The sequence below is a fragment of the Salvelinus sp. IW2-2015 genome, linkage group LG22 (assembly GCF_002910315.2).
Source record: "Salvelinus sp. IW2-2015 linkage group LG22, ASM291031v2, whole genome shotgun sequence".
NCBI lineage: Eukaryota > Metazoa > Chordata > Actinopteri > Salmoniformes > Salmonidae > Salvelinus > Salvelinus sp. IW2-2015.
In genome coordinates, this window is record NC_036862.1 from 5,531,849 (window position 1) to 5,596,290 (window position 64,442).

Consider the following 64,442-nt stretch of genomic DNA (forward strand, 5'->3'; position numbering starts at 1 on the left):
CATAACTCTCTTTAGTGATAATGGTTCATTTGGCCTCAAGCCCYGAGTGAATGTGAACATCTTCAAGTCATGGCTACTCACTTTCTCACTTGCCTAGTTGCCTGGTTGTTGAGAACGTGTGTGAACGTTCGGGGATTGGTATCCATTGATAAATATATATTTTTTACTTTACCATAAATATATATTTTTACTAAGCAGTGATGTCAGTGAACACATCATGCAGCCTGCCATCTCAGAGAAAGGAGCGGTTGGGGGGGAATTGGTCAGTGTCGGCTGACTGTAATATCCTGACTCCCACTGTGGCACTGGTGAAGAGTGTTGGCTGGAGTGGCTCAGCATCAGAAGTAGCATTTTAAGAAACGGGGAGGGGTCATTTWCTCTGAAGGCCCTATCAGCAGTTGCCCAATCAACATGGTGTCTCCCATGGTCTCCCTGTTGTAAGATCTTACAGGATGACACGAAGGAAAGAATATACAAGTTCTTAKTCATTGCTATTTTGTTAAATGTTCATCTTCCTCCCTCAGTCTTCGCCGCCTTTCCACTAACACTCCAATGCCCTAATTACTTTCACACTCTTCCCCCTCTTCTTTATCTAACTCTCCCTCGCTCATCTTTCCCAGATGCCCCTGAGCCCTCGGACACTGCCGCTCCTTCGTCATTAGAGGAGTGGGGGTCCCTTCCCCAGGTCCGGGGTCGTGAGGAGAGTCGTGACCTGCTGACCTGTGGGCAGTGCGATCAGGCCTTCCCTCTCGCCCGCATCCTGGCCTTCATCCAGCACAAACAGGGGGGCTGCCGCTCCCGGAATCACGACCCCAACACTCGCACCCCTCCCTCCCCAGCCAACCGGACACAGCAACGCGGCGCTGTCACTCAGGTAGAGGCTGGGTTCGTGGAGCTGAGGAGAGTGACGGACAGGTCCAGAGGGGAGGAGCATAGTGTGAAGGTGGAGCCTAACAGAACAGGTGAGTGCTGGCAGGTCCCTAATTAGTTACTTTAAAAATATATATGTATTTCTTGCTTTTGTTTTCTTCTCTTCTCCCCCCTTCCAGTCCAGCTCATTAACTGGGCGTTGCTGTGCTGCGGAGGCCTCTGAGTTTGCGACGCGCTGGGTAATTGTGTGGAAAGGTTAGGCAACCGTGTTTTGAGGCCCCAGGGGGCCCCTGAGGGCTCCAATGCACCTGAGCTCCCCTCTATCTCCTTGACACTCTCTCTCAGGTGAAGTGGCCAGGTAAACACGTAGGRCAAGGCACAGTGCTCTCTGGCCACGCAATAACACGGCCTGCGCTCACTGGAAGATTGGCTGTGCTATAAGCCCAGAGGGACGATGAGATAGTGTCACAACAGGCTGTGGTGTGGTCATACTTCACAACATGTTTAAAAGGATAATGTCACYATCGTTCTGGTGGGTTTGCATGTCTTCTCAGTGCAGGTGTACGTTGTCCATCAGATGTGGAAACCCAATCAGCTGCATTTAGATGAGACTTAGGGCGGCAGGTAGCCACTGTTAGAGCTGCAGGTAGCCTAGCGGTGAGAGCGTTGAACCAGCAACCGAAAGGTCGCTTGTCCGAATACTCGAGCCAATCAGGTGAAAAATCTATCAATGTGCCCATAAGCAAGGCACTTAACCTTCATTTGCACCAGGAGCGCCAAACTTCTATGGCTGACCCTGTAAAACAACACATTTCACTGCACCTATCCTGTGTATGTGACAATAAAATATACTTTTTAAAATGTTTTGTTCATATGCATATTTTTGGAACTGGGACCCTTACACACTCTTTCTCAGACACAAACGCACACAGCCACTTGCACTTCCTTCCTTTGTGTAACGCTCAGGGGACTGCTGCATGCTCTGTTTCCGTCTGTCCGTGTCTTTCTCTTGTTTTTCTCTCTCGGTCTCTCGCTGCCTGTTTTACATGTTCTCTCTTTTTCTCTCTGTCTAACTCACTCACTCTCTGTCTCTAGCTGCTTTGTTTTCATGTTATCTCTCTCCATGTCGGTGTGTCTCTCTCTCTCTCTCTCTKTTTTTYTTCTTCTTCGTGCCCACAGGCTTATACAACAGAGCTACCCACGTGCACTACCCAAGATCTGTACCGTATCTCCACCAAGCAAAACAAGGTCACTTTTAATAACGAAATGAGTCAATGGTGCATGACAACATGTACAGTTGAAGTCGGAAGTTTAATACATTTAAAATACATTTAAATACATTTAAACTCAGTTTTTCACAATTCATGACATTTAATCAGAGTAAAAATTCCCTGTTTTAGGTCAGTTAGGATCACCATGTTATTTTAAGAATGTGAAATGTCAGAATAATAGTTGAGAGAATGATTCATTTCAGCTTTTATTTCTTTCATCACATTCCCAGTGGGTCAGAAGTTTACATACACTCAATTTAGTATTTGGTAGCATTGCCTTTTAAATTGTTTAACTTGGGTCAAACGTTTCGGGTAGCCTTCCACAAGCTTCCCACAATAAGTTGGGTGAATTTTGGCCCATTCCTCCTGACAGAGCTGGTGTAACTGAGTCARGTTYGTAGGCCTCCTTGCTCRCACACGCTTTTTCAGTTCTTCCCACAAATCTTCTATAGGATTGAGGTCAGGGCTTTGTGATGGCCACTCTAATACCTTGACTTTGTTGTCCTTAAGCCTTTTTGCCACAACTTTGGAAGTATGCTWGGGGTCATTGTCCATTTGGAAGACCCATTTGCGACCAAGCTTCAACTTCCTGACTGATGTCTTGAGATGTTGCTTCAATTTATCCACATCATTTTCTTTCCTCATGATGCCATCTATTTTGTGAAGTGCACCAGTTCTTCCTGCAGCAAAGCACCCACACAACATGATGCTGCCACCCCCGTGCTTGACGGTTGGGATGGTGTTCTTCGGCTTGCAAGCATCCCCCTTTTTCCTCCAAACATAACGATGGACATTATGGCCAAACAGTTCTATTTTTGTTTCATCAGACCAGAGGACATTTCTCCAAAAAGTACAATCTTTGTCCCCATATGCAGTTGCAAACCGTAGTCTGGCTTTTTTATGGCGGTTTTGGAGCAGTGGCTTCTTCCTTGCTGTGCTGCCTATCAGGTTATGTCGATATAGCACTCGTTTTACTGTGGATATAGATACTTTTGTACCTGTTTCCTCCAGCATCTTCACAGGGTCCTTTGCTGCTGTTCTGGGATTGATTTGCACTTTTCGCACCCAAGTACGTTCATCTCTAGGAGACAGAATGCATCTCCTTCCTGAGCGGTATGACGGCACCCGGACTATTACATTGACGACCCCCCCCCCCCCCCCCCCGGCCCCATTTGTTTTGTACACTGCTGCTACTTGCTGTTTATTGTCTATGCATAGTCACTTCACCACTACAATTTAGCTCTAACCTGTACCCCCGCACACTTGACTCGGTACTGGTACCCCCTGTATATAGCCTCGTTATTGTGTTTTATTTCATAGTTTTGATGTCTTCACTATTATTCTACAATTATTCCACACTGATGTTGGAATAATACGGCCATATTGTGAAAATGACGACAATTCTCTATTGGTGTGAGAGCGGTTTTAAAAAGACCACCTGAAATTTCAGCCTGTTTTGGTGGGATGGAGTTGTTTCCAACMTCTCTGCCAATAACAGCTAGTTTTCAGTTTTCCCTCCCCACTCAGACCACTCCTAGACAGTCCTAGTTMAATTCTTGCTTGACAAATTGCTCTTTGCTAAGAAGCTATTTTTGTTTCTTTTTTGACCATTTTAATTGAAAACAATGACAGTAAGGCACTACATTTTTACCCAGAAATGATTTGATATTGAAATAAAAAAACGTCTGCATTGGACTTTAAAAAAAAAGTAACTCAAGTTAAATGTTTTTGTATGTGGTATGCTAGGATTGAATACAGTACTGTATGCGCTATGTGTTGTGGGTCTTTCTGACCGTGGGAAGGAGAGTGAATATGCAGTAGCGGTGTGTGGGTAAAATCACTGGGGAAGCCCCATCCACAAAAAACATTACAACCTATGTGAAAAGATGAAATTGTGTTGTTTGATCTATTACCTAGTAGTTCATATGCCTTGTGACAGTGAGATAGGTCGGTCTCACTGACTACTGTTCATTTGTATGAACTCTGACCCACCCATTTCATTCACAATAAATCATCACTGATATGGTAGCTAAATTATTTACTTTTTCTACACAGTAAATGGTATCTTTGCACTTGCACAAGGGAGAAATATATGTTTGTTTTCATAGTTCAAACGTTTGGGGCCACTTAGAAATGTCCTTGTTTTGGAAATACATTTTAAATAACATCAAATTGATCAGAAGACATTGTTAATGTTGTAAATGACTATTGTAGCTGGAAACGGTCGATTTTTAATGGAATATCTACATAGGCGTACAGAGGCCCATTATCATCAACCATCACTCCTGTGTTACAATAATACGTTGTGTTAGCTAATCCAAGTTTACCATTTTAAAAGGCTAATTGATCATTTAGAAAACCCTTTTGCAGATTTAAAGAAGCAATAAAACTGTCCTTCTTTAGACTAGTTGAGTATCTGGAGCATCAGCATTTGTGTGTTCAATTACAGGCTCAAAATGACTAGAAACAAAGAGCATTTTTCTGAAACTCGTCAGTGTATTCTTGTTCTGAGAAATTAAGGCTAATTCCATGCAAGAAATTGCCCCAAACTTTTGAACGGTAGTATGTGATATACACCTATGGCCGAAACAATAAGAAGACACAGTGGCAGAATAAATTCAACCACACCTTTTGTTTCATCACTGTCCGGTGAAGTCCACAAAGCATATGGCTTTACATGACCTACAGCATGGTCAAGGACGTTACTGTTTCTGACATTTTCGGACGACTAAACAACTATTGATTTAGAACCACAGAGAGTTAACACAAGTCGCAAAGAAAACAGGAGCTGCCTCCACTATTCCATCACCACTTCAACATCATCAAATCACCTCTGTTTAGTCTAATACAGTGACAACTAATAGATACCAAAAACAATTTAGTTCAACGTAAGCTAAATATGATGTCCATGGTTCTAATTTCTTGTGTGTGCGCTCGTTCGTTGAAGTACAATTTTTTTTTTTTACTCACCCTGCCGCCCTCTTTCATGTTGACTAAATGGTCTATGACTCTGTCATACAGGAAATGCTTTAATTTTTTTGTTGTCCTAGGCTACTTGGMTAAAATGCTTGCGCACTAGCCCTAACGTCCTTTCATGGGCAACCATGTGCCAGGCCGATGTGATTAGAGTGAAGCCAAATCCAAACTGACTTCACTTGACTTTTTTTGTTGTTGGTTGTGCCAGGACCATTCACAGTTGAGTACACTCAGTTTAGCTCAACGCTGATTGACTATTGTTTTATACTTTTATATCAAGGGAGGTGAAATACTCACTGACTTCCCTTGCATTCAGTGCTATGGTCGGCAACAGTCCTATTTTTAAATGTTTTGTAGAAGCCTTGGTTCCCTTGGCATTCATGAATACATGCCACAGTGAATGTCTGAGGAAGATGACTCAAAGTGAAAGAGCAGTTATCCCACAACGGATAGGTGTCCCTTCACACTAGTGTGTGTGTGTGTGTGTGTGATAGAGAGAGCGAGAGATGGAAGAATGTGATAGGTTATTATGATGTCTCATTTTATTTGGTATTTATTCTATTTTAAATTTATTTTCTCATCTCTAACATTATTCTCCCCCCTCAACTTCAACGGACTCTCTCGCTTGCCCTCTTCCAATCTCCCCCCCACACTCTTTTCTCCTCCCTCTCTCTCTCTCCCTCGGGAGAAGCGATTCTGCCTGCTGCTCGTTAGTACTCCTAGCCAATCTGCATTTTTAATTAGCACTTATTGCTTCTGCTTAATATTCAAGTGCGACCCCCCCCCCCCCCTGCTGCTCGTTAGTACTCCTAGCCAATCTGCATTTTTAATTAGCACTTATTGCTTCTGCTTAATATTCAAGTGCGACCCCCCCCCCCGGCAAAACCTCTGACATCTACAAAACACAGTTTAAAATATTCGGTGATCCCTTGACCTTTGTGTTAGACTATTATTTTGAACTAATGGGAATAAATAATAACCCAAGACCACCTCGGGGAGAGATTTGGAGGGTTAGGGAGGCTGAGAGGTGGGAGGATGGGTCTGAAGTACAATCCAAGGGGTGACATTTTTGTGGTGTTTCTCGACCGGCACTGCTACATCCTTTAAAAAAAAAWATTTCTCATCTTATCAACTTCTCTCCTACTCTACTCATCTCTTCGGGCTAAGTTAAAGGATGTGTCCGCCACGTCTCCCATCCTCTCCAGGCAGGGAGACGGCGAGCGAGAGAGTTGCTCTCTTTTTCATATTTTCTCTCCTCCCCCTCCAGTAAAATACAGAAGGATTTTGACTTCAGGAAACAAGAAAGAGGCTTATACCAGAATCGGCTTTGAACCATTACAAAAAAATAGAACAGTCCCCCCCCCCTCAATATTTGAGGATCTTCTTTCCAATTTAGATTTATGCAAAAAGGTCTCATTTGTCAAGCTGGCTGAGTCAGTCCCTGATTTACATAAAGCCTTCGTTTTCTCGGTTCCGCTAATTAGCAATTTGCAGCTTAATTGGAGAGTGGTTCTCGGTTAAGAGACAAAGCTAACCACGTTTAAAAAATGTCTCCAGATGTACTTAACTATCCATCTCCCCTTTCTGCTGGCCTCCGTCTCTGTCCTTCCTTTTTTTTATCTTTCATCTTTCATCTCTCCCTTGCTTCTGGTCCAATCAACAGCCTTCGCTATCTCCGTGTCCCTCTCTCCTTGGCTTCTGTCTCAAGAAGGAAGAGAGGCAGGAAGAATGCATTTTTAAAATATATTTTTGAACTTCAGACTACCTTGTCCTGTAGACCTGACCCAGAGAATGTTAAGCATCTTCCCCCTTGCTGTAGTCATTCACTCTTCACTGACTGAACAAGCTTAGTTTCTCTGCACCTAACCATTGCCCTAACCAGACTGCTTTTTCGTACTGTGTTCCTTTTTATATTCTAGCTATCCACAATACTTCCCACTGTCTGATGTGTGCTGTTTTAATAAAACCTATTGAGAACCCTTACATTTTCTCAGATCAAGAAAATGTTTGGCTTACTTACTAACTGTTTGTTGTTTCTGTAGCAGAAGAGCCATCCTGCTTTACCTGCCAGCTGTGTGAGTGTGTGTTGCCCTCTGCCTGGGCCCTGCTCCAACACGCCCAGCACATACACTCCTTTAGTATCTACCAGGAGGACGGGGAGAAGGATGAGGAGGAGGAGAAGACGGGAAGAGGGGGTCACCAGCACTCCAAACCTGCAGCCACCCTGGATCCCTGTCAACTGAGCCACACCCTCGCCACCGCCTTCCACCCTTCCGTTCTGCGTCTGCCCCACATCTTCCGTCCACGGCAGAACCGCAGGCCAGCTTCTCAGGCCAGCTCCGCCACTTCCTCCAGAGAACGACAGACCCTCAACTTCTGTCTGAGAGAGCTGGCTGATGGCGGTAACACCACCGCTGGTGTTCTGGTCCCCTCTCCGTCGCCGTCCCCCCCGGCCGCCTCTTCCTTCCCCCAGTGCGGGCCCATCCAGGTGGGGTTTCCCTGTGAGCTGTGTGGCCAGGGCTTCCATTCCCTACGAAGCCTTTCAGCCCACCGGAGGACCCACGCATGTGAGCGGCCCTACCACTGTGGCTTGTGTGACCAGGCCTTTGCCCAGAGTGGTCAGCTGGCTCGCCACATGAGGAGTCACCGCGGAGAGACAGGAGGGGGCTACGAGGGGGTGGAGGTGGGGCTGGTAGGGGAGGATGAGGGGGGTCGGCAGGGGATGAGAGAGAGGTTTGTAATGCAGGGGGCAGGAGAGAGGGTGTTGAGTGGAGGACCAGGGGAGAGGGAGACCTCTGAGTTGGACATATCCCAGTCCAAGCCTCACTCCCCAGGCTCTGGACTGATCCTGCTCTCTTCCCAGCCTGGAGGTCCAGACATGAGCCTGCTCAGGCTGTTCCAACCCCAGGGAGAGTTGGCGGACGATGAGGTGGAGGGACAAGAGGAGCCCCAGCACGCGTCCCCCTGCGCCAGCCCCTCAGAGGGGTCACTGGAAAGCGGAGAGACTGGGGGCAGTGGGGAGAGTGGCATTGCCAGCGGAAACTGCACCCCCAAACGGCCGGAGAGGGAGGACAGGGCTCCGGTAGGGTGGGAGAGCGAGCGGGACGGAGAGATGGCGGATGGAGAGAAGGAGTGGCTTGCAGGCGGGAGCAGCGAGGTGGTCCAGGAGTGGCAGAGGGAGAGCGAACGGAGAGGAGGAGGAAACGGCGTCATCGGCAGTAACGGTGGTAACAACGACGGGGGGTCAGGGAAGAAGAAGAAGGAGGAGGCCTGTGAGTACTGTGGGAAACAGTTCCGGAACAGCAGCAACCTGACGGTGCACCGGCGCAGCCACACGGGAGAACGGCCCTACCAGTGTGGCCTGTGCAGCTACGCATGCGCCCAGAGCTCCAAGCTCACACGCCACATGAAGACCCACGGCGCCCACGGGGCCCGCGCCCCGTTCCTGTGCCAGCTGTGCGGGGTGCCCTTCACTGTGTACGCCACCCTGGAGAAACACCTGAAGAAGGTGCACGGGCTGAGCCATGCCAGCGTCGGGACCTACACCCAGGCCAGTGCAGCTGATGTCAACTGGGCCCTTATCCAAATGGATGACAGGGTGGTCATCAAGATGGAGGAGGATGAAGCCAGTACGGACCAGACAGAAAACAACATGGCTGCCATGGAGGAGATGGGATTGGAGGCGGAGGAGGAGAACCAGAAAGGGGAGGTGGATGGTACTGTCAGCCCAGCTGTAGTGGAGGATAGTGTGGGTGAGCTTCCTACTGAAGGCAGTGCGGACGTGGGCTTGGCGTAAACTTCTGGTCCACCTTAGCCGTCATATCACACTTTTGTACACTGGCTTGGACTGTCACTCATTCCAGCCACTTTGACCAACATAAATATCCATAGAATTGTAATTGACCTTTCCTAGCACTCAACTGCGGATTAATTCAAACTGGAATCTAGGTACCAACCCTGCTCTCCTGTTAATTCCCTATCTGTGCAATGCTGAGGTACATCACGTCTCGCCAGAGCTGACAATTAGCATATGCAAACCCGCCTACTTGGACCACAGCACAAAACCCTGACATGCAATGGAAAGGAGGGCGGCAAATAGAACTTGAGAACAGGAAGTCAACCACCACAGTCCACCAGATCACAGGAAGTTGATCACCATGCTCCAGCACAATATAGGAAGTGGACACCAGTGGTCAATTGATTGGTTCACTCAGTCAACATACTAGTGATGATTACCAATCAGAACTGTCAAATGTAGAAAGCAAAAAAGGGCTTGTAATATTTTTTTTTTTTACATTTTATATATCTAGTGGCATGAGATTACTATGATAGTGAGGCTTTCATATCCTGTTCTGTTGCTGTGGTGACAACTGGCAGGGTGGTTGTCACACTCTAATTCGTCCACAGACTAGTTGTTTGGACAGAGATGGGGTCAAAGGGGAAACAAACCCAAACACAGGTTTCTCAGTATCCATTTTAGATGTGCTTTTGTCACAACACTTGCCATTTAATGTAAAGTTTACAAGGCCCAGCAAAGTCCTGTTGTTCCTCTGTGTGTATTGATGTTTTTTTTTTCTAAATGTGTAGAAGTCTCATCTGCTGACGTTTTCCTAGCTTAGCTGCTAAGCATAAAAAAACTGCCATTTAACTTCAAATGAAACAGGTGTGGATTTATTTCCTTTTGTACTTCATAATTTGGGGGTATCGTTTTCTTTCCTTTGTTTACAGTCATAAAACGCTGGACCCCTTGAAGCTTACGTATGCGTGTTTTGCTGCCGTTTGAAATGTTTTGAATTTGTCCTTTTATTTATGGGCACTGCATGTTAGTGGTTGGCAAATGAAACTACACGTTGGAGAGCTATAGTAAATGGCTTGTTGATGGGTGGGAGAGTTTTGTGGGTAGCACTGCGAGTGTGTGCAGGGAAATTAATTTGGTAACACTTGAACTGTCGGTCAAATGCCTGGCTAACTACAACCGAAACATGACGAGCTGTTTTATTTACTTGGAAACGGAGCCTATGCCCACGACGACGATGCACGCAGCGGAAGGCAAGATAACTGTGGCTAACCTTTTACGTATAGTGGCTGAGAACATGGTTTGAGTGAAGTGTCACCAACTATTTTGTGACTTACATTATCATTATTGATGTCAATATACACTGGTGGCAGGGAACCCTTATGTTTGGACACTTTGAAAAAACAATTGTTTGCGTTGTGTATGAAACTAGTGATAGGGTAAAATGTGTACGATTTGATGGACATGAGCGGCGTATACTTGTTCAGGGACCAATGTTATGTACRTAGAATGGCACTCGTAGATGTCGTTGCCACTGATATCGTCAATTGACTGTGCCGTATGCCTCAAACTCAACAGTTTCCCAGAATTCTTGTTTTTCTCTGTCTGTGCTGACTAAAATGAGGCTAACTGCATCACTGTCTTTGTAAACTTGACACCATTTTGTCATTTGACCTGGTTATGAGGAGTCTCATTAAAGAATTGAGGCAAAGCGATCTCTCTCTCTCTCTCTCGTGTGTGCTTGTGCGCATTTCGGTCTCACACAGTGTAGGAATGGCGAACCCGCTCCTGAAACATCAGACTGATGTAAACGAGCATAGAGGGTCTCTCATCCAGTGCTGTGACATTAAACATTCATAMCTCAGGATGACTGAAGTCGGTCCACAGAGAAACGACCCACACAGATCAAACTAACACCAACCCAAAGAGTTCCTAAAAGGCGGTGACGGGACACAATCTGTTGGCCAGTTGAACTTTATGTAGTATGGGTCGGAAGGCTACATATCCAGGGAATTGGGATGAGACGGGCAAGCTGGAAGGCTTCTGGGTGCCAGGGGGTTGAGCTCGCAGGGGGGGAAGCATTGTAATTGCTGACTGCGCCAGCATCCTATAGCCTTGGCCCTGCCCCTTCTAATGAGAAGGCAGCTCAATGATCCTGTAGCTCATTAATAGCAAGGCTTTTTAATGAGGTTTCAGCAGGGCGGATGGAGGGGCACCAGATGCGCGCACACACACGCCCACTATCAATTACTATTGTGTAGAGAACCAAAGCCCTTCACTGGACCAGACCCAGAGGAGTTGGTCCGCTCTTCTCCCCAAAGAGGGTGAGAGGGCAGGTACAGCACAGGTGTGGGACAGGTAACTGCCTCCTCTGCTCCCCTTGGAGCCAGGGCAGATACGCTACGTGGGCACTCCTGCGCCACTTGGTGTCTGAATGGACCCAGTTTACGTAAAGGTAAGGTGACACAAAGCAGTGCGGTAGCCACCATGGTAAGTGCATACCTTCCCACCCTCAACTGGCCCTTCGTATTCCTGCCAGCCACCTCCAGTCCACGCCTCTGTACCGGAGCAACAATGACCGACCCTGACCCTGCCCCATTCACACCTCTCTGAACTTTAACAGACACGGGCTGTCTGCCAATAGAGCAGGGTAGGGTGCGGGGAAATCCATCAGCTGACCGCGGGTGTGCGCGTGTGTGTGTCTGCCCAGGGCGTGGACTTTGAGATCTAATAGCCGTGTCTCAGCCCTACAGAGAAGGCTTTTGTTGGGCCAGGAGAGGGGTTATAGGAGGACAGGCTCATTGTAATGGCTGGAATGGAGTCAAACACATGGAAGCCATGTGTTTGACTCCATTCCATTTACGCCAGCCATTACGATGAGCCTGTCCTCCTACAACTCCTGCCACCAGCCTCCTCTGGTTTGACACTTATGGAACACTTCATGTCTCTGCTGTTGCTCCTGCAGTGAAAAGGTCAGAAAGCCATCACGGTTGTGCAAGACTAAGAGCATTCTGTGTGTGTGGTGTGTGTGTGTGTGTGTGTGTGTGTGTGTACACAAAATAATTCCAGCTGTACCAATTGAAGTGTTTACAGAGCTAACAGCACAGTCATGGTTACCTCCCCTGCCTTATGGCCATGCAGTCATGGGATACATTTATGATATTGTCTTTAACTCTTAGTATTAGTATAATCTCAAGGGGTGAACACATTGATAACTTTCATCATTGGATGTCTTATCTTAAATAGCCCAGACAGACATGCAGGTCTGTGATACACGGTGGTATTGTATGGGGCAGGGCTGGAGTTACAAACATACCTCTACCTTAAATTAGAAGTGAGGTTACGCTTTCTCATGTAAAATGGCAATTCACTTCTCTTAATTATGTCTTAACGTATGCCATCCAATCCTCCTCCCCTGTTCTTGGGGAACAGAACGGAGAAGGGGTTACAGTTTAGAAGGCAGGGCAGGGGTGAGGGTTCACACCAAAGGGGCGAGGAGAAAAGTGAGAGATGCGTTTGGGAATGACTAGGCTGACCCTTCGTTCCCACGATCTCCACCTCCCTCCCCCCAACAAAGACCACAACGTGAAACCTAAACCCTGGAATTACACTCCTCTTCATCACCTAACTCTCCCAGTGAGAGGATGGGTGAGAGGCGACGCGGTCCCAGCCGTCAATCCAGTCAGTCTGTGCCATTCAACACCACGTAATGAGCAGGGGGAACAATGCATTCAGATGGTGTCCATTCTTCAGGGGTAATGTAATGATATTGAACGGCGGGGAGGACCGTATGAGAGTGGCCGTGCCGGACTTGTTTGGGGAATAGTTATGACAAGGTGGGGACGCTGTGATACTAGATTATGAGAGAAACTGTGCAGGAAGTCTATTGATATCTGCCATTCAGCTGAAGGACATCACACAAAGCAAACAGCAAACCTCTGGTCTAGGATCCATAGGATTTCAATGGACACAACTGCCTATACACTGAAGCCTGAAGTTCACCATAATGGCTAGTATTACCAGCATTGAGATGTGTGTTTAGTAGTGTTTTCCTAAAGGTGAGTCATGTCCTCAAGAGTAGTTTCAATGAATAKCCTAACTGAAAGTTTGTATCTGCCTGATTGTCTTGAGTGAATTGTAGCCTAATACACTGATCGTGCGTCATAGATGCCACTGTCTCCATCTCTCCATTCATGGTCTGCGTCTCGTACTCTTTGTCAGGACCCACAGTGGTCGAAGCCTTGCTTAAAACTTGGAACATTTCAACTTCTTTATTTTCACTCGATTCATCACGCCCTGTCATCATTTTTAGCACTATTGACACAGTGAACATATTTGCTGGAATTCTCTTTGGAGTATTGCCATTTCAGTGGGAACTCTCGTATCCACTGGTTGAATCTCGACCTCTTCCACCCACCTCAATACACCCTTATGACCAGCATAGAGAAAGATAGAAGCAATGTGATATTCTAACCCGCACCTTCACAGTCTCATTCGTCCATTAGCTACCTATTCATAAGGGGTGGCAGGTAGTCTAGTGGTTAGAGCATTGGGCCAGTAACCGAAAGTTTGCTAGATCAAATCCCCCAGCTGTCAAGGTAAAAATCTGTCATTCTGACCCTGAACAAGGCAGTTCCTAGGCTGTTCCAGGCTGTCATTGTAAATAAGAATTTGTTTTTAACTGACCTGCCTAGTTAAATAAAGGTTAAATAAATCAATTAATTAAAAAAATAAAACCTTCACTGCCACCTCCACCCACTCAATAACTAGCAGTCTGTTAACACGTCTGACACACATGAACATGTGCCCTCTGCACCTGGTGACCCTGGTTATAAACCTGACACTCTCCCTCTCTCTTGCTCTAAACACACCTGAGGGCCAGTCACAGGGTCATTCTAGCCCCCTAGCAACACACAAGCTAGCCCCTCTGACCCCAGATCCATTCTTCCAGGACACACACACACAAACACACATACACACACACACACACACACACACACACACACACACAGTCTAACTGCCATGACCTGGATGTCCAGCTAAGCCAGCTCTAAGGAGAGTAGGCCCTGATTTGTGCTAGGAGAAGGAGGAGTTAGCGATGATTGTGGATAACTCTGCTGTCCACCGTTCGTCTGAGCGTGTCAAAACATGTCTGCTTTTTGAATGACTTTAATATGGATCTTCAGATGCAAAGACGTCATGGTGGTGGCGGCGGCGGCGTCGGAAGGTTAGTATTCTTGATCATTTCCTAACGTCTGTACTTTGTGTATGATTAAGCACCTGAAAACGCATACAAGACTCTCCCTTTGCCAAATTTCACCATGACTCCATCCTGATTCTTGCTTACAAGCAAGAACTCAAACAGGAAGTACCAGTGACGCGCTCAATACGAAAGTGATCCGAAGAACCGAATACTAAGCTACAGGACTGGAAAATTCCGATATTCATACGATAACATTGAGGCGTTAACCACATCAGTCACCGGCTTCATTAATAAGTTCATAATAAGTGCATCGACAGTAACCGTACGTACATATCCCAGCCAGAAGCCATGGATTACAGGCAACATCCGCACTGAGCTAAAGGCTAGAGCTGCCACTTTCAAAGGAGCAGSACACTAATCCGGATGCTTATAAGAAATCCCGCTACGACCTGAGACGAGCCATKAAACAGGCAAAGCATCAATTCAGGACTAAGATCGAATCAAATCCTACTAAGCCGGTTTTCAGAGCAACACCATTATCCCAGACACCCTGGACCCACTCCAATTCACATACCGCCCTAACAGATCCACAGATCGACGCAATCTCTATTACACTCCAGACTGCACTCTCCCACCTGAACACGCGGAACACCTATGTGAGAATGCTGTTCATTGACTACAGCTCAGCGTTCAACACCATAGTGCCCTCCAAGCTCATCAATAAACTCAGGACCCTGGGACTGAATACCTCCCTCTACAACTGGATCCGGTATTTCCTGACGGGCCGCCCACAGGTGTTGAGGGTAGGCAACAACCCATCCGCCATGCTGACCCACAACACAGGGGGCGCTTCAAGGTTGCGTACTTAGTCCCCTGTTCACCCACGACTACGTGGCCGCGCACGACTCCAACCATATCATTAAGTTTGCTGAGGACATGATGGTGGTAGACCTGATCACCGACAACTATGAGTCTATAGGGATGAGGTCAGAGACCTGGCAGTGTGGTGCCAGGGCAGCAACCTCTCCCTCAACATCAGCAAGACAAAGGAGCTGATCGTGGAATGCAGGAAATGGAGGGCCGAGCACGCCCCCATCCACATTGATGGGGGTGTAGTGCAGTAAGTCGAGTGAATCAAATTCCTCTGTGTCCACATCACTAATGAATTAACATGGTCCACACAAAAACACAGTTGTGAAGAAGGCACAACAACGCCTCTTCCCCCTTAGGAGGATGAAAAGATTTGGCATGGGCCCTCAGATCCTCAAAAAGTTCTACAGCTGCACCATTGAGAGCATCATGACTGGCTGCATCACCGCTTGGTATGGCATCTTCTTGGCAAGGCGCTACAGAGGGTAGTGCACACGGCCCAGTACATCACTGGGGTCGAACTCCCTGCCATCCAGGACCTCTGTCAGAGGAAGGCCCTAAARATTGTCAAAGACTCCAGCCACCCAAGTCATAGACTGTTCTCTCTGCTACCGCACGGCAAGCGGTACCGATGCACCAAGTCTAGAACCAACAGGACCCTGAACAGCTTCTACCCCCAAGCCATAAGACTACTAAACAGTTAAGCAAATAGCTAGCCAGACTATCTGTATTGACCCCTTTTTTTGCACTAGCTCTTCTGACTCATCACATAAGCTGCTGCTGCTGCTTACTATATATAATGTTGCCCAGTCACTTTACCACTACCTATATGTAGAGATCTACCTCAATTACTCCGTACCCCTACACATTGACATGGTACTGTGCCCCATGTACAGTGCCTTCAGAAAGTACTCACACCCCTTGACTTTTTCCAAATGTTGTTGTGTTAAAGCTTGAATTTAAAATGGATTACATTTAGATTTTCTGTCACTGACCAACACACTTTGAATAATGTCCATTATGTTATTAGATTATTTATTTTTTACAAATTAATGAAAATCTGAAATGTCTTGAGTCAATAAATATTCAACCCCTTTGTTATGGCAAGCCTAAATAAGTTCAGGTGTAAACATTTGCATAACAAGTCACATAATAAGTTGCATGGACTCACTCTGTGTGCATTTATAGTGTTTAACATGCTTTTTTGAATGACTACCTCATCTCTGTACCCCACAYATACAGTTAGTTATCTGTAAGGTCCCACAGTTGAGCTGTGACTTTCAACCACAGATTAAACCACAAAGACCAGGGAGGTTTTCCAATGCCTCGCAAAGAAGGGCACCTATTGGTAGATGGGTAACAAAATACAAAACAGAGATTGAATATCCATTTGAGCATGGTGAAGTTACTAATTACACTTTGGATAGTTTGTCAACACACCCAGTCACTACAAAGATAAAGGCGTCCTTCCTAACTCAGTTGCCAGAGAGGAAGGAAACCGCTCAGGGATTTCACCATGAGGCTAATGGTGACTTTAAAACAGTTACAGAGTTTTATGACTGTGATAGAAGAAAACTGAGGATGGATCACCAACATTGTAGTTACTCCACAATACTAATCTAATTGATCAAATGAAAAGAAGAAAGCCTGTAAAGAAAAATAACATTCCAAAACATGCATCCTGTTTACAACAAGGCACTAAAGTAATACTGTACAAAATGTGGCAAAGCAACAAACTTTTTGTCCTGAATACAGTGTTATGCTTGGGGCAAATCCAATACAACACATTACTGAGTACCACCACTATTTTCAAACATAGTGGTGGCTGCATCATGTTATGGGTATGCTTGTAATCATTGAATATTTCAGGATAAAAAATAAATGGAATGGTGCTAAGCACAGGCAAAATAACAGAGGAAAACCTGGTTCAGTCTGCTTTCCACCAGACACTGGGAGATTAATTCACCTTTCAGCAGGACAATACCCTAAAACACAAGGCCAAATATACACTGGAGTTGCTTACCAGGAAAACAGTGAATGTTCCCGAGTGGCCGAGTTACAGTTTCGTTTTAAATCTACTTTAAAGTCTATGGCAAGACCTGAGAATGGTTGTCTAGCAATGATCAACAACCAATTTGACAGAGTTTGAAGAATTTTGAAAAGCATGATGGGCAAATGTTGAACAATCCAGAGACTTACCTAGAAAGACTCACAGCTGTAATCGCTGACAAAGGTGCTTCTACAAAGTATCGACTCATGGGATGTTTCTGTATTTAGTTTTCAATAAATATTCCAAAATGTCTAAAAACTAGTTTTTACTTTGTCATTATGGGATATTATGTGAAGATGGGCGAGATTTAAAAAAATATTTAATCCATTTTGAATTCAGGCTGTAACCCAACAAAATGTGGAATAAGTCAAGGGGTATGAACACTTTCTGAAGGCCCTGTATATAGCCAAGTTATCGTTACTCATTATGTATTTATTCCTTTTTTAATTTATTTTATTTTATATTTGTTTGTTTTCTCTCTACATTGTTGGGAAGTGCCCGTAATCATTTCACTGTTAGTCTACACCTGTTGTTTATGAAGCATGTGACAAATAAAATGTGATTTGATTTGGGTGTACTTTTCATATTGTCGCCAATAGTCTGTGTGAAAGGAGAGTGTTGGAGTGCTGCATCAGATGACCTGGCCTCCACAATCACCTGACCTGAACACAATTGAGATGGTTTGGGATGAGTTGGATCGCAGAGTGAAGGAAAAGCAGCCAACAAGTGCTCAGCATATGTGGGAACTCCTTCAAGGCTGTTGGAAAAGCATGCCTCATGAAGCTGGTTGAGAGAATGTCAAGAGTGTGCAAAGCTGTCATCAAGGCTACTTTGAAGAATCTAAAATATCAATATTTTGATTTGTTTAACACTTTTTTGGTTACTAGAGTTGAAGTCAGAAGTTTACATACACGTTAGCCAAATACATTTAAACTCMGTTTTTCACAATTACTGACATTTAATCCAAATAAAAATTCCCTGTCTTAGGTCAGTTAGGATCAACACTTTATTTTTAGAATGTGAAATGTCAGAATAATAGTAGAGAATGATTTATTTAAGCTTTTATTTCTTTCATCACATTCCCAGTGGGTCAGAAGTTTACATACACTCAATTAGTATTTGGTAGCATTTCCTTTAAATTGGGTCAAACGTTTTGGGTAGCCTTCCACAAGCTTCCCACAATAAGTTGGGTGAATTTTTGCCCATTCCTCCTGACAGAGCTTGTGTAACTGAGTCAGGTTTGTAGGCCACCTTGCGCGCACACACTTTTTCAGTTCTTCCCACAAATTTTCTAGGATTGAAGTCAGGGCTTTGTGATGGCCACCAATACTTTGACTTTGTTGTCCTTAAGCCACTTTGCCACAACTTTGGAAGTATGCTTGGGGTCATTGTCCATTTGGAAGACTCATTTGYGACCAAGCTTCAACTTCCTGACTGATGTCTTGCTTCAATATATCCACATAATTTTCTTTCCTCRTGATGCCATCYATTTTGTGAAGTGCACCAGTCCCTCCTGCAGAAAAGCACCCCCACAACATGATGCTGCCACCCCCGTGCTTCATGGTTGGGATGGTGTTCTCCGGCTTGCAAGCATCCCCCTTTTTCCTCCAAACATAATGATGGTCTTTATGGCCAAACAGTTCTATTTTTGTTTCATCAGACAAGAGGACTTTTCTTCAGAAAGTACAATCCTTGTCCCCATGTGCAGTTGCAAACCGCAGTCTGGCTTTTTTATGGCGGTTTTGGAGCAGTGGGTTCTTCCTTGCTGAGCGGCCTTTCAGGCTTGTTGATATAGGACTCGTTTTTCTGTGGATATAGATACTTTGTACCTGTTTCCTCCAGCATCTTCACAAGGTTCTTTGCTGTTGTTCTGGGATTGATTTGCACTTTTCGCTCCAAAGTACGCTCATCTCTATGAGACAGAACGCGTCTCCTTTCTGAGCGGTATGAYSACTGCGTAGTCCCATGGTGTTTATACTTGCGCACTATTGTTTGAACAGATGAACATGGTACCTTCAGGCGTTTGGAAATTGCTCCCAAGGATGAACCAGACTTGTGGAGGTCTTGGCTGATTTCTTTTGATTTTCCCATGATGTCAAGCAAAGAGGCACTGAGTTTGAAGGTAGGCCTTGAAATACATCCACAGGTACCGCTCCAATTGACTCAAATGATGTCGATTAGCCTATCAGAAGCTTCTAAAGCCATTACATAATTTTCGGGAATTTTCCAAGCTGTTTAAAGGCACAGTCAATTTAGTGTATGTAAACTTCTGACCCACTGGAATTGTGATACAGTGAATTATAAGTGAAATAATCTGTCTGTAAACAATTGTTGGAAAAATTACTTGTGTCATGCACAAAGTAGATGTCCTAACCGACTTGCCAAAATTATAGTTTGTTAACAAGAAATTTGTGGAGTGGTTGAAAAATGAGTTTTAATGACTCCAACCTAAGTGTATGTTAACTTCAGACTTCAACTGTACATGATTCCATATGTGTAATTTCATAGTTTGGATGTCTTCACTATTATTCTAAAACGTAGAAAATAGTCAAAATAAAGAAAAACCGTTGAATGAGTAGGTGTGTCCAAATGGTACTGTATAAATAATGGAAATGTTATCCAGCTAGCTAATTTTTACAGTGCGTTAATGTGCGTTATGAAAGTGAAGTGTACATCTACTAAAGTAGCTAGTAGTTAGTTAATAGTAATCTAACTCTATATCTTACTATCTAATTGTGTGCTCCCTTGAATTATGCAAGCAGTTGGTGTGGATTGCAGTGATTAGAAGCAACAAAACATTTGCCTTACCAACCATGGATATGACAACCCAGGGACCATAGTCCATCTCAACTATTCCAGTGACCCATCTGTGCTGCAAGATAACTAGTTAGACTAAAACTACCCCTTTAATATAGCCACTTGATCTACGGTTACCTGTGAATTTTCTCTATTGCATCTATCCCCCTCCCCGTTCTCCTCCCCTCTTCCTGTTTACTCTGCTCCATTTCTACAGAATCTAAAGAGGGGTTCTGCAGCGCCAGACAGCAGATACCTCCAGGGCTCCTTTCCCAACATCCAGAGTCCTCCCCCTGTGATCTACCCRACATCAGACATCCAACCTCCATCAAGATGCATCATACTCCTAAATCTCATCTCCCTCAACGCATTTCAGTTTAAACAACAGTTTAAAATWATTTTCGTCTTTAAGTGTTTCAAATTATGAATGTGAGATGTCACAGGGATTTCCTTTTATTTTACAATGATTTTTCAACTGCCATTTTCATGTGTTATCTACGATTGACCTTTTATTGTCCCTCATGCTTGAGACTCACATTGCCTTCAGATATCAAGTAGGCTGCCCTCTGAGATAGCTAACACACAGGATGACCTGACCGGTTTAAGCTCTGATCTCCCACTGAACCAGACAACTGCCATTTTCATGTAGTATTTATGAATTACCTTTATTGTCCCTTATGCTTGAGACTCTCATTGTCTCAGACAGTTCCTACATTTYCACATCATCACACAAATCCTTTCACTTCTTGAACAGATTTAGAGCCCAAAGYCCGAGACCTGAACACAACAGCAGCCCAAATTACTAGACAGCATACAGTAACACTACCACACGCCCTTAAGGAGATCACAAATATCATGGACATACAGTGCATTCGGAAAGAACTCAGACCCTGGAATGAGTAGGTGAGTCCAAACTTTTGACTGGTACTGTATATATATATATTTTTTAAATGTCTTTATGTAACTGTGTAAAAAAAAGTAGCGTGTATGTAAAATGTGTGTAAAATGTATATGTAACAAAAAAAACTGTAGAAGCAAAAATGTAAGGGGAAAGTTACTTTTGTCCGAGGAGGAGGTGGAGGTGGGCTAAATTAAAAATAAAATACCACAGGCTGACTGTCCAACACACTGCTACAGCACAACTAACCTTCAGTGTCTCTCTTTCTCTCTCTCCCTCCCTCCCCTCTGTAGTCAGGGACAGGGTATTTGTTGGCGGAGGACAAGGTGTTTGTTTACTGTGGTGGCATGCTCCTGGAAGGAACCCTGTTTAACTCTAGCCTCGAACAAGGAAAGAAGTTATCTTTCGAGCTGGGCAAGGATGTGTCTGTGTGTTAGTGTAGGCCAGGCGATCAAGGCATTGGACCTAAGTGTAGTTACTATCACTGTGTGTGTGTGTTTGTGTGTGTGTGTGTGTCATGTCATGATACGGCACCGCCGGAACACTCCCCTCGTCTTCCAGGTGACCTTTTGTCTGTCTGTGAGGGATTGAGAGTGTGTTTTTTAGCTATACATTCAGTCAACATTGACATGTGTGACTTTGTGAGAGCGCTTCAATTCATATTTTTCATATTTTGTTTGTGTGTGTTTGGTGGAGCGGTTTGAGTTTATTTTAATTGTATTTATTTAACTAGGCAAGTCAGTTCAGAACAAATTCTTATTTACAATGACGCCCTACCCTGGCCAAACCCTAACCCGGACAACGTTGGGCCAGTTGTGCGCCACCCTAAGGTACTACCAATCACGGCCGGTTGTGATACAGCCTGGAATCGAACCAGGGTCTGTAATGACGCCTCTAGCACTGAGATGCAGTGCCTTAGACCGCTGTGCCACTCGGGAGCCCACAAGGGACTTCTGGGACCGGGAACATGCCAAGCATAATAAAGGAGCTGCCGTAGAAGGTACACACACACAAATGTATCATCATCATTATTAAGTATTTGTTTGCCGAGGCTGGCATAAAGATTGCATCAGTTGCTCTCTCTATATTCCCAGATGAAGTACCTAAAATGGACAAGACAGTAGCTGCAACTGCAGCAACCTACCACAAGATGGCAGGCTTATGAAACAGTAAGGCCCAGTGCAGTCAAAGATGTTCCTGTGTTTGATACATATATTTCCACACTMTGAGGTTGGAATAATACTATTAAATTGTGAAAATGATGACAGACAGTGCCCTTTTAGTGTAAGAGCTATTTGAAAAGACTGCCTGAAATTTCAGCTTGAGTTTTGGCCTTCCAGGGTGACATCACCATGCGGTAAATTAGTTAATAGACCAATAAGAAAGAGAGTTCCAAGCCTTTCAGTTTTCCCCTCCCCCCTTACTAAGCTATTGTTTTAAGATGGTCACACCATGGATCATTTAGCTATTTGATTTAGAATTTTAGGACCCCTTCATAATCACCTTCCTCTGCTGGGAGATTGAATGCCCTCTCCGACACTTAATCTTTGTTTGTGTTGTATTTTAACATCCAGCTTGTTTCGTTTATTTTCGKTTGGCTAAAGAGGTCCGCGGAGGCAGAGCTGCAAACCAGGGATGAGACAGGACGTTAGTCTTTTGTGAGACTATTATGGACATAGACAAAGCTCCAACGAGAGGGAAGGATCTGTATCAGAGGAGTAAATATACATATGTAGATCAGGTATGACATGTCAAACCMGTCCAAGCGGAAACATCTGCGCACGTGTCGGCAAGTGTTCTCCCTGCACAATTTATGGAGGCTACAGACAGGAAATTGAACCCGGGTTGCTGGCGTGAAACAAATAGATCCTACGCATTGCGCCAATAGGATTAGCCCACTCAGGGGTAATTAAAACATGTCTCATACAGCTACAGTACGAACCATAGGATAACAACAAGCTTGTCAACAACATGACAACAACAGTCATAGACCAGATCCAGGTTTATTGCCGTCTTGTATTTACTTGTATGTGATGCCTCGCCAGTGGAGTTTTCTTCCAAGCCAACGTTAGATAGTTTATCGAGGTCTGCGAGAGTGTCATAACCAAACTCTTAATATGCGTATAAGAGGCGTTGATCGGGTCTCATGTAACAGAGGAACATAGTGCAAGTGTTGACGGATCTCTGGTACAGCATAGAGGACCTCCCCCGTCTCACCAGTGGGCATGTGGGAAGCTGCACAAGTTAGGCCTGTGTGGGGAAGCACACAGTCCGTAGGGTATGTCCTCTAGTCTGACACAATAGAGGAGTAAGCTTCCTGAGGGTCCAAGACTCACTATAAGAGGACACAAAAAAACGCAGATCATTTGACTGGGTTATTAATAATTGAAGAGGCGAACATGGGATTTCTCCATCTAAAGCATAACATGATTCTGAATTACGCTCTTAATGTCATACTTATCGAGGAACTCACATTTTGATTATAGATTCACTGTCACCCTAGAGACCATTTTACTATTCCCAACCTACAGTTTAAAGTGGCTAAATATCCTGGAATAAAGCATTCCTCAATTATAACTGTAAATCAAGGCTATTTATGCCGAAATCTGGGATTCCGGGAAACCTTCTCTTAATCTCATAGTTTTTACGTTCCCTCGTTAATAGAAGACAGATTTATGAATTGTTAATTACTTAACATCATTTACAAGCCAACGTCTCCAATAGTCATAACGTGTATCTTGCAGAACTAATACTCTCATCCCACAACCGGCGGCCTAAATTCAAATGCAAGCGAGTGAATGAAGTCTTTCTGACTGAGGAGGATAGGTCTGGCTTGAACAAATGTTAGAATAAACAGAATGTTTTCGGTCAATAACTCTCAACAGGTCTGGTAGGTCCCAGAATGATAATATAAAATGTAATTATAAAGTTAGCAAAGTGTGACCACAAAAAAGAACAATGACAAATGAAGAAGAAGAAAAAAAATGGTGCTGTTAAACCAGCGTTCTATATTCCCGAACATGTCTGTAACAAACTCCATTTCTTGGGGTAAGACACCCATGTCCTCGTTAACGTTGAGCCCGACGTATTGTCATTTTCAGCTGCGCCACGACATCAAGCTTTTCAGTGATGTCTGGCTGCCTCTACACTATACTTCCATATTCTATTAGAGATTGGATCAATGCAACATACATGGTCCTCAGTGAGGAACGCACATTCCTTGACCTCAGCAAGAATTTACACAAATCAATGAGCTTTGTTTCTGCAGCACCCATTTACATTTTACATTTCAGTACTTTGCAGTTAGTGCGTTCATCTTAAGATAGCTATGTGGGACAACCACATATCAGAGGCATAGAAAAGTGCATTCTCCTTATTACTTAGCTGTGAGTAGTGTCAGAGCTAGAAGAATGGGGGGTATTTGGTATTTATTAGGATTCCCATGAGCTGTTGCAAAAGCAGCAGTACTCTTCCTGGGGTCCACACAAAACATGAACATAATACAGAATGACATAATACAGAACATCATTAGACAAGAACAGCTCGAGGACAGAACTACATACATTTTTATAAAAGGTGCACGTAGCCTACATATCAATACACACACACAAACTATCTAGGTAAATAGGGGAGAGGCGTTGTGCGCGAGGTGTTGCTTTATCTGTTTTGTGAAACCAGGTTTGCTGTTTATTTGAGTAATATGAGATGGAAGGAAGTTCCGTGCAATAAGGGCTCTATATATATACTGTACGTTTTCTTGACTTTGTTCTGGATTTGGGGACTATGAAGAGACCCCTGGTGGCATGTCCGGTGGGATAAGTGTGTGTGTCAGAGCTGTGTGTAAGTTGACTATGCAAACAATTTGGGATTTTCAACACATTAATGTTTCTTAATAAAAATAATAGTGATGCAGTCAGTCTCTCCTCAACTCTTAGCAAGACAGACTGGCATGCATAGCATTTACATCAGCCTCTGATTACAATTAAAGAGCAAAACGTGACCAGCTCTGTTCTGGGCCAGCTGCAATTTTAACTGGCCTTTCTTGCCGCACTGGACCACACGATGGCCAATAATAAGATTAGACTAAACTAGAGCCTGCAAAACTTGCTTTTTGGTGTGCGGTGTAAAAAAAGCAAGAGCATCTCTTTATTACGGGGGTGTGTTTAAGTGCAAGTGCTGGTTAAGATTTTCTGGTTTATTTTTTTTCTTGTGGGGTGGGGGAGTTCGAGGTGAGGAGGAGGATTATTTAAGATACTGTTTGAAGATGTAGGTTTTCAGGTGTCTTCTTAAGATGGGCAGGGATGCTGGTTCCACCATTGGGGTGCCAGGACAGAGAAGAGCTTAGACTGGGCTGAGCAGGAGCTGTCCTTCCTCTAGGGGTGGGAGGGCCAAGAGACCTGAGGTGGCAGAACAGAGTGCTTGGGTTGGGGGGTATAGGGTTTCAACATAGCCTGAAGGTAGGGAGGGTCCTCTTGCTGTTCCGTAGGTATGCACTATGGTCTTGTAGTGGATGCGAGCTTCGGCTGGAAGGAAGTGGAGTATGCGGAGGAGCGGGGTGACATGAGAGAGCCCAGCCAACAGCAAGTTGCAGTAGTCCAGACGGGAGAGGACAAGTGCCTGGATTAGGACCTGCGCCGCTTCTTGTGTGAGGTAGGGTCGTACTCTACGGATGTTGTAGAGCATGAACCTGCAGAAGGGGGTAACTGCTTTGATGTTTGCAGAGAACGACAGGGTGTTGTCCAGGGTCACGCCAAGGTTCTTTGCACCCTGGGAGGGCAACACTGTGGAGTTTTCAACCGTGATGGAGAGGTCTTGAACGGGCAGGCCTTCCCCGGGAGGAAGAGCAGTTCCGTCTTGTCGAGGTTGAGCTTGAGGTGGTGGGCCGACATCCAAGCTGAGATATCCGTCAGGCACGCAGAGATGCATGTTGCCACCTGGGTGTCAGAAGGGGGGGAAGGAGGAAAGTAGTTGAGTGTCATCCGCATAGCAATGATAGAAGAGACCATGTGAGGATATGACGGCGCCGAGTGACTTGGTGTAGAGAGAGAATAAGAGAGGGCCTAGAACCGAGCCCTGGAGGACACCAGTAGTGAGAGTATGTTGTGCAGACACAGATCCTCTCCACGTCACCTGGTAGGAGCGGCCTGCCAGGTAGGAGCCTGAGACACCCAGCCCTAAGAGGGTGGAGAGGAGGATCTGATAGTTCATGGTGTAGAAGGCAGTGGATAGATCTAGGAGGATGAGAACAGAGAGAGTTAGCTTTGGAAGTGTGGAGAGCCTCCGTGACACAGAGAAGAGCAGTCTAGGTTGAGTGACCTGTCTTGAAGCCTGACTGGTTAGGGTAAGAAGATTGTTCTAAAAGAGATAACGAGAAAGTTGATCAGAGAAAAGAAAGAAGGGATACAGGTCTATAGTTTTTGACATCAGATGAGTCGAGTGTTGGTTTCTTGAGGGGAGCAACTCTGCCATTTTGAAGTCAGAGGGGACGCAGCCAGTGGTCAGGGATGAGTTGGTGAAGAATGGGAGAAGGTCTCCCAGAGATGGTCTGGAGAAGGGAGGAGGGAAGGGGGTCGAGCGGGCAGGTTGTCAGGCGGCCAGACCTCACTAGTCGCAGGATGTCATCTGGAGAGAGGGGAGAGATTAAGGAGGGAGGAGAAATGCGTTTGAGAAGATTTACTGATAAAATACTTAACCAGAATGTTATGGTAGATGAGATTTAGGAGTATGATGCATCTTGATGGATGTCTGATGTTGGGTAGATCCAGGGGGACAAATCTGGATCTTGAGAAAGGAGCCCTGGCGGTATCTGCTGTCTGGCGCTGCAGATCCAGTCTGTAGATTTTGTAGAGATGGAACAAAGTAAACAGGGAGAGGAGAAGAGAATGGGGCAAGTAACTGTNCTTCCATATTCTATTAGAGATTGGATCAATGCAACATACATGGTCCTCAGTGAGGAACGCACATTCCTTGACCTCAGCAAGAATTTACACAAATCAATGAGCTTTGTTSTGCAGCACCCATTTACATTTTACATTTCAGTCACTTGCAGTTAGTGCGTTCATCTTAAGATAGCTATGTGGGACAACCACATATCAGAGGCATAGAAAGTGCATTCTTCCTTAATTACTTAGCTGTGAGTAGTGTCAGAGCTAGAAGAATGGGGGGTATTTGGTATTTATTAGGATTCCCATGAGCTGTTGCAAAAGCAGCAGCTACTCTTCCTGGGGTCCACACAAAACATGAAACATAATACAGAATGACATAATACAGAACATCATTAGACAAGAACAGCTCGAGGACAGAACTACATACATTTTTTWAAAAGGTGCACGTAGCCTACATATCAATACACACACACAAACTATCTAGGTCAAATAGGGGAGAGGCGTTGTGCCGCGAGGTGTTGCTTTATCTGTTTTGTGAAACCAGGTTTGCTGTTTATTTGAGTAATATGAGATGGAAGGAAGTTCCGTGCAATAAGGGCTCTATATAATACTGTACGTTTTCTTGACTTTGTTCTGGATTTGGGGACTATGAAGAGACCCCTGGTGGCATGTCCGGTGGGATAAGTGTGTGTGTCAGAGCTGTGTGNATGTCCGGTGGGATAAGTGTGTGTGTCAGAGCTGTGTGTAAGTTGACTATGCAAACAATTTGGGATTTTCAACACATTAATGTTTCTTATAAAAAGAATAAGTGATGCAGTCAGTCTCTCCTCAACTCTTAGCCAAGACAGACTGGCATGCATAGCATTTACATCAGCCCTCTGATTACAATTAAAACATCTGCTGTCTGGCGCTGCAGATCCAGTCTGTAGATTTTGTAGAGATGGAACAAAGTAAACAGGGAGAGGAGAAGAGAATGGGGCAAGTAACTGTACAAAAAGTGGGTATATCTGTACATCAAGTGGGYATRTACAGCACACTGACCCTTCCTCAGTCAGAATGAATCAGACAAGCTCACAGAGAGATCAACACACTCGTTAACTTTATAGCGAGACACACAGAGAATGATGGTGAATAGTGTAAATTGGTTTCTGTAACAGAGAGCAGGAATTATGTGTTAGACAAGAGTAATAACAAGTGAAGGACTATGCAATCACAGTGTCACAATTCAAATTGTAGTAATGACACAAATAGCACACACCAGAGCTATGGAGGACAAAGCCTATAGCCTTAAACTGTTGTCTTGACAGTTGTGCAGCCTCGTGTAGGGCTGGTATATATTATTCAAATACTAAGTAAGAAAATATCACATAACAACCCCAATAAAGTGGTAGTTTAAGTCATCTTTACTTAGCTAACTAGCTACCTTGCAGTACAGGTGGGTCACGGGAATAGTTGAGATGGACTATGKTCCCTGGGTTGTCACATTCATGGAAGGTCAGGCAAATGTTTTGTTGCTTTTAATCACTGCAATCCACAGCAAATACTTTGCATTGCAATCCATTGCCAATTCATACTACTTTGCGTTGCATAATTTAAAGGCAGCACACAATTAGATAGCTAAATGTAAGATATAGAGTTAGCTTACTATTAACTACAGACCCTACTGAATATTCCCAACCCCACTTTTACCTCGGCACATAGAATCGTTWWATTTTTTWAAATCTATAAGCCAATATGTAACTCATACATGTATACAGTGTTTTCCRTTGTGGCCAATGGAATGGGTGGAGTAGAAAGTGCTGCTGGGTATTTCGATTTCAGTCCCCCAAGARATAGCAGACTAATGAGTATTTCCAACCCCATTTTTACCTTGGCACATAGTTTTCTCTCTACAGCCCAATATTGTGGACATATCAGTCTGAACATTGTATTTTTTGATAGTGGTCTTAATAAGAAAGTTTTTTGTAAAACATATTTCTAATTRTTTTCATAACTTCCTTTTTGCATTTGCTTATAGGCACACAAAAAAATGGACATTGCATAAAAATCCTCRGGTTTTTATGTTGAAGGTTTACCATACAAAAGTGATGTCATAATTTGTGCAGTTGACACAATACTAGTGGCGGCGACACCAAGAGGGAAGTTTTGGCTTCTGCCGAAGTCGATGCCTCTCTTTGTTCGGGCGGTGCTCGGCGGTCGACGTCACCGGTCTTCTAGCCATCATTGATCCATTTTTCATTTTCCATTGGTTTTGTCTTGTCTTCCTACACACCTGGTTCCAATCCCATTCATTACATGTGTATTTAACCCTCTGTTTCCCCTCAAATCCTTGTTAATTACGCACCGTGTGGCAAGCGCATATCACCCAGCGTCTCAGGGTGCGCTTGAACGTTGGCATCAGACACTGAAGTCTATGCTACGTAAATATTGTTTGGAATCTGAGAAAGATTGGGATGAGGGAGTTCCTCTTGTTTCGTTTGTATGCTCGTGTATTATGGATTGTTGCGCGACGGGTTCTTGTACCCACTTTTATTTATTATGTACTTTGGTTTTGGAGTTTTGTTAAACGCTATTAAACTACTCCATTTATACCAAGTTCGATTTTCCTGCGCCTGACTTCCCTGCYACCTACACACACGACATTACACTAGCCTACATCACCACAATGCAATTAATAATTGCATTATTGTTTTCGTGTGACTACAACATTCTAGCCTACTCTAGGCTGCAGTAAAATTGTCACAAAAGCCCTGTGATTTGAATGCTTCATTAGATTTGGATCCGTTGTGGGTCTACTCGACAGTTTATAAGGCCTAGGAAAGGCACAGTAGCAGGCCAGTCCGGCTGTATTTTTACTACTGTCTGTTGCAGATCATCATTCTCCCAACTCGTCCTCTAATAATGTCGCCACATTTGCTCCCGGCAGCCCCAGTTCCTCAGAAAAGCTTCACACGCGCAGCCTCCTCTCCTCGGCTGTTCCTCACGCGCCTAGAACCTAAAGCTTAAATATAGCCKAAATATTTATAATTTATCTTTCTGAATGTATTACCTTTTATATGTGGCATAAACATCTGATTARSCTACTTCAAAAGTATCCTGTAGGCATGCGCACATTCATTCATCCAAAATATCATTCCARCATCCTCAAAATGGCYWGACATTAACCAGGTTTCCTTCCAACCTTTTTATGTGAGTAAAGTATCTRMAACAAGKCAATTTGATGGAAACACAACTCTGGCGGGAAAATGCTCCAGGCTTTCCCTTAGCTGGTAATTGTCAGCATTTGGCAGATTTGTTTTTTAAGGCAGATAAATACAATTGCAGCAGGCCGAATTGTACAGTAGTGGCTGTCTATCATAGCCTACACCTTGAATTCTCGCTCCAGCACGGTTCTCTCACGTCTTGCGCACACGTGCGCCTGCTGCTGAGGAGAGAGAGAACAACAGAGCAGCCATGGAAAGAGAAAAAACAGTATGGTTATAGTGAAAAGCCTACAAGGGGAATTTAATATAAATTGTAMATTTGTAGTGGACTAAGATGAAAAGAATGCAGGTAGGATGCAATTTTGGAAGTAAAATGTATTTATAACAATTTGTTTTATTATTATTATTATTATTATTATTGTTGTTTATCATTATTATTATACGCCTATTTATTAATCGAAACCAGTTCTTTAAATATGTGAAACCTGTTTTGTTTAATTCTGTTGAGACGTTTCCATTGGCTAAATTAAATTAGATCTGTATTTTTAATTGTGTACTCCGTATTTAGTTTAAGACTGAGTCCGACAGTTGAATGTAAGGTGAGGAAGAATGTTTCAGGCCTACCAGAGTTACTCCTATAATCTAACAATATAATGCTTATCTTAATACAAAATATTCTGATAAAAAATGTACGAATTAGCCTCTTTCTGTACATCTATATCTGTATAGCAGACACAGTAACCATCTAACATAAATACATGCATGTCGGTGTYTTAGCATGCCGCCGGCATATCTTTATCTCTCTCTCTGGGGCTAAGCCTAAGCTTTTTATTCTTTATATAGGCCATATTTTTATATATCAATATCATACACAGTAGACACCTAAGCCTATAGGCCTATGTATGCAATGCCMTGATKCATTTAGTGTTCAAATCTCCAACAGCTGAACCGTGAGGTGAACAATTATTGCTTTAGGAAAGTAGCCTAAAAATTGAAAGAAAATTGGCTTTAAAGTTCTGCATATGCTACATATCAAAACACAAGCAATAGTGTTTTTGTAATTTGTTATAGGCTGTTTTTAAGGACACGTAAATGTGGATCATTTGGCCAATATCCCTAGTTTTTTGATCGTGCTGACTGCGCCAAATCGGATTTGAATGCRTATGGATGTCTGGTAAATTTCTCAAATGTATGGTACATTTAAATCTTCCCGGTCACGTTGCCCCGCGCCAAATGTTCGTAAAGGAAACCCTGAAATGTGAATATTGTTTTTATGCAGATGTTAGAATATTTGCATGCAAATCTGTTGCCAATTGGATGGAAACCTATAGACACCCAAAAGTATCTGGCAAGTGCGCTATTTCAGTGTCACTTTGATTATGCCTGCACATCATGGTTCACCAGAAGCCCCAAAAATCAAAAGACTATACTACAGACTAGGGTAGAATATTTTCCCGGTATTACAAATGTTCCATCCCGAGAATAATCACTTTTCTCACGGGTAACCTGGTATATCCTGCCCAAAACGGAAGTGTAATTGTAAAGCGTATAAAGAATATTAACATGTATGGATTTGAGTAGAGCTTAGTTCGACATGAAAATTATAGTCTGATGTGACCGGAGCCTGATGAGCCATACATTAAATACATGTTATGAGCCCTACATTGAAGACGTTTTATGAGTCCAAGCAAGCCCAAATGATTGTGGTGTTATCCAATACAAAGTAGCAACATCGAGCCAAAACCCTTACTCCAAAAATCTGAACTAGGCTTGAATTTACTAGATTCCACTACCACTTTACTTCTCTTATTTACTTTTGCATTCGCCACTGGAATCCACTCAACACGCCATCTGATTCAAACAGAAAATCTGCTTCTGCCATTTTCTCTCTCACCTGTATTCTCCCTTGCACGCAGTTTCGAGGGAACATTGGTCTAATCCTAACACCGGGTTTCCCAACCTCAGTCCTGGGGACCCCAAGGGTTGCACTACACAGCTGATTCAAATAATGAACTAATCATCAAACGTTGACTATTTGAATCAGCTGTGTAGTACTAGGGTAAAAAAACAAATGTTTTTTGGGAACCCCAAGACCGATTTTGGGAAACGCTGTCCTCATGGAACCTTGCACAAYGGGCATCAACCTTGTAAGGGCAATTGAGCCTAGTCCGTCACTTATATATGAATAATTAACCTGCGGATTACCTATGACAGTGTTATGGCACTGAATAGGCTAGGCTACTTAGGGTCAATGAGCCTAGGCTACATGATCAGTTCATGCATGTAAGCCTAGATGAACATAGGCTATCGTCATAGAAGGAAAGAAGAAATAGCTTAGGCCTATTCGTAGGCATAAACCGTATCTCTCTTTTCCCATTTATGGCCAGCTAGTAACATTTGCGGATTACATAACTTTTCTTGCTTTATTATCTCTTGGTGCTTCAAAATTGTATAGGCCGCAACTCCAGTTCCCTCTCGCCCATCTAGCGGAGACAGACTGCCATCTAGTGACGAAATGTAGTAGACAACTATCGATTGCAGTCTGGTAGTGCGAGAAAGGCGCTCACATCAGAGACCTCACATGTGGTAGGCCTGATCACCGACAACGACGAGACAGCCTATAGGGAGGAGGTCAGAGACCTGGCCGTGTGGTGCCAGGACAACAACCTCTCCCTCAACGTGATCAAGACAAAGGAGATGATTGTGGACTACAGGAAAAAGAGGACCGAGCACRCCCCCATTCTCATCGACGGGGCTGTAGTGGAGCAGGTTGAGAGCTTCAAGTTCCTTGGTGTTCACATCACCAACAAACTAACATGGTCCAAGCACACCAAGACAGTCGTGAAGAGGGCACGACAAAACCTATTCCCCCTCAGGAGACTGAAAAGATTTGGCATGGGTCCTCAGATCCTCAAAAGGTTCTACCGCTGCACCATTGAGAGCATCCTGACTGGTTGCATCACTGACTGGTATGGCAACTGCTCGGCCTCCGACCGCAAGGCGCTACAGAGGGTACTGCGTACGGCCCAGTACATCACTGGGGCCAAGCTTCCTGCCATCCAGGACCTCTATACCAGGCGGTGTCAGAGGAAGGCCCTAAAAATTGTCAAAGACTCCAGCCRCCCTAGTCATAGACTGTTCTCTCTGCTACCGCACGGCAAGCKGTACYGGAGCRCCAAGTCTAGGTCCAAGAAGCTCCTAAATAGCTTCTACCCTCAAGCCATAAAACTCCTCAACATCTAATCAAATGGCTACCCAGACTATTTGCATTGCCTCCCCCCCAACCTGTATATAGTCTCGCTACTCTTTAATTTCTTGTTACTTTTATTTCTTATTCTTATTCATATTTCTAGGGTCTCGTAAGTAAACATTTCACTTTAAGGTTGTATTCGGYGCAGGTGACTAATACAATTTGATTTGATTTGACTGGTCTGATTGCGAGGACAGTTTTAGCAAAGATGATCTATTATATTGAAAACATAGTCGAGTGACCACTCTAACAATGGAAATGCATGTCCTCAAAGACGGAAGACAGGCGGGAGGRGGCGAGATCAGGTGGCACCATTCTAGCAATGAGAGGGCAGATAAGCATGCGAACAACAGGCACAACTCCGATATAAAGTAGTCTTTTTTCAAAGTTGACAAAATGCAACATGCCTCCAATTATATCAGTGCATTCCTAACAACCTAACCATTACAAAACTTAAATTAGATTGAATAAGCCTCATGTATAAAATGAGCTATTACCTTTTTGGTTGAGTTTGACACTCTCGTTGACCTACATAAAAAATGCCCTCACTTCGTGGTCTTATTTTCGTGGACAGATTTTGGGCCGAGTAAATCCTCTCGCTTCGCCACTTACTCTCTGGTTATAGCCAATGACGTGTAGGCCTATAAATCCTGCATGACTGACGGGGCGATGTATTCAAGCCACCACACAGCCATTTTGGTACTCCTCCCAAAGTAAAAAAAGATTTTGGAATCTATAGAAATGCGTTAAGGTCTACTATCTATTAGTTTTTGACAAGTATATTCTATTACTGACACCTTAATGCTTAGCCTACTTTTAAATTATATTAGGATATGTGAACTGAACATAAAACTATATATTTGTTTATAAAAACCTATTCCTTAAGAGTATTTTTTTTAGAGAGTAATAATGTTACTGTCCCCACTACAACAAAGAGGTGCATGTAATTTGATTTCCATTCATTCGTGCTACCAAAATGGCTGCCGGTGTCTTCAAAGCCTCTTAATGGCCAATACATAACATCAGCAATTCGGGGTTTATCAGTGGAGGATGTTGAGGGAGGACGGGCTCATTATAATGGCTAAAACGGAGAAAATGGAATGGCATCGAACACAAACCTTGTGTTTGGCATCGAACACAAACCATGTGTTTGATACCACTCCACGCATTCCGCTCCAGCCATTACCATGAGCCCGTCCTCCCCAATTATGGTGCCTAAATATAGGCTGTGTGGAAGAAGAATGTGTGAAATAATGTGATTGAAGTAAAAAGAGGAAAATGTCTGTGAGTGAGAGAGAGAGAGAGAAAGAGAGAGAGAAAGAAAGCGAGAACACACACAGCCTGTTCTTCATACTTTTTTAATCGACACTCACATTTAATCGACATGGGATTGCCTGACCACAGAAAATTATGCAAATGGTCGATAGGCTACAGTTCAAAGTCAGCTCCTGGCACCATGTCATTACCCAGACTCCAGCTGACTAAAAGACCGTCTGAAAAGAATTTACTTCTGAGTAAAATCTATATTCATAAATGTACATTTTCAAAGAAGAAGCCCAGATTTCACTGCTGTTGTTCGTGGGATCAAAAGGGTCGCGGAAGGTGTGGGAGTGTCGGCATGGGTAGGGCGGGTTGACGATCTTTGTTATTAGGGATGTGTATAATCCCGGTCTCAAGGACCATACGGAGATAATGGGCAGGCGGATAATGGAGTTAAAAGGGACCATTCTATGGGTTTGTGTCGCTATTATTTGCGTTTGTTTAGCTCTGGTCATAATTATTCCTGTCTTCATCGTCGATTTAATCAGGCGTGATGGAGAACGGCCCAGTGACAGACTGAAGGGCTCTTTGAGAGTCCGAGTCCTCGTGTGGACAAAACAAGTGTCAGATCCAATGTTCCCTCAAATTTTTGGGGCACTGAGCAAATTTCAGATCGGCAAACTTGAACGTTGTGAAAATTCTGTGCAACTTCCGGTGCGCGTTTACTGTGAACACTGAGGCTGAAGCCTACCTGCTTTAAGTAACAGTTTTAACTGTGGCTAGGAAGGCTACTGTGGCTATTTGATAATCGTGTAGACCTATCAGTTGCCTACTATCAAAAATAATGGAGAAAATGCATGCCATAACATTTTAACAAGGAAATAGTACTTTAATTCAGCCAACAGTAGTAGCCAATCTGGGGGTGTTCAATGTCGACAATCTATTACACTTTTGAAAAAACGTGCAGGGTTTGACATTAACCTGTTCATTCACTTGTCCTCCAGACTAAGAGGTAACTGAACATGTTGTTGTATTGTGTTTGATGCAAGAAACCATTTCATCAAATAAAATGCATTATTATTCCCTTAAAATTATTATTATTATTACCAGTGGCGATTTTAGCATGTAAATCCTGGTGGGGCAAACTCAGCATTTATTTTAGATGCATACCTACACAACACAAAACTAAACAATACATTCATTACATTAAAACGGTGACAAACAGTGCCCACAAACTGTTAGGGCCTACATAAAGCTGTCCCAGCAGCCGAGCTTTCTTTTCAGCACCATGGAGTGAATCCTTACCACCGCTACACCTGGCTATCAGCKGAGCCTTGTCTGGCAGCGAATAAGTTCATTCAGCCTCATTTACTGACTTTTTAAAAAACATAGCTGATATGGCTGACTTTGTTAAACAAATGTGGTTACTACTGACTCCTTGTGGATTTGTGTAAGTCGATAAGAACTGCATTTTCCTTCAATAATAACAAAGGCCAAAAGGATACACAAACATTGTTACATTTCTGTTCAGTAAATTCATAATGTTTATTCTTATATCATTAAGTATAAGCAAGTGTAAGCAAACGAGCTGCAACGAGGTAGGCTTATTTGTTCAGCACTTTCAAAATGGACGCCGACAGAAATTCAGATAGACGTTAATTCAGCAAGATGTTGAGGCCTTAACTTTACTCTTTAAATAAGTCACCACACACACACACACACACACACAGCGAGAGAGAGAGACGGTTAGCCTACCATTTGAAGTATTTTATTAGGCCTATGTGGTCTAAAAAGGAAGGAAAATACAGTCATGAGGATTCACTTTCATATACAATATATCGACGCACAGACAGCGTATCGCGCAAACAAAACAACCCTCACAATATCATCTGGAATTACATGGGTCTATTACTGACCTTTTTGTAGAAAACTAATTTTTCAATGGGAAAAGACTGTCACTGGTAAACATGGTTACAGACCCAACAACATTATATAGTATCTCCTCCTTGTCAAGAAAAGCACATGTGCTAATTATAATACACAATGTAAGCAAAACAATGAAATCATTCCAACATTGCTTAAAATGATGAATAAGATACTGATGAGATAGACCTATAGAAGCAGTAGGCCTATAGCAATTGAGATGTGCAAACTATGGCATAAGGGAACGATGAGAAGATAAGAGGCAATCCGTAATTTCGATTATTAAGACATGAACTTTGTCATGAAAGTCTGTCATTCTCTGGATTTATGGTGCTTTCAAGACAACTGTGAACTTGGGAAAAACAAGGTCGAATCATGACGTCAGTGATTTTCAGGTCGGAAACATCTGCATTTTGGAGCTGCATTAATCAAGAAAGCAAGAAAAAGGTGCGTGTTTGTATGCATGCGGCTTTATTCACTCAATAYATTTGTTTTTGTTTGCAAACTGATATGTGACACGAATTAATGCTAAAATAAAATGCTAAGCAGTTAACAAAACCGGTGGGGCTCAAACAGGTGAATGACAAAAATGTATGCTACCCTCTCTCTGCCTATTGGCTCCTTAGCTTATACAAGCCTGACTCAAAATACAACACCGCCCCTTTTAAGACATACAAATACCTCTTTACCTAACTCGTTTTTCAGATGGTTAGAAATGTACACGTGTTGTGCTTTTGTATGAAGCAATCACTCCACCATTTCTGACCAGAAATTAGCTACTGTATAACTGGACTAATAACTCGCCTTGATCTCAACGCTTGTGCCAGTCAATGCAATTGAATCCTACTCCGATGCGCTCTGCACAATCTCTTGTGTAGGCGGGTATAATTTGTGTAAAGTTCCATAAAATATATGCCCCCACTCCCCAATACTAAGTCTGGCATAGTTCGTTTTGTTTCAGTATGTTGCATTGAACGTGGCTAATATTATGTTGATTCGATCACAATTGACCTTGATAGCGTTAAATAAATGTGAACATTCTAAACTTCCCGGAGGCTCTGCATACCTTGCTGGAACGGTTCGACTAAGGGAGGCGCCTCTATGTCTCCATATAGGTGAATGAGTGTGTGTATTTAAGAACTGGGATTGGTGTACAAGTCCCCCCAAAATAAGCATAGACATTTGCTATTTTGATCTCAACTTTACCATTGAAAATGGAGACTCAGAGGTTCGCAACTGGTTCCATTGCCAACCCTGTTAAATTTCGGGACCAGCACTATGTGGCCCTCCTAGATGCGTGCGTTAAATCCGGTTCACTGTTCTCTGACCCAAACTTCGCCCCGAACCAGAGCTCCATCGGTATGCCTACCGACCCAGACCCCAAAAAGGAGATCAAGTGGCTGCGACCCAAGGTAGGCTACCGTCCTATCCGTGTTTACATCAAGAGAGTCGAGATCACTTTCGCAGTCAAAAAGCAAGACGAGATCTACCGCACAGAATGTTTAACCTAATAAAAACTGTTCTGTAGAAATGAGGTTTGTGCAGTAGGCCTAATACATTAACACAGCATATTGGCTATATGCCTGGCCTGCCAATATTGTTCTTCTCAAACCATATTATATTTTAAAACTCGATCTTTGATAACAAAATGGTTCAGTTGGTGTAGCAACTGAAATGATTAGCATTTTTATTTTACTGGACTGATGCTACCTGCATCTGATGGTCATGGTGCTTTCAAATCATGACATCAGTGATTTTCAGATCGGAAAGTCAGAGTTCTAGATTTTCCGATTTTTGAATTCCGAGTTGGATAACCGTTAAACACGACTTTTCCGTCAGATTTTTTTTTCTCCCGAGTTCCCAATTGTCTTGAATACTCTGCAGTCGGAGATTTCTATGTTCCGAGTTGTTTTGAACCCGGCATTAGTCTTAGCGGAGGGAGAGAGCAGCAGAGTCCCTGATATCTCACGGCCCATGCTCTCCTTCCTTTCCTCTGGTGAGACTGACCGGAGAGAGGGGACACCTTCTTCCACCTGATGGCGAAACTTGAGTCACACTGCATCTGCCTCATGCACAAATTCATGTTGTTCCTATGAACAGAGGAAGTTAAATATTCCTTGATATTAAAATAGACAGGACGAAATGCTAATAATACACTTGGCTACTCATTCATTGCAGCTGCAGCGCCAGTGAAAGTAGGGAGAAGCACGTTTTGTTTTGCAATAGTTTTAAATAAAAACTGTTTTGACACTACCGAATAAAAACGTAGAAATGAACTCACTCGGAACAGCAGCGATTTGCTGTATTCTTTGACAGTCTCTCTAGTCATCGTTTTAAAAGTTATTACATCTCACATAGGCTAATATCAAACTTTGCTGTAGCCAGGGTGTGGAAGCTATAGGCACGGTGATTTGTGCTATCGGATTTGCCAGCGCAGTATAGGCGCACTCGATTTAGCCACAGATCTCCCGGTCCGCCAGGGTGGCGTTGTCGGACCATGTATTTTCAGACAAATGAAATGGTTAAAAATGGAACACTTTGCCCGGTGCGCAGGGCTTTTGAATCAAGTGCATCTACCTACAACAGCGCAACAGGAATAACGAAAAAAAAGGCGCGGAAGCCTTTATCGTTGGGTTTTCTATAGGGATGTTTGGTTATCGAGTAGGAATACCTTGAAGATGGACCGGTCGCGATCGACCGGTTGGTGACCACTGGACTACATGATAGCCAGCCATGCGGTCACGCTCAAAAACATCGCCTACTTGTATATTGCAAGAGTCAAGTTTCTTACTCATGATAGTCATGCGTATCTTACGGACATCTGCAGCCTATGTTCTAACTTTTATATTGACCTTATGCATTGAGTTTGATGGGGATATGAGTAGGTCTAGTTGTGTACAATTGGGATGTTGCTCTTGGACAGATGTAGGCTACACCTGAGCTGACTCACTGTCAGGTGTGGTCTAGTTCTAAGGAAGATAGATTGATCTGCTGGAGCATGTTCAGAGAGAAGAGAGGGAACTGACAGAACAGACAGAGCATGTTCAGAGAGAAGAGAGAGAACTTACAGACCAGACTCTGAGCCAAACAGCTGGACAAAATCAAATCAAATTTTTATTTGTCACATACACATGGTTAGCAGATGTTAATGCGAGTGTAGCGAAATGCTTGTGCTTCTAGTTCCGACAATGCAGTAATAACCAACAAGTAATCTAACCTAGCAATTCCACAACTACTACCTTATACACACAAGTGTAAAGGGATAAAGAATATGTACATAAAGATATATGAATGAGTGATCGTACAGAACGGCATAGGCAAGATGCAGTAGAATGATAGGAGACAGTAGTATACATATGAGATGAGTAATGTAGGGATATTAAAACATAAAGTGGCATAGTTTAAAGTGGCTAGTGATACATGTATTACATAAAGATGGCAAGATGCAGTAGATGATATAGAGTACAGTATATACATATACATATGAGATGAGTAATGTAGGGTATGTAAACATTTATTAAGTGACATTGTTTAAAGTGGCTATGATACATTTTTACATAATTTCCATTAATTCCCATTATTAAGTGGCTGAGTTAAGTCAGTATGTTGGCAGCGGCACTAAATGTTAGTGGTGCTGTTTAACAGTCTGATGGCCTTGAGATAGAAGCTATTTCCAGTCTCTCGGTCCCTGCTTTGATGCACCTGTACTGACCTCGCCTTCTGGATGATAGCGGGGTGAACAGGCAGTGGCTCGGGGTTGTTGTCCTTGATGATTTTTATGGCCTTCCTGTGACATCGGGTGGTGTAGGTCCTGGAGGGCAGGTAGTTTGCCCCCGGTGACTCGTTGTGCAGACCTCACTACCCTCTGGAGAGCCTTACGGTTGTGGGCGGAGCATTTGCCGTACCAGCGGTGATACAGCCTGACAGGATGCTCTCGATGTGTGCATCTTGAGAAGTTGTGAGTGCTTTGGTGACAAGCCGAATTTCTCAGCCTCCTGAGGTTGAAGAGGCGCTGCTGCGCCTTCTTCACAACGCTGTCTGTGTGGGTGGACCAATTCAGTTTGTCCGTGATGTGTACGCCGAGGAACTTAAAACTTACTACCCTCTCCACGACTGTCGCGTCGATCTGATAGGGGGTGCTCCCTCTGCTGTTTCCTGAAGTCCACAATCATCTCCTTTGTTTTGTTGACGTTGAGTGTGAGGTATTTTCCTGACACCACGCTCCGAGGGCCTCACCTCCTCCCTGTAGGCCGTCTCGTCGTTGTTGGTAATCAAGCCTACCACTGTAGTGTCGTCCGCAAACTTGATGATTGAGTTGGAGGCGTGCATGGCCACCCAGTCGTGGGTGAACAGGGAGTACAGGAAGAGGGTCAAACGCACCCTTGTGGGGCCCCAGTTTGAGGATCAGCGGGGTGGAGATGTTTGTTACCTACCCTCACCACCTGGGGGCGGCCCGTCAGGAAGTCCAGGACCATTGCAAAGGGCGGGGTCGAGACCCAGGGTCTCGAGCTTGATGACGAGTTTGAGGGTACTATGGTGTTAAATGCTGAGCTGTAGTCGATGCAACAGCATTCTCACATAGGTATTCCTCTTGTCCAGATGGGTTAGGGCAGTGTGCAGTGTGGTTGCGATTGCGTCGTCTGTGGACCTATTGGGTCGTAAGGAAATTGAGTGGGTCTAGGGTGTCAGGTAGGTGGGTAGGGTGGAGGTGATATGGTCCTTGACTAGTCCTCTCAACGGAAGTGAGTGCTACGGGGCGGTAGTCGTTTAGCTCAGTTACCTTAGCTTTCTTGGACAGGAACAATGGTGCCCTCTGAAGCATGTGGAAAAGCAGACTGGATAAGGATTGATTGAATATGTCCTTAACACACCAGCCAGCTGGTCTGCGCATGCTCTGAGGACGCGGCTGGGAATGCCGTCTGGCCTGCAGCCTTGCGAGGGTTAACACGTTTAAATGTTTTACTCGGCTGCAGTGAAGGAGAGCCCGCAGGTTTTGGTAGCGGCCGTGTCAGTGGCACTGTATTGTCCTCAAAGCGAGCAAAAAAGTTATTTAGTCTGTCTGGGAGCAAGACATCCTGGTCCGCGACGGGGCTGGTTTTCTTTTTGTAATCTGGATTGACTGTAGACCCTGCCACATACCTCTTGTGTCTGAGCTGTTGAATTGCGACTCTACTTTGTCTCTATACTCGCACTTAGCTTGTTTGTTGCCTTGTGGAGGGAATAGCTACACTGTTTGTATTCGGTCATGTTTCCGGTCACCTTGCCCTGGTTAAAAGCAGTGGTTCGCGCTTTCAGTTTCACGCGAATGCTGCCATCAATCCACGGTTTCTGGTTTGGGAGGTTTTAATCGTTGCTGTGGTACGACATCGTCAATGCACTTTCTAATGAACTCGCTCACCGAATCAGTGTATTCGTCAATGCTGTTGTGGACGCAATGCGGAACATACCAATCCACGTGATCGAAGCAGTCTTGAAGCGTGGAATCAGATGGTCGGACCAGCGTTGAACAGACCTGAGCGCGGGAGCTTGCTGTTTTAGTTTCTTGTTGTAGGCTGGAAGCAACAAATGGAGTCGTGGTCAGCTTTTCCGAAAGGAGGGAGGGGAAGGGCCTTATATGCGTCGCGGAGTTAGTATAACAATGATCCAAGGTTTTACCAGCCCTGGTAGCATAATCGATATGTCGATAGAATTTAGGGAGTTTTGTTTTCAGATTAGCCTTGTTAAAATCCCCAGCTACGATGAATGCAGCCTCAGGGTGTGGTTTCCAGTTTACATAGAGTCAGATAAAGTTCGTCCAGGGCCATCGATGTGTCTGCTTGGGGGGGAATAATACGGCTGTGATTATAATCGAAGAGTATCCCTTGGTAGATAATGCGGTCGACATTTGATTGTGAGGAATTCTAAATCAGGTGAACAGAATGACTTGAGTTCCTGTATGTTTTATGATCACACAACGTCTCGTTAATCATAAGGCATACACCCCGCCCTCTTCTTACCAGAAAGATGTTTGTTTCTGTCGCGCGATGCGTGAAGAAACCAGCTGGCTGCACCGACTCCGTTAGCGTCTCTCGAGTGAGCCATGTTTCTGTGAAGCAAAGAACGTTACAGTCTCTGATGTCTCTCTGGAATGTTACCTTGCTCGGATTTGTCAACCTTGTTGTCAAGAGACTGGACATTGGCGAGTAGTATGCTAGGGAGTGGAGCGCGATGTGCCCGTCTCCGAAGCCTGACCAGAAGACCGCTTCGTTTGCCCCTTTAACGGCGTCGTTGTTTAGGGTCGCCAGCTGGGATCAGATCCATTGTACTGGGTGGAAGGCAAAACACAGATCCGCTCGGGAGAGTCATATTCCTGGTTGTAATATGGTGAGTTGACGTTGCTTATATTCAGTAGTTCCTCCCGACTGTATGTAATGAAACTAAGATTACCTGGGGTACAAATGTAAGAAATAACACATAAAAAAACAAAATACTGCATAGTTTCCTAGGAACGCGAAGCGAGGCGGCCATCTCTGTCGGCGCCGGAAGTAACTCGTGGAGCGCGATGTGACAGGATATCTCTAAAAGCAGAACAGAGATGGAATGACGAGATAACAACCTGTGTAACGCAGTTTACATCATTAACATTGCCTTGTCATTATCCAGTCAACTGTTATGTGGAAATGAGTGTTGTGTTGCTTTCACATTCCCTCAGACTCAACGGCAAAATGTGCTGTGGGGTAAACTGTAGTCTTGAACTCTGCCCCTTGTCTCTCTCTCTGCAGGAGATCAGTGCCAATGCTGTGTTTGTGGAGGACACGACGTGCACCACCGATATCTGCCAGGGCCAGCTGGGTAAATGTGTGCTGTTTTAAACATCATAGGATGGGGTATCATTTCAGTAACGCGTAGACAATTAACTCCAACCCACAGTTTTCCTATATAACCAGATTACCCTCACTTCTCCAAACCTATTCTCCTGGGAATGGGGTTGAGAGATCCTGGTTCTCTTCTCTGTATGGTTCAGTCTCTCAGTGATTCTGGAGGATCACTATCAATCACACTGAATATGTCACCCCTCCACATCGCCCCAGGGGCTCCGCTCCAAACCCATTGCCCAATAGCAGGGGGATCGGGGTGACATTCGTGTTCTCACCTCCCAGTCTCCCAGTCCCAACCTCCTTTTGGAGTATCTGTGGGTCTAAAGGGAGTCGGGATCCTGTGATCACACCCCTTTCTCAGATCAAAAACTATGTGATTTGTTTGTGACCGCTTTTCATGTGACGCCCAGTCTGTTTTTAATTTGTGTGAAATGGTGAGAATGCTCATCTTGCTTTCTTGTTGCTTGATTCATTTTGTCCTCAAGGTTTGTGTGATGAATCTGATGGCAATGTGGCGTCCCTTGTGTGTGTGTGTGTGTGTGTGTGTGTGTGTGTGTGGATGTATCTGTCTCTTATACACATCTAGATGTGTATAAGAGACAGGTGTGTGTGCGCATACGTGCGTCAAACATCAACACCTCTTTCTTTCCTCTACACGAATACACATAGCAGCTGTTTACGGTTAGAGAGGAATGGGCCTGTGTGTGTACAGGCATGTTTGTGTGCGTGTGTGCATGTGGGTGTGTTTGGTAGGGAGAAAGTGTGAGTGTGGGAACTCTGCAGTGGCATATCTTCCACAAGCCTCAGGAAATTATTTGAAATTAAAAATACATGTAGAATCAACTGAAATCAAATCAAATCAATACTGCTAGTTAACATGCATATTGCCTTTGGCCTGTCTCTTTCTTTTTTCTAATAGGTGACTGTTGGCTTCTGGCTGCCCTGTCCTGCCTTACCATGCACCCCAATCTCTTTGTCAAAGTGGTACCACCTAATCAGAGCCTGACAGAATCCTATGCTGGCATCTTCCACTTCATGGTAAGACGTGGGGAGGGTTCATGAGTTTGCTGTGTACACGTGTTCTGCATACTCACTTTTTGTGAATGCAATGAGAATGTCCCTTACTATCTTATTAGAGTAGCAGGTCTTGTAAAAGAGCGAGAATAGTAAAAGCAGGGCTGAAGATTGCAATATGGTGGAAATGAAAAGAGAACAGAGGAGTGTGTTATGACAGAGAGTGTGTGTGTTATGGGAGAAGGTGGTGTAACTAGATCAGGGTTCCCCAACTGGCGGCCCGTGGGCCAAATTTGGTGAACACATTTTTTTATATATATATTTTTTTATAGTTGGACATAAATGACTATAAAAACAACCGCAAATCAGCTCCAAGTGATTTTAATTTAGGAAATCTGTTCCAAAGTATTCCCACGCATAATAGAGAGATATATGTGATCGTATACAAGCAAGGTTTGAAAACAAGGTTTGAAATGCTTACGTTTTAGTCAAATACTATATCTGTTTGGGCTTATTGTTGTAACGGCAGCCATCCTCCTCTTCGTCTGAAGAGGAGGTGTAGCAGGGATCGGACCAAGACGCAGCGTAGTTCGTGTTCAACATGTTTAATAAAAGACGATAACGTGAACACTACACAAATACAAAATAACAAACGTGGCAAAACCGAAACAGTCCTATCTGGTGCAGAGAACACAAAGACAGAAGACAACCACCCACAAACCCCAACACAAAACAAGCTACCTAAATATGGTTCCCAATCAGAGACAATGACTAACACCTGCCTCTGATTGAGAACCATATCAGGCCATACATAGAAACGGACAAACTAGACACACAACATAGAATGCCCACCCAGCTCACGTCCTGACCAACACTAAAACAAAGAAAACACAAAAGAACTATGGTCAGAACGTGACAATTGTGGTCAATTTGCAGTCTACAAATTATTTGCAATTATGTTCAGGCCCCCTGACCATCCGCTCAAGAAAGAAATCATCCCGAGGCAAAATCTAGTTGATGATCCCCTCCCCCCCTCAGCCTACCCCTTCACTAATGAGGGTGATCTTTAATTACCCCCCCACACACAAACACACTCACACACACTCACGTTGTGCACACACCTCTAACCCATTCGCTCTCGTCTCTGCACACTTGCCCCTATCGTCATTATCATTTAATATTTTACATTTGCCTCAAAGGCATCTTCTCTGAACCAATTGTGTCAGGATTAAAGAGATTGATTATTAAAACATTGTCTCATTAAAGCATTAAAACATCATAGAAGTCATGAGTTATGCCTTAGTGATTTTCTCTAATTGCTTTACCCCTGGGGGGAGGGTGGGTTCTAAGTTTACATACGGAATTGTCGTACTATGGATCATTTATCTATTTGCTTTAGAATTTTAGGACCCCTTTGTGACCGACCGGCTCGATTCGGTCATATGTAGCAAAATTTGAAATTGTGTTTTTTACATTGGATAAAAGTAGAGACTCAGAGCTAGAAAATGGTATATCAGACACTACAGTTGAGGAACAATGGGAAAGTAATTCTGCTTTGAAAGTTGATAAACTTGTAACATCACTTTTGAGAAAATGTCCCTTGAATGTTTTGGTAAACCTACTGGAGAGCTCTTCTTTGTCAACACCCATTCAGCATAGTTCACACCATCTTAAGCCTTAGCCCCACCCATCTCTTTAAGGATTCACATGTAAGGCCATGTACTAAACAACCAAAGATTTCAAGACTAAAGGTTGGTTTATACTACGGGTGTATTCATGAATTCAATCTGGAGTGCCAGAGTACACTCTGGGCGCTCGTAAACTCAGAGCGTTGTCAGATTGTCCATTCGTAAACTCTCGGAGTGTTCAGAGTGCACACCGGACGCTCTTGCCGAGGAGTAGAGTTGATCCGAGCATTCAGACTTTTGCAAAACAGAGAACACCATCGTGTTCGTGAGAATCTCCCCTTTCCACAGTGGGGTCACATTAGTTTGTAGGGCACGGTTTGGACGCTATAGACGTTTTCGTGAGAAAACCGATTTCTGGGATGTCTCATGGTCTGACAAACACCGCTCTAGCTCAGCCACCTTTCACCTTTCACCTTTCACCACAGATGTGGAAGTGCGACATCGGCGGATGCGTTGGATTGAGACTCATCCAATGCAGATATCACTAGCTTAAATTGACGGATTTTGATGGGGATTTTTTAAATGATGTTACATAGATTGACGGACTGCGTTAATATTTTCTCAGGTGACTTGGCCCTCTCAGTGAAGTATGTGTGGCATGACTTAACGCATTGGTTGGGAAAAAAGGGTACATATGAGTAGACCTGGAGGGGTTATGTTGGGTGTGTAGTACAGACTTGTACGTAGCTACTACCCTGACACACACACACACACACAAGTGATGCAGGCTTGTACTTGCCCACTGTTATGCAACACATCAAATATATATCTCTTTCCCTTCTCCCTCCTCCCTCCCTCTACCCGTCTCTCCCTACATCCTCCTCCTTACGCCTCATCCTTCCTCCCTCCCTCCCTGTCCACCCTTTTTATGCCTCCCTCCCCGTCCATACCCCCCCCCCCCCCCCCCCCGTGTAGTTCTGGCAGTATGGTGAGTGGGTGGAGGTGGTAGTAGATGACAGGCTGCCTGTACGCGGAGGCCGCCTGCTCTTCAGCTACTCCTGTACCCGCAACGAGTACTGGAGCGCCCTGGTGGAGAAAGCCTATGCCAAGTCAGTCAACCGGGGTGTGTGTGTGTGTGTGTGCGTGCGTCCATCCATGCATCCGTGTGTGTGTGTAATGTCGTACATAATTTGAGCGTTCGTGTGTGTCTCAATCCTTCCTCTCCCACACCACTCTCTCTCCTCCCCCTTTCTCTCCACACACCCCTTTCTCATGCTCCCTCTACGCCTATCTCGGAGCAGGCTGATTGGGTCATATGGAAGTCTGAAGGGGGGTAATATCTCAGAGGCGATGGAGGATTTTACAGGGGGCATAGCCTACTCCCTCCCTGTCTCCTCCCGCGCCCCCAGGGTCATGTGGAAAGCCCTCTCCGATGCCCTGTCCCGTGGCAGCCTGCTCAGCTGCTTCATACAGGTACAGCACATACATGCACGCAAGAACGCACACACACACACTCACACCCGATGGGGCGGCAGGTAGCCTGGCAGGTAGGAGCGTTGGGCCAGAAACTGAAAGGTTGCTGGATCGAATCCCAGAGCTGACATGGTAAAAATCTGTCGTTCGGCTCCTGAGCAAGGCAGTTAACCCGCTGTTCCCCGGGCGCCGATGACGATTAAGGCAGCCCCCCGCACATCTCTGATTCAGAGGAGTTGGGTTAAATGCGAAAAATACATTTCAGTTAAATGCATTCAGTTGGGTATCCCCTTGTCACTTTCCATGGAACAAATATGACTCATAGACTTTATGGTGAATGCTGTACCAACAAAGCTACATACCTTCCTCACACCTCTCCTTCGTCAATAGCTACTGTGATGGCAAGTGTGATTCTCACTGTGTATGCAGCACCTGTGGTGAGTTGCTCTCTATGTGCTGTGTATCTCCACAGGCTAGTAACTATCGTGAGATAGGCACAGTGACTGCAGAGGGACTGGTGAAGGGCCATGCCTACGCCATCACAGACCTCGTCAGGTACTCGCTGTCATACTGTCCTTCACCAGCTAAAGTCATCAGAAAAGAATCCACTTTCTCATTTTGCTCAAATAATTGTTTGTCTGTGTGTGTGTGCGTATGTGTGTGCGTGTGTGTATGTGGTTCAGGTGAAGAAGCGGCTGGTGAGGCCTTGTTGCTGAGGCTGAGGAACCCCTGGGGATTTGTGGAGTACTCTGGACCCTGGAGTGACAAGTGAGGAATTGTGTGTGTGTGTGTGTTTTTCATTTTGTCATTACACAGGCATGTAATCCTTTGTGTGTAATTGTAGGAGTAAAGACTGGGATGATGTGGATGCTGCTGAGAAGAAAGGATTGATCTGAAAAACAGTGAGGACGGAGAGTTCTGGTATGTTCTGGTTACAAACACACGTAGACACAAACATACGTAAACACATACATACACATACAGTGCATTCAGAAAGTATTCATAACCCTTGTGGACACATTTTGTTGTGTGACACCCTGAATTCAAATTGTATTAAATAGCTTTTTTTTCTCCTCCCATCTACACGCAGTACCCATAATGACAAAGTGAAAACATGTTTGATTGTTTTTGTGCAAATTTATTGAAATACAAAAAGGCACTCGCACATCTGAGCAATCTTATTTGCAGGTGCATGGCATCAATTGAACAAGATGAAGGAAAAGGAAACCGCACACTGCTCTTGATAGTATCACCGATATTTAATAAGCTTACGTATCGGCACACGGCCTTCGTCAGAGCTTTTGGGATTTTTTGAAAGTTGCACCCTTATGTAGACCTGGCTCCACCCACATCCGTTCTAACACATCGAAGGGGGTTGGAGGCAAAGGAAAATAATAAGTGCTACCAAATATAACAATGTGCAATTCATAAATATTACAAAAGTGTATAAATAAGGCGTATTGACACTTCTGTATAATCTCAATGAGGACATAGCAAGTTCATTAGTCATTGGGTACATCATATGAAAAACGTCAAGAATAATCTACAAGAGACACACATTTCATGTTCCAATTCACAGCATAACATACAAAGGCATTTCATCATTAAGTCCTTTTGGAAACAATGTCTGGAGGGTGAAAATCCAAAAACATTCTCTTTTACTCAGAGTATTATTAATATCACCTCCCTGTCTGATATCTTAACTTTCTCTATGCCACAAAATCTAAAGGTGGAAATGTCATGCTTCATGTCATTGAAATGTACAGCGACTGGATAATCCCTGTCGTTTCTCCTGATTGAACTTTTATGTTCACTAATTCTCTGTTTGAGAGAGCGGGTGGTTTTACCGACATAACAGAGCCCACATGGACATTTAATAATGTAAATAACATGGGTGGTGGAACACGTAATAATGTCATTTATTTGGAACCTTTTTCCTGTGTGTGGGTGACAGAAATATTGACACTTCATCATATTGTTGCACTGTGCGCATCCTCTGCATTTATAGCTACCATTTGGTAGAGGGCGTAAAAGTGCTTGGCTAATTTTCTTAAGTGGCTGGCAGTTGGCATGAACCAATTTATCGCGTAAATTGCGACCTCTCCTATACACAATACGTGGTGGATATTTAAATATTCAGCCGGCAAAGCTGGGTCCGATGATAAAATATGCCAGTGTTTCTTGACCACCTCTCCCACTTTTCGCGAATTCAAAGTATATGTAGTTGTGAACATTACGGAATGTTCTGTAGCTTTAGCGGGTCTTTTTTGTAGCAGTTCATCTCGTGTTTTTCTCCAATGCCAAGTTATGAGCTTCATCCACACATTGTGACGAATAGCCTCTTTTTAGAAACCTCATGCGCATCTCCGCTGCTTTTTCTAGATAATCATCTGTGGAGTGGCATATACGGCGCAGTCTAAAAAATTGGCTTCTTGGAAGTCCTCTTTTTAATGGCTCAGGGTGGAAGCTGTCACCCTGTAATAGAGTATTTCTGTCCGTTTCTTTTCTATATAAACTTGTAAACAAGGTTCCATTTGATTTCTCAATCCACATATCGAGATAATGAACACGTTTAGTGTCACGTTCAATAGTGAATTTGAGATTGGGGTCAATGTCGTTGAGTAGTGCCATAAATCTGACAGTTTTTCTTCAGTTCCTACCCATATACAAAAAATGTCATCAATATATCGATACCACTTAAGGACTTTATTAAAAAATGGATTCTCGTTTTCATTATTAACAAAACGTTCTTCAAAAAGACCCATATAGAGGTTGGCATAGCTCGGAGCAAATGTAGAGCCCATCGATGTTCCATTCGTTTGGAGATAGTATTCATCATCAAACTGAAATAGTTGTACGTCAAAACATATTTCAGCCAACTCTAGAATGAAGTTTGTTGGTGGATATTCATTAGTATCTCTGTCTCCCAAATAGTGTGCTAGTGCTGCCAGCCCCCCACATGGGGAATGCTGGTATAAGATCTGGACATCTAATGTGACCAAAATACAGTCTTCTTTTACCCGTTATTGGTGAGATCTTGTTTATGAAGTCTATAGAGTCCTTTACATATGATGGCAATGATTGCACATGAGATTTAATAAAAGAGTCTACAAAGTTTGACAATGGCTCTAGCATTGAGCCTATTCTCTGCAACACTGGTCTGCCTGGATAGTTGCCTTGTTGTGTTTTAGGTTTGTGTAATTTCGGTAAAATGTATAAGCATGGAGCGTATGGCACATTTGCAACAAAGATATTCATATTCAGGTTTGAGATAAGGTTGTTTAATAGGGCTTGCTCCAAATTAGAGCAAATATCCCTTTGGAACACCTGTTGTGGGATCAACACTCAGTTTTTCTATAGAAACGTTCATTGCTGAGTTGTCTCTGAATTTCTTCTTTATATTTTTCATAGTCTAAAACAACCACAGCACCCCCTTTTCTGCAGGTTTTATAACCAAAGATGAATCTTTCATTATTCTTTGAGTGCCAGTTCTTCTGTTCTCGTGAGATTCTTCTGAATATGTTTTGTTTGTCTTGTATAACTGACATGGCTTCTTGTTCGACTAACCTACAATAGGTATTAATCGAGAGTTGTTAACCATAGGACAGAATTTGCTTTTGGGCTTAAATGGGTGCCAGTTCCTTGATGTGTTACTAGGCCCGAATCAGTGTTTTTGCGAAAACACATGCTTAAGTTTAATCTGCGAAAGATATAACAGATCTACTTTCGTATCGAATGGTTTATCTGTACATGTAGGTACAAAAGGAGGCCCTTAGATAAGACTGAGACTTGAGCGTCAGTAAGGTCTTTTTTGGAGAGGTTAATTACCGCGTCCCGCTGTAGCTCCGTGTCCACGGCTTGTGTTCCTGGTCTCCTCTTCGACCGCCTTACCTCTCCTGCATCGTTTCTTTTCTTTCGTGGAGCCCTCTGTTGCTTCCGGGCTAAAAAAACGGACTGTGTGCCATGGAAGCTGGAGTCACTGTCTGTGGGAATTCGCTCTCGGTGGATGCCTCTGTGTCCAAGTTTCCATGTCCTCCCGCCTGCTGCGTATCTGCGTCCCCGATCAGCGGTGCGTCCCTCCGTCGGCCTCTGCGTGCTCCTGTCCTTGGGCCTTCCCATGCGTACACTCGGTTGACTGGTATCCTCTGTGTTCGCTGGTATTTCCTGATTTTTGTTGCTTGTAGAGAGTCTCTGTATTTCCCAATGGACTGCTTGATCGTGTCGTCTATGGTTGTAAATTAGGGCCTAGAATTCCTTCATTATAGCTTCATGTTCGCTAATCTTAACTTCAACTTCTTTCACTTCCTTCGACACATGTTCCACGATAAGTAGCATTAAATCTAATGAGCATTTGTTGAGTATTTCACCCCATTGCTAACTAAAGTTTTGTCGTTATTACCTATAGTAGGCTCCTTCTGTATTCTCAGTCCTCTTGGAATGCGCTGTGTGCGCCAATACTCACTAAGAGTGGTGCCATGCAGGAACAAACGTGTTTCTTTCTCTCGAAGTCTCTTGAAGTTGGATTTTGAGTTCGACAGTCGAGCGTGGAACTGGGTTGTCCATGTTGGAGGTAGGAAAAGAATCTTGTTTGCGTCTTCTTGTGTGAATGAAAGGGTACTCGCACAATGCGTGGTAAGTGAGTTGATCTCTCGTAGTGGATCCATTGTATACTTGGTACGTCTTTAACTAGTGTGTATACTTACAAGATTTAAGAGTGCGGAGTGAAAGATAGTTATACAAATACAAAAAGGCACTCGCACATCTGAGCAATCTTATTTGCAGGTGCATGGCATCAATTGAACAAGATGAAGGAAAGGAAACCGCACACTGCTCTTGATAGTATCACCGATATTTAATAAGCTTACGTATCGGCCACACGGCCTTCGTCAGAGCTTTTGGGATTTTTTGAAAGTTGACCCTTATGTAGACCTGGCTCCACCCACATCCGTTCTACACATCGAAGGGGTTGGAGCAAAGGAAAATAAATAAGTGCTACCAAATATAACAATGTGCAATTCATAAATATTACAAAAGTGTATAAATAAGGCGTATTGAACACTTCTGTATAATCTCAATGAGGACATAGCAAGTTCATTAGTCATTGGGTACATCATATGAAAAACGTCAGAATAATCTACAAGAGAACCACATTTCATGTTCCAATTCACAGCATAACTACAAAGGCATTTCATCATTAAGTCCTTTTGGAAACAATGTCTGGAGGGTGAAAATCCAAAAACATTCTCTTTTCCAGAGTATTATTAATATCACCTCCCCTGTCTGATATCTTAACTTTCTCTATGCCACAAAATCTAAAGGTGGAAATGTCATGCTTCATGTCATTGAAATGTACAGCGACTGGATAATCCCTGTCGTTTCTCCTGATTGAACTTTTATGTTCACTAATTCTCTGTTTGAGAGAGCGGGTGGTTTTACCGACATAACAGAGCCCACATGGACATTTAATAATGTAAATAACATGGGTGGTGGAACACGTAATAATGTCATTTATTTGGAACCTTTTTCCTGTGTGTGGGTGACAGAAATATTGACACTTCATCATATTGTTCACTGTGCGCATCCTCTGCATTTATAGCTACCATTTGGTAGAGGGCGTAAAAGTGCTTGGCTAATTTTCTTAAGTGGCTGGCAGTTGGCATGAACCAATTTATCGCGTAAATTGCGACCTCTCCTATACACAATACGTGGTGGATATTTAAATTCAGCCGGCAAAGCTGGGTCCGATGATAAAATATGCCAGTGTTTCTTGACCACCTCTCCCACTTTTCGCGAATTCAAAGTATATGTAGTTGTGAACATTACGGAATGTTCTGTAGCTTTAGCGGGTCTTTTTTGTAGCAGTTCATCTCGTGTTTTTTCCAATGCCAAGTTATGAGCTTCATCCACACATTGTGACGAATAGCTCTTTTTAGAAACCTCATGCGCATCTCCGCTGCTTTTTCTAGATAATCATCTGTGGAGTGGCATATACGGCGCAGTCTAAAAAATTGGCTTCTTGGAAGTCCTCTTTTTAATGGCTCAGGGTGGAAGCTGTCACCCTGTAATAGAGTATTTCTGTCCGTTTCTTTTCTATATAAACTTGTAAACAAGGTTCCATTTGATTTCTCAATCCACATATCGAGATAATGAACACGTTTAGTGTCACGTTCAATAGTGAATTTGAGATTGGGGTCAATGTCGTTGAGTAGTGCCATAAAATCTGACAGTTCTTCTTCAGTTCCTACCCATATACAAAAAATGTCATCAATATATCGATACCACTTAAGGACTTTATTCAAAAATGGATTCTCGTTTTCATTATTAACAAAACGTTTTCAAAAAGACCCATATAGAGGTTGGCATAGCTCGGAGCAAATGTAGAGCCCATCGATGTTTCATTCGTTTGGAGATAGTATTCATCATCAAACCTGAAATAGTTGTACGTCAAAACATATTCAGCCAACTCTGAATGAAGTTTGTTGGTGGATATTCAGCCAGGTCTAAATAAGGGTGCAACTTTCAAAAAATCCCAAAAGCTCTGACGAAGGCCGTGTGGCCGATACGTAAGCTTATTAAATATCGGTGATACTATCAAGAGCAGTGTGCGGTTTCCTTTTCCTTCATCTTGTCAAATTTATTGAAAATGAAATACAGAAATGTTGGTTGTCTGTCATTACTAGACAACCATTTTCAGGTCTTGCCTTAGATTTTCAAGCAGATTTAAGTCACAACTGCAATTCGGCCACTCAGGAACATTCACTGTCTCTTTGGTAAGCAACTCCAGCATAGATTTGGCGTTGTGTTTTAGGTTATTGTCCTGCTGAAAGGTGAATTCATCTCTCAGTGTCTGGTGGAAAGCAGACTGAACCAGGTTTTTCTCTAGGATTTTGCCTGTGTTTAGCTCCTTCCATTTGTTTTTTTTCCTCAAAAACTTCCCAGACCTTAATGATTACAAGCATACCCATAACATGATGCAGCCACCACTATGCTTGAAAATATGGAGAGTGGTACTAAGTAATCGTGTTGTATTGGATTTTCCCCAAACATAACACTTTGTATTCAGGACAAAAAGTGAATTGCTTTGCCACATTTTTTGCAGTATTACTTTAGTGCCTTGTTGCAAACAAGATGCATGATTTGGAATATTTGTATCCTCTATAGGCTTCCTTCTTTTCACTGTGTCAATTAGTGGAGTAACTACAATGTTGTTGATCCATCCTCAGTGTTCTCCTATCACAGCCATTAAACTCTGTAACTGTTTTAAAGTCACCATTGGCCTCATAGTGAAATCCCTGAGCGGTTTCCTTCCTGTCTTGCAACTGAGATAGGACGCCTGTATCTTTGTAGTGACTGGGTGTATTGATACACCATCCAAAGTGTAATTAATAACTTCACCATGCTCAAAGGGATATTACATTTTTACACATCTGCCCTTTTTTAGGCTTGCCATAAGAAAGGGGTTGAATACTTATCGACTCAAGACATTTCAGCGTTTCATTTGATATTCATTTGTTAAAATTTAGAAAAACCTAATTCTGCTTTGACATTATGGTGTATTGTGTGTAGGCCAGTGACAAAAAAAAATATTAATTTAATCCATTTTAAATTCAGGCTGTAACACAACAAAATGTGGAAAAAGTCAAAGGGTGTGAGTACTTTCTGAAGGCACTGTACATCGACCAATCTCGCCTTTTATCGATTGTACTTTGTTTTTGTTTATGCATACATGTGTATATATAACGTAATGTATAATAACTGATATGTATAGATGATGTACTGTACGTATTATAGATGACTCCAAATGAAATACTGTACCATGTTTGACTATGACTGCTTTTTGTGTCTCAACACTGTTTGAGTGGTCCACAATTGTGTTTTTTAAAATCTGTCTTTTGTATTGTCAACTATTGTATCATTGTGAAGTGACACTTTAATAAATGCTTCTCACTCTAACTCTACATCTCATCTAGTTTCACACTTTACAACAACAGCACACAAACACATTCTGACAGTGTGTATCCGCTCTGTGTGTCAGGATCAGTGCGGAGGACTTCAACAAGCTGTTTGACACAGTGGAGCTCTGTAGTGTGGACCCTGACCCCATAGTGGAAGAGGACACACCCACTGACCCCGACTCCCCTGCTGACCCCCCCTCTGCCTGGACCCTCAGCTCCCACAAAGGCTCCTGGGTATCGGGCTCCACTGCAGGGGGAAGCTGTAGTTACCCTCGTGAGTGTGTGTGTGTTTCCAAAAGCAGAATGTTTGTAATTTCATCCACTTGTCATTTACTACCTTTCCTTTTCAACAATCCCTCCTCTANGGGAGCAGGTAGTCAGTCCAGTTCAAGTGTTGATGGCTTGTAGATAGAAACTGTCTCTGAGCCTGTTGTTATCAGACCTCATGCTCCGATACCAGACGGTCAGGGAGAACAGCTCGTTCCAATGGCAGAATGTTTGTAATTTCATCCACTCATTTACTCCTCTCCTTTTCATCAAACCTGTCTCTACCCCCGTTATCTAACTATCCCTCTGTCTCTCTCTCTCTCTCTCTCGTAGGATCCTTCTGGAAGAATCCCCAGTTCCAGCTTGTCCTTGCCGAGCAGGACAAGGAAGAAGAAGATGATGAAGACGAGGATGAAGAGATGACCCCGGAGGAGAAGATGGTGGCAGAGAAGCAGAAGAAGAAAGCAAAGCAGTGCACCGTGCTGGTGGAACTACTGCAGAAAGACCGGAGAAAGAAAATCAACTTCCTCCACATCGCCTTCCACATCTACAGGGTGAGAAAGGGCGAGAGAGGGAGGGAAAATGTGTTGTCCCTGTGTGTGCTGTGAATGTTCTACATTTTCAGTTAATCTGACGTCTTTCCTGTCTCTGCAGGTTCCTCCAAAGGTGAGTATTTTAATATAAAGTATTTTTTTTAAACGACATATTTTCATTAGTTAGACAATGACATGGCTTTTAATCTTCCAACCATGTCTGCTGCCCCCCTCTCTCCACCACTACCTCCTTCTCTCCCTCTTTTCTATCTCTGCCTTCCTTTCCTTCTCCCCGCTCCCCCTCTCGTAGCTCCGGGGCCTGTGTCTGGACCAGAGCTTCTTCTCTTTCAAGCAGCCAGTGGGGAGTTCTGGGGTGTACCAGCCCCTCAGGTACTGTACCTCAGCAGCCAGTCTTCATGGCAAATATGTCACATTTTCATGAAAACAGTCAATATAAGTTGTATCTCTTCTTCTTGCCTTTTGTCACCGTAGGGCTGTGTGGAAGGAGGTGAGGCTGGACCCGGGAAACTACGTGATTCTGGCCTCCACCAACAGTCCCAACCAGCCTGCGGAATTCTTCCTCCGCGTCTACTCCAAGACTGGCAACAATCTGGGGTACGGAGAGGAGGGTGGGGGGGATGATGATGCTGATAATTAGTAACAGCCTGATGGTGCTCCCCCTTGTATTCCAGGACCCAAGACTTCACCTGCTCCACTGGCTTCCTCATGGTGAGTTAAACTTTACTGACGCCTACTTCTACTGCAGTCCTGCTCTCCAGTTCACCAAGCCAACTGTGTGTGTGTGTGTGCGCGTGTGTGTCCTTCACAGGTAATGTCAATGCCACCAGTCTTGCCAGAGGATCGCAAGAGAGTACAGAAGACATTTGATGAGGTGGCGGGGCCGGTAGGAATTCTCTCATCTCTAAATCTAACTCAACCATAGAAGATAAATGTCTCCCTTAGACAGTCTTAACCTCCTGTTCTCTCTCCCTGGCAGGATGACAAGCTGAATGCTAACGAGTTCATGAAGCTGGTTAACTCAGGTTAGGTCATTCATGAACTCATGTTGTCATTATAAGGTTAATTTAGTCAAACCAGGGTGCAGAACTCCATAAACTGCTGTAATGAAGGGTGCAGCTATTGTATGTTGGTCCTATTGAGGGGAATATTCTTACAATGCAGTACCAGTAAACGACATTAGGGGGAGCAGAGTAGCAAGGTTTCCTCTAGCAGGTAGACAATTTTTGGGGAAACAGAGATGACTTCTCTAGGTGAAACCTAATTGCTATTATAAACTGGGTGCTTCGAGCCCTGAATGCTGATTGGCTGACAGCCGTGGTATATCAGACTGTATACCACCGGTATGACAAAACATTTATTTTTAGTGTTCTAATTACGTTGCTAACCAGTTTATAATAGCAATAAGGCACCTTGAGGGTTTGCGGTATATGGCCAATATACCACGGCTAAGGGCTGTATCCAGGCACTCAGCGTGCGTAACAGCCCTTAGCCGTTGTATATTGGCCGTATACCACTCCCCCTTGTGCCTTATTGCTTAGATATACCAATACAATCCTCTGCCTCGTTCACTCCTCCCCTCTCCCCCTATCAGTTATGGAGAAAGACTACCAGCTGCCACTGGAGACATGCAGACAGCTCATCTTTGGAGAGGAAGTATCCTTTTATTTGGCCAGTTGTCACAACCTTACATCTCACTGGCTTTGTTTTTCTTGCCAGGACCCGTATCCACAAAGCATGTCAGAGTAGATCTGCTGATCTAGGATTTGTCCATTTAATCTTATTCATTGTGATCTAAAAGGCTAAACTGGTCCTAGATCAGCACTGATATGCTTTGTGGATACGGGCCCTGGTACTTTTGAGCGCCTCTGTCTGAGAGCGATCCCTAACCCACGTGTCAGACTGGGGGGCGTAGCAGTCTGACCCGAGAGCAGACAGAGCCTGTGCTGGCCTCTCTTCGCAGTCTGCAGGTACGACTGCTATAGGTACAAAACCCAATATGTTAAGCAATACAGCCCATGGGGGTGCGGTGTATTGACCAATATACAGCGGATAAGGGCTGTGTGTTATCCTCCATGATTTTATTCATGTGCATCTATGGCTTTTTCAAGTTTTATGTGTGCTTGTTTTTTTTTTAAATGGTCGAATTAATAAACTAAACTAAATGAACTATATTGGCCATATACCTCAAACCACAGAGGTGCCTTATTGCTATTGTAAACTGTTTAGCAACATAATAGTGTTCTTGCATCATACCCAAAGTATGTTGTCTGATATACACATGGCTGAAATGCTGTTTCAGCCAATCAGCATCCAGGACCCAAAATACCCGGTTTATAATTAGTGATATTACTTAGCTACAGCTACTCAACCATCCTTCATTGACCTCTCTCTCTCTTTCAGTCCATCTTCTTCAAGTTTGATCAGGACTCTTCAGGGACTATGAGCCCCTTTGAGCTTAGTCTGGCCCTCCAGGCTGCTGGTGCGTACAGGCGCACACACACACACACACTCTCACTCTGTCTCTTACACTCTCTCACTCACTCACTTACTAATTTACTCACTCACTCCCTCACTTTCCATATCGTTGTTACAGTTTACCTTCTACTCCACTCTTGAATGGATAACAACACATCTCTCTCTCCTCCCCTCTCTTCTTCCTTCTCCTTCCTGCTAGGTGTGCAGTGTGATGGCCAGGCATACAGCTGCTGTGGGAGAGGTTTGGCTCTGGGAGCTGCACCTGCCTTTCCATGGCTTTGTGGCCTGTGTCACCAGGCTGCGCAAGCTATTCGGTATTTCAAACACACACACACACATACATGCGCACACACACTTAGGAGAGCTATGTTTTGTTTGCAGGTTCTGATATTCAGCCTTAATATTGTGTGCTTCTATCCCCAAGCCATAAGACTCCTGAACATCTAATCAAATTGCTACTCAGACTATTTGCATTGCCCCCCCCCCCCCCTTCCTGCTGCTACTTTCTGTGTTATCATCTATGCATAGTCACTTTAATAATGTACATATTACCTCAACTAACCGGTGCCCCTGCACATTGACTCTGTACCGGTACCCTGTGTATAGTCTCGCTATTGTTATTTTACTGCCGCTCTTTATTTACTTGTTACTTTTATTTCTTATTCTTACTCGTTTAAAAAAAAACTGCATTGTTGGTTAGGGGCTCGTAAGTAAGCATTTCACTGTAAGGTGCATGTGACTAATAACATTTGATTTGATTTTGATTTGTTTGTGTCCCCTCTCCCCAGCCCTGTATAAATCAGATAGCAACCCTGAGGTCAAAGACGGAGGAATCAATACTGTGAGTCCTCCTTGATCTTGAAATCAACCAAAACCCTGGCCCTAAGCCTAGCTTCATGTCCACATCCTGGTTCAACCCTAACCCTATCCTTAATCATTTCCCTACCCTCAACCACAACCTTAACCCTAGCGCCATGTCCAGATCTCGGTTCAACCCTAACCATAACCCTATATCTTAACGTAACATGACACTAAACATGAACCATAACCTGACCCTAACCCGTCCTGTGCCAGACCATATCCTCAAGCCTAACTTATACAGTACCTTGACCTTTAATACAGACTATACCCTTACTAATGCCCTCTAACCCTGAATAGTTGCTGTTCTTTTACAGTGGCTGCTCCGACTCCTGACCGTGTGAGCGTGCTCTGTAAAGGGGGGTTCTGCAGGGGCATTCTGTCTGACCAGGACCATATGATAACATCATGCCTCCACCGGCGCCCTCGTCCACACACACACAGGCGCACACGCACAACACACACACACAAACAGCCACTGGCCTTTGTCACCAGACAATACCCCGCATATCAGCTAAGTATTTTCAGTTCTACAGCCAAGTATTTCTTTAACCTTTCATTATTTGAGTTTTAAATAGTGAAAATGTAGTTGAAGCTCTGTAGTTGAAATGTATCCAAAAATAAAAATGTTGTAAAAATGAATCCGCTTCGATAATGTAAAATTATTTCTGTGTTTATAAATACAGCCTAGCCTCACATACACGGTGAGTACGGCCTGCCCTGGTGAGGGAGTGAAGGTGATGTCTCAGCCGCTCTGCACGCAYCGTCTCTATTCTTATCATACTGACGCCACGTACAGCATCAACACGCACACGCCGCCTCCTCCGCTACGTTCCCTCCCTCCTTTGCGCCCTCCCTCGCGCTCTCTCTAGTAACTCTCTCACAATCTGCCTCCTTCTTCCTCTGTTACCCTGTGTGCTCTCAGTCACAAAAACACAAACAAACATGTATGCTCTTGTCCTTTCGCCTGATGCTCCTATAAATAGAAGCTTTGCTTAGACACAGCTTCCTGTTCATCTTTAGGGGACTACATACAGGTTGCCCGCGGCAACAGTCCATCCACCTCGGAACAGAAAGGGGGCATAGTAGACAGATGTGTATGTGACTCGCTCTCTCTGAATAGCCCTTATGCACATTCCATGACTGAACGTTCTAAGCACACTTCCTACCGGTGTGGCAATTTCCGGTGGCGCATACTATAGAACGGAAGTCAGTCTAGTTGTTATCGACGATATAACATTACTACCACTATATCGCAGTTTTTTACTAGGTGTCTTCAGGACTTGCCTCAAATTAATATTAATGGTGTACATTGAATTGTTAAATCAGCCTCGGAGACTCCAGCTAGCAAGAATGAAAAGGGGTTCAAGATATATAGGAAGCTACATAGACAACTATGAAGGTGAGTACCAAGTCAGTGACAGATATAACGTTGGCTAGCTACAATCATATTAGCTAGCTAGCTAGCTAGCTAGCTAATTTAACTAGTAACTGTAGCTAGCTAGTTACTTCTTAAAAGTATGTAACGTTGACAGAATCTACTTGAGTGTGTGTATTTGTACAAAATATATGAACCCGCCCCCACCAGACACAGTAAGTTGCTAGCTAGTACTGGCGGGAATTCTTTACAACAAAATGCACAACCAATATTCTCCAAAAAAACACTGCATATTATGTGTGATGTTCGAATAACATTTACTAACAAATTGATATAAATTGTACATTTAAATCATCACTTGGGAGTATAAAAATCACTTTTGACGTACAGTGCTTTGCAACCAACAACTTACCGCTGGTTTGGTGCTTGTTCACTGGGACGATTCTAACTGAAACATCCCCCCTCGTAAGCAAGCTACGCAAACCAGCCAATAAGATGCCATGTTGAGTAGGTGAAGGCAAGACAAAACTAAAACCAAAAACCCATTGGCTTAACAATAAAGTGGCAAGGGAAACCACCAATATAACCCTGTTACATATTTTCGTTAGCTTGCTTAAAAATTATGCTTGCCAGCTATATTTTCAAACTAAAAATAATTGTTGTTCATGTCTTCTACACGGTATCTAACAAAGATACATTGACACCGCACAGCATGAGAGTAGGGAAAGGTTAAAGATGGCTACTAGGGACCTTGTTAAACATCTCCTGTGGGACACTGTCATCATGGTCAAAATGTGTTGGAGACAGTGTCAACGTTTCATCTTATCAGTAGATAGATATTAATGATGGGTCCCAATCCCAATTTAGAATTGCCCACTTAAAAGGTTATTTGGTAAAGATCTGTTGATGCGATGTTTGGTCATTTTGTTACTGAGACACAATGTATTCCTGTATAGTTAAATGAGCCCCTAGTTAAGAAGACTAGACACTACTATGTTTGTTATTTATGGGCCGCATCATTCTTGTTTCTCACTTCAGTCTTTCATCACACTTATCTTCACAGATGGTGTTAAAGCACTCCATACCAGTGATAGGTCCAAAGCCACTGCTGCTGTGTTGCAGGAAGTGCTAGGTGCAATCAGCTGGTGGCCCTTCTTTACCAGACAGCGCACTACTCTCAACTAAACATTCCTGCTGCACCAACAGTTCACAGCTGCACAGACACAGAACAGCGTTGGCACAAGCCAAGAATACTTGTGAGTCTATCAATATCCATAAAAAAATGCACCTGAAAAGTATTCAGCCTATGTAACAGTAAATCATTGTTAATTAGGATGTGAAACCAGGTCTGTTTGATGGGATAGAGTTCCGTAAACCTACTAACTCGTGTGCTGATGGAATAAGGAAAGTTGGAGGTTCCTAGAATGGAAACATTTTAGAAAACATTTTCTTGTGATTTTTTTTGTATCCAGATGATAAGCCTAAAAAGTGCCGTCTTTACGATGTAACGACAAATGTTTGGGACAAAGACTGAGGGGAAATATATAATAATCTATAAATCTCTATATTTGAATCAATTTTATTTGAACTTCCGGGCTTGTGCTGTTTCTGGAAAAGTTACATGAGTCTTTGTCATAGTAATCTCTCCAACCTGATGTTAAGGTTTTAACATGTTTTGCAGAAGTTCTCTCTACAAAGCACTCAACGGATACATGCCTGACATGGACCTTCTCCACGTCTCAGAAACGTATGCCAACTTTTCTCCACTTACTGCCCCTCTTGTGACAACAATGGAAATGTCAGCTGACGTGCCCCTGGTTGAGTCTGCCTTTGGGCCAGTGCAAGCTGGCAGTGTGCTGTCCTATCAACTTTCTCAGCCAAAGACCCGTGAAATTGTGAAGATTGCCGATGCCCCTTCTCCACCAATACTTCCGTTAGATGGCTACAGTCTTCAGGCTTCCCAGTGTGCTTACGTCCTTAGCCATCAGGAGCAGTTCCACCTCAAGGCATTAGAGACAACCTAGGAGATGTCACACAAAGTCCAGGTTGCTACAAGGGAGCAGAGCAGCAACCCAGAATGGCATCGGCTCAGGAAAATGAGAATAACATCCTCTCGTTTCCGAGAGGTTTGCCATGTCCGGGGAGAGACCTCAGCTGACCACCTAGCTGAGCGRATGTTCAAGGGRTCTGGTATGCAGACCATGGAGATGAAGAGGGGGCTCGCCATGAAGCCAGTGGCTGTACAGGAGTACTGCACACTGAAGAATGTTAACTTCTTTCCGTGTGGCTTCGTAGTGCACCCAGATGCTCCGTGGTTAGGATCCTCTCCAGACGGCATCATATTTGATCCCAGTGTGAGACCACACTTTGGACTCTTAGAGGTCAAGTGCCCAAATGTACCAAGTTATGTTGACTGCCCTTACCTGAAGATACAGAAGGGAGAGCTGAAGTTGAAGAGATCTCATGCTTACTACTGGCAGGTGCAAGGTCAAATCCTTCTCACAGGTTGTAGCTGGTGTGACTTTGTCATCTGTGCACAGGAGGACATCCTAGTTGAAAGGATATATAAAGATCTACAGGTTTCAAAAACTATAAGAGAGAAGGTTGACCACTTTTATTTCTACCACTACTTGCAGAAGTGTCTCTCACACCTGAATGGATCCCCTGCATGGGTGCCAAGTTTAGTGGTTTTATGAAAAATAAGTATTGATGTTCTTGTGAAGAAATCTACAGTAGAATAGATTCAGGTGCGAGATAAACACTTCTGCAAGTAGTGGTAAAAATAAAATGTGGTCAACCTTCTCTCTTATAGTTTTTGAAACCTGTAGATCTTTATATATCCTTTCAACTAAAAATCTCTGAACTGGAAACACCTATCTCCCTCACTAGCTTTAAGCACCAGCTGTCAGAGCAGCTCATAGATTACTGCACCTGTACATAACCCATCTACAATTTAGCCCAAACAACTACCTCTTTACCTACTGTATTTATTTATTAATTTATTTTGCTCCTTTGCACCCCATTATTTCTGTCTCTACTTTGCACTTTCTTCCACTGCAAACCAACCATCCAGTGTTTTTTTAGTTTTTATTTTACTTGCTGTGTTGTACTCACTCGCCTCCATGGCTTTTATATTTTTATTTATTTATACATATATTTGTTTGCCTTCACCTCCTTATCTCACCTCACTTGCTCACATTGTATATATGACTTATTTTTTTTCACTGTTTATTGACTATATGTTTTTTACTCATGTGTAACTATGTGTTGTTGTATGGTCGAACTGCTTTGCTTTATCTTGGCCAGGTCGCAATTGTAAATGAGAACGTGTTCTCAATTTGCCTACCTGGTTAAATAAAGGTTCAATAAAATTAAAAAAAAAAAAACTAGATGTTCTCCTGTGGCACAGTACAAAGTCACACCAGCTACAACCTGTGAGAAGGATTTGACCTTGCACCTGCCAGTAGTAAGCATGAGATCTCTTCAACTTCAACTCTCCATTCTGTATCTTCAGGTAAGGGCAGTCAACATAACTTGGTACATTTGGGCACTTGACCTCTAAGAGTCCAAGTGTGGTCTCACACTGGGATCAAATATGATGCGTCTGGAGAGGATCCTAACCACGGAGCATCTGGGTGCACTACGAAGCCACACGGAAAGAAGTTAACATTCTTCAGTGTGCAGTACTCCTGTCCAGCCACTGGCTTCATGGCGAGCCCCCTCTTCATCCCA

The 64,442-nt window shown here is 43.7% G+C and overlaps 2 protein-coding genes across 3 annotated transcripts in view; both read left to right on the forward strand.

Moving 5' to 3' along the window:
- LOC111949579 (B-cell lymphoma/leukemia 11A-like) overlaps positions 1-10,628 on the forward strand; it is a 12,173-nt gene extending 1,545 nt beyond the window's left edge. Inside the window, exons 2-3 of one of the 2 annotated variants that reach the window (XM_023966862.1) lie at positions 621-962; positions 7,160-10,628. In XM_023966862.1, the coding sequence (XP_023822630.1) occupies positions 621-962; positions 7,160-8,913 (2,096 nt within the window). In that variant the 3' untranslated portion in view covers positions 8,914-10,628. The remainder of the gene's footprint in view (positions 1-620; positions 963-7,159) is intronic. The other variant, XM_023966863.1, reaches the window with a different exon arrangement.
- Positions 10,629-37,292: 26,664 nt separating this feature from the next.
- Positions 37,293-59,974, forward strand: LOC111949626 (calpain-9-like). The gene is given in 25 exon segments (XM_070433978.1): positions 37,293-37,663; positions 43,013-43,082; positions 44,028-44,146; positions 46,726-46,859; positions 47,052-47,223; positions 47,696-47,795; positions 47,916-47,991; positions 48,068-48,102; positions 48,105-48,144; positions 55,259-55,452; positions 55,779-55,999; positions 56,100-56,111; positions 56,289-56,368; positions 56,471-56,593; positions 56,671-56,707; positions 56,808-56,882; positions 56,976-57,021; positions 57,591-57,652; positions 57,898-57,966; positions 58,400-58,478; positions 58,674-58,691; positions 58,694-58,729; positions 58,732-58,788; positions 59,263-59,315; positions 59,650-59,974. Coding segments are annotated over 25 exon segments (2,133 nt in total). The 5' UTR covers positions 37,293-37,465; the 3' UTR covers positions 59,677-59,974.
- The last annotated feature ends 4,468 nt before the right edge of the window (positions 59,975-64,442 follow it).